This window comes from Chlamydotis macqueenii, chromosome 6 (genome assembly GCF_036417535.1).
Source record: "Chlamydotis macqueenii isolate bChlMac1 chromosome 6, bChlMac1.mat, whole genome shotgun sequence".
NCBI lineage: Eukaryota > Metazoa > Chordata > Aves > Otidiformes > Otididae > Chlamydotis > Chlamydotis macqueenii.
This window is the reverse complement of record NC_141561.1, coordinates 44,893,708-44,960,811: the sequence shown is the minus strand read 5'-3', so window position 1 is coordinate 44,960,811 and position 67,104 is coordinate 44,893,708. Positions and strand designations below refer to the sequence as shown.

Genomic DNA, 67,104 nt, shown 5'->3' with positions numbered 1-67,104 from the left:
CCGTCAGTGGCCTCAGCCTGGGGGCCGAGCAGCGGGTACTTGCCCCGCAGCCGCTCCCATGGGCAGGAGGAGCCGCGGCTGTCAGGCTCCCACTCCATCTCCTGCAGCAGCAACTTCTTCAACGAGGCAGCCAGCAGCCCACCCAGCTCCCCCTCCTCGCCCGCCTCCCTGCGGCCCAGCTTCAGCGCCTCCTCCATCTTCCTCCCGGTCAGGATGATCCAGTCCAGTGGCCCTGGCTGCACAGCCAGCAGACAGGTGACCGGGCGTGGCCGGACTGTTCTGTTTGGTTCCGCTCGTGGCGCCAGGCAGCGTCTTGTCGGGGCAACGGAACGTGGCCTAGAACCACCGCTGGCCCAGCCCCTCTGCTTGGTGCCCCTAAAGCCCTGGCGGAACGCTGAGGCCGGGGCACCGCAGTCGCCGTAGCCACCAAACACACCGGCCTGGCAGCGCTGTGTGCCAGACAGGGAGCGGAGGCCGAGCCGGGGCTGCGTGCCCCAACTCAGAGCAGAGCCCACGGCCCTGTGTGCTGCGGTAGGCGCCGCTGCCGAGGACACACCGCCTTGCCCTCACCATGTCCTGCCTGCACTATAAGTTCTCCTCCAGCCTCAAGTACCACACGCTCATCTTCAACGGCCTGCACATCTCCCTGCGCGACCTCAAGCGCCAGATCATGGCCCGGGAGAAGCTGAAGGTGCCCAACAGCGACCTGCAGATCACCAACGCCCAGACCAAAGAAGGTGCGTGGGGGCGGCGGGCGCGGGGTGGGAAGCGACAATGGGATTCGCCCTCCATCCCTAGCTGGGACTTGTGCTGGGAGCCCCACAGAGCTGTTCCTTCCTCGCGGCTCTTCTGACAACCACCGCCAGAGCTGTGTTTCAGCCACACAGCCAGGCTACAAGTGCCCGCGCTTCATGTGCAACGTGGAGAGCTCACTAAGGTTTTGCTTTCCGGGAATTCTTCAGGGAAAATGATACGGAAATGTGGGAGGATATCTGATAAGAACAGGCTTGCCAGATTTCTTTGAAATCTGCTGGAGGAAGCTGAACGGGATGGCAATGGAACAGGTGGCTGACTTGAAGAAAAACAGCGGGTTTGGTCACTTAACTTTGCCTTCAACTTCTTGTACGCCGCGGCACTGGAAAACTGGTTCTGTAACTGTTGCAGAAACTGCTCCCCAGCAACATTTTGGGTCAAGAGTGCAGCTGTGAGTTGGAATCTCAGCAGAGCCCTTAAAGCCATCGTGCACTTGAGTGTTGGCTGCCTCTGAAGGACAGTTTGGCATTTCTTGTTAATAGAACTGCTGCTGTACACCAGGGACACTGCCACGCAGATGCTATGGAGCATCAGTTCATCATTCATTTCTAACCGTGGGTGGTTTTTTCCCTGATAGTGCACGGTAACGGTGTCGGGCCGGTACTGAAGTTTTGTGGCAGAACATTTATGGTGAATATAAGCAAGAAGGATTCTTAGAGAAGTCATAAATTCATTTAAATCTGCTCAATGGTGCTTGATTCTTGGAGCTGATAATGGGTTTGTATTACTTAGTATGATGTTTCCGTTTGGTGATCTGCCATCTTGAGGAGCTTGAATGTGATTGGAGACTTTGGGATGGGATTTTCAGAAATAATGAGACTTGTAAATTGTTTTCACTCCTTGAACATTATTTTTTTTCCTTTAGTTCTCTGGCACCCTTACAACAGTCTTTTCTTTAGAATGTGCTCTAGAGTTTTTTTTCCTCTTCCTGATTTTTGTGTTTAAACTTAAACAGAATCGTATGTTCGCTGCAGGAAGTGTAAGTTCAGTGGCTGGACATAAAGCTCGCTGTTGATCGACAGTGAAACCATTTTCAGGAGAATGTTTGTGAGGAGACTCAACAGCACAGTATTAGGGGTCTCAGGAGGCCAGTGGATGCCATGACATATGTAGGTGGGGACACATTTCAGAAGGCTTTGGTTTTCCTGTGGTGTTGAATAAAACTGTCAAGAGCTTTTGAAAAATGTCTGATTTGCTTTAAGGGCTTTTCTGCAGAAGGGTCTCTGAATTTTGTCTTTATTTGCTAAGGTACTTTCAGCTTCACAAACGCAAGCAGGCTGAATGGCCAGCTGGCTGACACCACTCCTGTAACAGCTGGGTCTGTCTCAAACGGAGCCTTAAAACCAGAATGTTGGATGCTCATAGCCCGCGACGGAGCCCAATGATTCGCTCCAAAAGAAGAAATGTTTTGAAATGGGGCAAAGAGGTAGATTCTGTTATAGCAGGTGAGGAACAGAAGGTCAAGTTTCAGAACAAAAGTTGATGCTCATCAGTATGTTACCCCATCAAGTGTTCCTCCAACAGACATCGCACCAGTTGTCCAAGGTGTGTTGCATTGTTTCTGTACGTAATCAGCCTGCAGAGAAGAAAAAGTCTCTGCTTCACTGGGTTCTGTTAAGTGTGGTGCTGCCTAAGGGTGAAGTTGAAGGAGGAATCTGCTTCGTACTTTACAGAGCATCCCTGCTGTTTAACAGCGGCAAGATCCTCCTCTAGGCAGGGTGTGTTGCATGAGTGTCAAATGTTAAAGTTGGTCTGTTAGTGACACAGATGCTTCCGGAAGCTTTCGTAAGGGTGTTTTCATGGGAAAACGCAAAAATCCCCCAGTGGTTTTCAGGGCCAAGCTAGGGAATACATTTCAGTGTAACAGGTCTGTGTGCCAAACTGTTGGTCTGTGTGCATAACGGTGACTTTCAGGTTTTCTTAATCAGCTGCAGATGCCTAAACTCACCTTCAGAAGAGGAAGGGAAAATCTAGACCAGGATCTTCTGCCTAAATGGGATGTTTGGCGCTCTTACATGTGGACATCAAGTATGGTTTTTGTGTCACTTTGTCTGTGCAGGAGTCCTGACTAAATGTGGAAACGATCTCGGAAAGAGCAAAGTGACACTTGAGTGAAGATGGCCTGCTTGTTCAGAGAACTCGAACCCTTTCCAGCTCAGTCACTGTTGCTTTCCATAATGGCAACCTAGTGACAGAAGCAATGCTAAGGTAAGCTCAAAGCAAGCGGGGTTTTAAGAGCCAGTGGGAAGAATGGTATGATGGACTCGTGTTAAGACACTAGGAAGGCAAAATGGACAAAGGCAAATGGGCAAAAGCAACTTCAGCTAGATCAGGAAAGAACCTCATGCACTGGCAGACTCTCCTTTAGTGACCTTTCAGACCATGTTGCTGTTGGCATTCAAACTCTTTTGAAAGAATCAAACAGAAATCGCTGCTTGTGTTTGATTCTCAAACCTGCAGATTTCTTGAGATGTCCTGTTAGTGTGTTGAGACGATAAAAGCGGGATCTTACATATAACATTTGGCTTTTCAATCTGTACAGGGATCCTCTGAATGCTACGGAATTGCGTATTAATGTACATTCTTACAAATTGACTGATTTTTTATTTCTGTATTGCTTTCAGAATACACAGATGATGATGCCTTGATTCCGAAGAACTGCTCGGTAATTGTGAGACGAATCCCTGCTGGAGGAGTTAAAGCTCCCAGCAAAACCTCTGTCCCATGAGTGTCCCTAAAGCATTGTATTCTTTGGTAGCGGGTGCAGTCTGTTCACTTTTTCCTGGATATTGGCGTACAGAGGCATTCAGATTTCTCTTTCCTGTTAAAGCTGCTGTTAATTTTTGTTGTGATGGGGTAGGTTTGAATGTCCCAAAGCAGACGGACATTTTTAAGCCTGCTGGGACAGTACGTTTGTCACAGGACTCCTAAATCACACCAGATCCTAGGAACTGCTGTCAGGTGACATTTCTACTCCTGTTTTCAGCCCATACAGCAGATGTAACACATTTGGTATTTTTGGCGCTGCCATGGCTAAATATGGTCAGGTGACTGATCTTTTTGCGCTAAGTACACTTGCCCTTCGCAGTGTCTAGGCCATCACTGTTCTTTCTTAGAAACTCAGTTCTGTATCTGGTGCCTGTTTGTAACACCAGGGATCTACAGCTTGGCTACAGTTACCTTCCTGGTTTGATGGCTGGTTATTTAAGAACAGGACACTGTAGCACAGATTTCCTGGTTTTGATACTTAGAGAGCAGAGGCAAAATACCTGAGGACTTCCTCTTGCCCTGTTGTGTTCTGTCCCTGGAAGTCTTGGAATAATTTGTGACAGAGTAGAATTGGGATGTTTGTGGTTGTTTTTAGTGGCACTGGATGTTCCAGGAGAGAACAGTTTATGTATATGAATAAATTCCCACATTCGCTGGGCTATCAGAACATAAGGTGCTGATGCTGAGGCTTTATAATCTGTCAAACGGCCACTTTATTGGCTCTGAGAGCTCGCCTCACGTGTGGGCAATCCTCTAACCACCCTCTCACGCTACCCTTTCCCCATCACGGCACTCCTCCATCTCTACGCGTGTTTCATGGCACCTCAGGTGGTCCCCACACCCACTCGCCCTGCACAACCCTTAGCTACCTTCCATTTTTCCCTTGAGCGTGGCAACTTCCTCCTCCAGCGTCTTCTGCTGTTTCTTGGCCTCCAGCAGCTTCTCCTCCAGAGCCAAAATTGTCTCCGATTGCTGCTTGCTTTGCTCTTCATATTTCACTATTTCCTCCTGCAGTAGCCACTTCTCCGACTCTTCCTCCTGCACAACGGTCTCCAGCTGCTCTTCCAGCAGGAGGGGAAGACGGGAGGACGGGAAGACACAAATCACTGAAAACTGACAGCAGCTCTGCTCGACCCAGCCCCCTACATACCAAGGCAAAGGCTGTCCTGGCGCCTTCCTCCTCCGACTCCGAGGCTCCTGCGCTCAGGCACGATGACCTTACCTTTCCCTTGGGAACACGCGTCCTGCAGCTGCCTCCAGCCCGGACCGTGGATCCGCAGGATCCTGCCCCGTGCCCACCGCCGCCCTACCTGCTCCTTGGCCTGCTCCAGGTCGGCTCTCAGCACCTCCTCCTTGCGCCCCACGGCCTTCAGCTGCAGAGCTTGCCTGGCGCGGTATTGTTTCAGCGTCTTCTCAGCCTGCAAGCCAAGAGCATTTGCACATCAAAGCCAGACCAGTCAAACGTGCCAGAAGCGCTTCTACCCAGACTATCTCGTGCCCACCCCTCCCTGCCCTCCGCCGCATACCCCACAGCCGGACCCTTACCTTGGCTTTCTCGGCCAGCTGCCCTCGCATGGTCTTCTGTTCCGCGCGATACTTCTGCACCTCCCCCTGCAGCCGCTCCATGTCGCGTTCCAGCTCCTTGATGCGCTGCAAGAGTCCCAGGACAGCGCAGGCTCTCACCAGAGGAGCTCGGCACTGCCTCTCCAGAGGGTTTCTCCCACCAAGCCCTACATTTTCCCCATCTGGCCCATTTCCTTTAGCCCAGAGCTTTTTCCTCTCAACGTTTTCTGCAGTCAGATTGGTTTTCGAGTGGTTTGCACTCTTATTTCGGACACCATTCTCCTGCATTGCAGTGCGGTGTTACGATTTCTACTGGAGCTGACATTCCTCTGGCTCCCTCTGCACATTAGGCGCCTTCTATTACAGGAGTCGGAGGCAAAGCACCTCCCTCAAAATGCCCGGTCGCTTTTTCTCTCAACGATGCATTCCCACGCCCGCTGCTCGCCCTTAGCGCTCCATCGCCCCAAACGCTGTGCGACTCACATTTCGGCACGGAGTCAATTCTTGCTCTCTGAGCTCCTGCTTCACTTCCTCTCTAATTCTAGAGCACTAGAATGAACGGCGCCCAAGGAAGAAAAAAGAAGACGTCAGGGCAGGCAGACACCGTCATTCCTGCAGCAACTGTCGACCCGCACTTCGGTGCCCCAGCCCTGCTACGTGCTCCGATGATGGAGTGCCCGCCATGGGGCCGACAAGGCACAGAGACCACGAGAGTGCCCGCACCTGGAAATGCCCCTTTTTAAGGCACTGCCTGGCTGAGGGAAGGACAAACACCCACAGGGAGTACCCACTGACAGAGCTAAACTCCTCCGGCATCAGAAAGACTACGACAGGGATGGGGGGAAAGGATCCAAGGCAACAATCGCCAATTACAAACATCCACGGCCACCCGACCGTGATGGCAACAGACATCTCCAGGATACTCGGCGCTGTATCAGACTGTGCCTTTCAGCTCTGCGCTCCAGGGTATCGGGGATTCAGAGTCCCCCCCGAGCGCCTCGCACCAGCTCCCGCCTCCCTCTGGCTCTTCCCGCATCCACGGAGCGGAGGAAACCCACCCAGGGATGCTCGGGGACGCGCTCTCTGCCTTGAAATGAGTGCTGCGGGACAAGTGCCACCAGCCACCCAGCAGGATGTGTCACTGGGATGCCTGGTCCCCCTCCGCGCATGGCAGCTCAAGCGCTCGTACACATCAACCCTTTCCCACCGGTTAACGGGCTCATTTGCAGCACAGCTCTTCTCCAGAGCGCTCCTCGGGGAGGATGCTCGGCCAGGTCCAGGCTGGCAGGTGCGGTGACCCCTACCTGCAGCCCTGGGGGCCCCAGGCAGCTTTTCCATTGCTGCAAATCCACAGCCATTCACTCTGTTCTCCCAGTACGCTGCCTACTCAGCCAGCCAACACGCTGTGCCCGCTCTGCGCTTACCATGCAGCTCTGCCAGTTAGGGAGGGACCTGCTAATACGGAAAACAACAGCCGGCTGCACAGCCCGCTTTCTTTAGGAGAAAAACCAGGCTGGGCTGCAGGGAGCACCCACAAAGACGAGTTTTCCATGGGAAAGAATCTCAGCAGGAGCGCTTGGCACCTATAACCAGCTGTGCTCACCGAAATCCAGGGCACACAGCACCTGCTTGCCCAACACACAGCGGGATTCAGCTGGGGCAGGCCACGCAGCTCCGTGGGCATCGCATGGCCCCCAGACCCACCCGCTGACCCGTCGCCGCTCCGTCCCAGTGGTGCTGCGCCCAGGAGCCTCAGGTTACAAGGGGAACCCCGACACACCCAGCTGCTGGGCTCCTTTACAGAGAGACGCCAGGCCCTTCTTCCCCTCCTGGCTTCACACCTCACTCCAGACACGAGACTGACATTTCCTGAGCCCCCCCCATCTGGGATGATCACCTTGGCAGACACGACTGCTAGCTGCTTGTCCTTCTCTCTGTTTTCCTCTTTCACCTTCTCAGCATCTTGTCTGAGTTGCAGCATCTTCTGCTCCTTCTCAGCCACCTCCCTTAGCAGCCTGCTCACTAGACCTGAGGAGAAAACCGCTCCGGTGACAGGCTACCCTAGGTCCCTGGCACAGGACCACCCTCCCTCTTTGACAACCGTCCCCCTTGGACAGCGGATTCAGCTTTTGGCATGCCACGCTGCCCATCGCTCCGTGACAGCATCGCTACCAAGCTCCGCGGGGCCTTGTGGCACACACTCCTGGGAGGCTGAGCAGCTCTTACGGATCCTATTCAGCCGCCTTACTGCGTCAGATCCGCAACTCCAATGCTGCCCTCCCTGCCGAGCGAGCTCTCCCCCACGGGGTGCACGGCCGCCTACTCAGCAGCACTGCGTGCCAGCAGCTCAGAGCCTGCCCCGCCAGCGGCGCTTTTCTCCCCTAACACACTTCTCCACCCCAACACTCTGCCTTCGGCGCCCGCATTGTCCCTCGCTCCGGGGGCCCTCGTCGCGTCAGACGCTGCCCTGCAGCCCCCGCAGAGCTTCAGGACACAGATGCGCAGGATTTCTAGGAGCCCCTCCAAAACTTCTGTTGCTTGGACACTTCGGCCAAGGCTCCCTCCTTGCCAGGAGCCGCTCCCCACCCGCTTTGTGCCCCTCCACAGAGCTCCAGGGATACCATACCGCTAACTGCAGCACGGTCCCTCTTCCACTTCTCGCTTTCTTGCCGCAGCCTTACGATCTTCAGGTCTCTGCTGCAGGCGCAATGGGCCTCACTCATGTCTTTCTGCAGTTTGCTGACCTGCAAAACACAGACTCGCTCGTGCTCCTCCCCGGAATCCTCTTTCCCTCCCTTACAGCCCCCTCCAGAGAGGGAAATCTGGCGCTTCCCAGGTCACGCTCCCATGGGGTTACTCTTTAGCAGTGTGGACTGGCTCCCCGCAGTCCTCGCTTCAGCGAGGACCGTCTTAGATTCCTTGTGACCCTTCCTGCCGCACCCCTCAGACAAGAGGCACGGTGAGGCGCTGTCTCCCAGGCCGGCAACGCCTGGCTGGGGCCGGGTGACCCTGCTAACGTGGCAGCACGCAGACACACCTGTACACCTAGCACCTTGCCAGGGCGCACGTATTTATTGCCACAAACGCCAATCCAGAGCCGCTAAGGGGAATTCCTGTTCCCGTTCCCACCGCAAACGCCGTTTTTACAGGCTCTGCTGGAAACGGACAGTGGGAAACACCCTTTGCTACCCGCTTCCGTACCATTGGCAGCATGCGTAAAGCACAAAACCGCTTCCTGCTGCTCAAACGACTGGTTTCACTACGCAGTTACTGGAGGGCATAGAAGAGGTGGGAGAGCCTTTGGTGGGGGAAAGGAAAGACGCTGCAAACACAGACACCGCTCATCGTTTCATCTCAGCGCTGTCACTGCAGCGATGCTGCCAGCACCCCAACACTCTCTCGCCTTCCCTCCACCAGGAACCTGCTTCTCACAGGCTCCTCTGCACCACAGACAGTCAGGACAAGCCCAAAGCATTTCCCAGCCTCCGTCACACCCCAGATGCCGCGGGAGGGCAGGATGCAGCTGCGACGTGCTGGCCAAGATGCCTGGCTCCCGACCTGCGTGCCTCCATCACACCGACACCTTGCATTGAGCCTTTTCCCGTACCAGAGCGATGCGGCAGGACTCTGTCACTGTCTCTCCAGGACATTTTCTGAGCTCCCATAAAACGCAGGTGCGTGCTATTACCGTACCCCTGCACATGACAACTGGAAACCCTCTCTCCTTTACTCAGCCACCTATTGCCAACAGGATGCCCAGGGACTGCGCTGCCTTCGCGATGGGTATTCTCCCCCAACCCCAGAAACGCACCCATGCAGACCCTTCCTGAGGTAAGAGGGGCCAGGGGGAGGTGAGAGGGAAGCAAGGGCTCTGGCTGCCGGGCCCACCATGCTCGTGTGCACCTCTTCTCTACCAAAGGCTCCTTCAGCTCCTGTTTCCCTCCCCACTGCAGCTCCACAGATCCCACCACACACACACGCCACATTTCGGTACCAGCTTCTTTGCTGGAAACTTGCACAGAAAGCAAGCAAGCAGGTAAAATACAAACAAGAAACACAACCACAACCATGCTGGAAAAAACACTTCGCCTTCCCTTCCCTTAGGTGCAGCCCTGCTCCTCCTACAAACTGAGCATTACGCGACAAAACACATCTGTCGCGGAGAGGTCTTTTCCCTGCACGGTGCCCATGGAGGCCATCAGTACCTGCTGCCTCAAGGCTCTGATCTCCTCCGTTTTGGCTCCCAGCTCTCGGTCAAAGGTGCGCTGCTTCTGGGACAGCTCTACCTTGGTCCTTGCTGTCACCTCAGCCAGCATCCTCGCCATCCTTCTGATCTCATCATGCAGATCTCTTATCACTGCATCTTTCTCCTTCAATCGTATTTCCCAGCTCGGCAGGTGATCCAGTTCCTTGTCCACTTGCAGAAGCCCTGCATCCTGTGGGCAGATTACGGGTGCCGGCTGTCACTCTCTGGCTACGGAGACACCGGGCCGCCCACTCCGGGTGGTACCCGCTCGTGGCCATCGACTGCCTGGAACCTGCTCGCCCTGGCCTCCCACGACCCACCGCGCCCACCCCCATCCCCAGGAGAACACCCCTTTGCTGACGGTCCCTGCACCCTGCTGGGGTGGCTGTCCAGAGCCAAAATCATTTGGTGGGCCTCGCCTGCTCTGCCCAGGACGGGGACAGGGACGGTGCCCCTCACACCTTCCCCCACCTCACCTTCTCCTGCGGCATGATTTCCCCTTCCTGAATCCCCAGGAAAGCAGATTCCTCTGCACCCGTTGCACCGCTGCCTGGGACGCCGGTCAGGACTGGAAAAAAGCACACCCCACAGCACCCCAAACGTCAGCACGGGAACTGGCTGCACGCCGCGTCCCGCTCACTCGCCTCAAACCTACTCCAAGGCAGCGGCTACTTTACAGACCACAAGCTCGCCTCACAGCCACAACAGACACCAACTCCTCGGCACTAACAAGACACCAGTGCAAACATCGGCACACCAGAGAGAAACAACACACCGCTGGGACCCCAACGAGCCTCAAGGGCAGCGGAGACACCGCAGACCAGGGCTCCGGTGACATTTCCCCCTTGCGCCAGCTCTCCTTTGCCGCCTCACTGTTGACTTCGTACGGCTTCGGCCAGCTCCATCCACCCAAATCTCAGGGCAGGAAAAGCCCCAGACTGAGAGTCGGGCCGTACCAAGCTACATTCACGGCAACAGTTTTGTTTTCCAGCTGGACCATTCCCCCAAGCCCCTGCCTGCGCTTCATCGCTATTGCACGCAGAATTTCCAGAGGCGTGTTCGCTACAACCCTCCTTTCAGGTTTCTGCACTCAAGGCAGCCAGTAACCGCGCTTCCAAGGAGGAAAAACCATCACTTTGCCCTTCCCGATCACACACAGGGAAAAAGGAAGAGGAAACGTCCCTCTCGGCTACCAGGGCAATGGCATTCCCCTTGGGACATCCAACCCATTTCTTAACTGACCCACGTGCCACCCAGCACCGGCACACGACCCCCCGCCAGCTCCACGGGACCAGGACTCACAGCCCACTGCTGCCGAGGCGCAGCCCTTCTCAAAACTGCCTCTGCTCGGATCCGCTCCGCTCCAGGCTAAGGCCCTCACAGGGGACACCAGGCTACCAACCACCCGCTTCGGCATCGGGGAGTACCTGGCCTCACGGCAGAGGTCCTGCTCAAAGTGTCCAGCGGGATGCAGCCGGTCACGCCCTTAGGCCGAGGACTCCCAGATCGCTTTGGTGACAGCGGACGGGGCACACGGCTGGTCGTGCCGGGAGTCCGGCTGCTGGAAGAGGCGGGGGCGTGCTGCCCCCACGGCGAGGAGAGGGGCGGATGAGGCACAAACTTTGAGAGTTCGGCCTTTGAAGCCACCTGGAGCTGCCTGTTCCATGCTGTGCAACGTTCCACGGGGGTACAGGACACCTGTGAGGGGAAAAAAGACCCCAATAGCAGCAAGGCTTCAGGCACCTCCTTAGCCCTTGGGCCGCGTGCGTTATGTCCTACAAACCGCAGGCACAGACATCAGCGCAGGCGGATTTTGAGTCCTCTCCCCTTTCCGTTCCCCAAGGATCGGATTTAAATCCAGACTCCCCCATCTTTGGCCAAAATTAAAAAAAAAATCCTTGGGTTTTGATGCTTTTCCAGCTCTCCCCTCTCTCTCCATTCGACCGCCCTATTTCTGCACGTCGTCGGCATTATCCGAATGCCCTCGTTTCCCACCTCTCCCGGCTCCCACGCAGGTGGCCCCACCCTCTCCCTTCTCCCGTGCAGCGAGCCGACCCAAAGCCTCTCACTGCACTCCTGCCTTGCCATGGCAATCACCGCCCCCTACGCCGGGGCTGTCACACACGTAATTCGGACACTCTCCGCTATCCTCCCGACAAGCAGAGCTTCTCCGGACGGCAGCGATGAGCCACCTTCATGGCCTCCTACATCAGCTGCTCCAGCTTCACGGTGCAACTGGGCTTTTTTTTTTTTTTTTTTTCCCTTCTCCTCCCCTTGGTCACAGCTTTCTAGACAACTTTGGACTCCCCAGCTCAGCTTGCCACACCAGCAATCTCGCTGAGACCACCAAACCCAGCATCTTGGTGCACAAACTGTCTGACTCCAACAAAGTTCTCCTCGTACACAGGAGAACCAGGAGACCAGGCTCTGCACCTCCTGCCACACACGCGCTTCCGGGACTCTGCCTCCGCATCTATTCCCTAGGATTCCTCAGGAGCCAGAAGAATGCAAATAACACTGCACTTTATCAATCCTTACCTGTACAATAACCCAAAAGCTCCATGGCCTCCAAAACCAGCCCTTACCAGTTTGGGTTTCCTTTTTTTTTCCCCTCTTTTTCCCCCCACCAGAAACAGGAGACTGCCACTGCATTCGACTACATTCTTTGCCAGGTTACACTTGCTTTGAATTTTCCTTCCGCTCCAAAGCTGACTGCGATGTCCCGGCCGCGCTGTGCAGAACACCACGGTAGCGCCAGCCACGCACGCTGCCGCTGAGCACAGCGCCGCTCAGGCCTGCACCTTCGGTTTGCTCTAGGTTTGATCCAACAGCAAACTTCTCCCAGGGTCATTAGCTTTTGCGCAACGGTAACATGCACGTCGAGGAAAAGGACGTTTCCCACCCCCACCTTGCTCACCGCCTCCAACTTGCTCTTGGGAAACCTGCCCCGGGCTTCTCCTTTTCCCTACGGACCTGCTCCGCTTTCTTCAGCGGCGGGAGCTCAAGCTTTCCAGTCTCCGCACCTCGCCTTGCCCCAGGATCACCCAGACCAGCTTGGCCCCAGAGCACAGCGTGGCTGCCCCGCGTGGTTGCCCACCCTTCCCCAGGGAGCCCCATCTCACCCTTCCCTGGGGAGCAGCACTCACCACCAGCTCAAAGGACGTGCCCGCTGCTCCGAAGCGCAGGATATCGCCTGCACTCACTTTCACGGACACGTTTTGGATCTGGCAGCCGTTTACAAAGGTACCATAGCGGGAGTTGAAGTCCGTAAGAACGAAGCCGTTGATGGAGGCGCTGAATTCGAGGGCCGCGTGACGATCTGCTACCCCTGCAGCCTGGCACGGGCAATCAGCGGGCAGGTCAGGTTTGGGGAGTGATTTGCCAAGCCCTCCCGCCCCTCTCTCCCCCTTGGCGCACCTCTCTGAGTAAGCAAGCTGGCAGCCCCTACGCTTGGCACGAAGGACCCCAGCGCACCCTCCTCCCTGCACCCAAACCACCGCCCGTTTGACCACGGCTGGCTTCCCCGTCCCTACCTGCAGGACGATGTCGCACGCCTCGTGCCTGCCTATGGTCGTCCTGGGCGCTTTCAGCTGATAACACGCCTCCAAACTCTTTAGAAAGGCCAGCATCCTCCAGCCCCTTCACCTGCAAGGCTTACGTTACAAAGAACAACTACTACCATTTAGTAAACCCCCCGTCCGACGCACAGCAACCCAGCCACAAACGTGCTGACCAACTCACCTGCTAGAGATGGTACAACGTCGCTCCAAGGGCGGCTCTGCCCCGGCCGGCAGCGTGGCTGCCACCTCGCTGCAGCCTTGGAAATCCCAGCCGCGTCAGCCCTCGCTGATGCCCTCCTGGGTGCTCCTCTCGCTGGGGTTGGGCAGAAAACAAAACGCCACAACTTCTCCTTCTGCCTGGCCACTGGCCCAGCAACACGACAAAGTTGGGTGCCAACAGCAGCTCTGCCACACACCAACTGACGCAGCCGGGCCGCGGAACAGAACCGTGGCAACGCAGACGTTCCGTTGTGGTTCTAGGTTGCCCGCGACGACTCAGGCCACTCCAATCGGATCAGCTGCTCTGAGCCCGGTCCCGCTTGCCACGGAATGTTTACAGGGACGCGGAAACCACCGCCTCCCCGGCAACCAGTGCCAGTGTTCCGCCACACTCAGCGCATCCCCTGCTTTCCTCACAACATCAGACTTCCTCGGTTGTACAGAGGAACGCCAGATCTGTACACCGGATCTGCACATCCCGTGCCTTTCCGCTGACCGTAAGTGACCCTCCAGAGAGGCCGGGATACACGGGCACTCTTACAAACCGCCTAGGAAAAACATATCCTCATTTCTCACCTACCAGCACGTCTTACCTGGCAAAGCCATCTCCATCACGCTCCCCTCCAGGAATACCTGCTCTCTTACAACATATCCCAGTGCCACCTCGTTCGCACACAGGGGCGAGCCGTGCTAGGACAGCGATGGTCACAGCTCTGGGAGCACTGGTGTTCCTCAGCATCCCACACCTTCCTTGGCTTTCCAACACACCATCAGCAGACAAGTACGCGGGCAGCCAGCGAGGCTCTTTTGCCAGTCAGCCAATCGGGACAGAATTCCTACTTCAGTCACGGCCCGTTTCCCCGCGGTCACTGCACTTCCCGCCATTTCCCCAGCTCTTTTCCTACTTGAGCCATTGCGAAAGATGCTGCTATCGCCCGTCTGTTCCACGACACGGGACTTCCTGGCAAGGACGCTCCATGAACCTTCAGCTCCCAGCCGCTCACACAGGATGCCTCGCTTGACTCACCCCGATTTTCTAGGACACCCCATCGGGTTGGGTTTCTTCAGCAGGCAGACAGACCTTCGTGCCTGGCCTCCCGCTGTGGGCGGGCTCCCACGTGCACACACGCCTGCGCAACACCTTCCAAGGAGCCGCACCACCTTCCCAAGCCCTCCACAGCAAGAACCACCCCTCATGGCACCCCCCAGCCCAACTCCCTCATTCTGCGGTATGTTCTTCTCCTTTTTTTCCCTTCTCTGGGATAAAGGAGTCCCTAGCGTCCTGGCGTTACTGTGCCCACCTGGCACCGTGCCTTGGGGCACGGCAAAGTGAAATTGCTGCAATGCACCCACAGAACTCACAGGATGCACTAAGAAACAAGAACCAACAAGAGCAACTGGGACCTGCGTCTGGACCAGCATCTCCTCTCGGCTTGGGCTTTGGCTATTTGTGCTCCTTTTGTATCTTTGGTCGCAGGGACCGTAACTACATCGACATCAGCCTCCCACCACCCCAACCACATCCCTACCAGCAGCCCAGGGCGGCTGGGAGTCATCTACACTCGCTCCAGCTTCCGGAGAGATCCCGCTCTCTGCCCACACCTCCCAGATCCACCCCGTTTGAGGCAGCCCGGGGCTGAACAGGCAGAAGCCTTTGTCGTCGACCGCTTGGCTGGAAGCCCGGGAGGCGGCGCGTGGCCGAGATTGCCCGCGCAGCGGCATCCGCCCTAAACCAGCCGGCTGCTTTCACACCGCTCTGGCTCGCAGACCCTGGCACGGCCCAACCACGCACGAGTGCGCGCGCACGCACGCACAAACACACCGTGCACAACATTTTTTCAAAAGAGGTCTGCATGCACCGCGTGCTCAGCTGCCGTTTCACCCTGCACACCTGGCAGCGGTGCACCCCGACAGCTCCCAAGCCCCCGCACTGATCCACATGCCTCAAACGGACCGTCCCCTTCGCATCTGAGCGCAAACCACAACACAGAAAGCAACCGGGGAAAGAGATCTGTCCTCTCCCCGAGCAGCGCGGGGCTCGTTTCTGCCCGCTGCCCGCCAGCAAGCCCAGACATTGCCAGGACTCGGGCCTGGCCCCGGGCCACTGTCCCAGGCCCTGAACAGAGCAGGGGAAAGCCACAGCGCTACTCTGGCAACGCCGTTTCCCTTACTCAGAAAGAAAGGGCACTAACAAAAGGAGCTTTGCCCTTTTCCACTTAGAAAACCCTCGTTTGGCATCAATTTGGTGGCTCAGAAAAGTCTGGCTGGCACGGGGGGAGAGGGGGTGAGAAGATACATGGGGTGGTCCTTCTGTAAAACACCACAAATTACACTTTTGCTGCTGCCAGTCTCCAGTTACTTCAGTGCACCAGACCCAGCGGCATCCAGGTTTCTTTCCCCACGCTCTTTTGAAAAACCCTGTCCAGGGGAAAGTTTGTCTAGTCCTCGTGCCGCAGCGCTACTCACCCATCGTGTCCTCCACGTCGCAGCTTCCAGGGAGCCCTGACCGCTTCTGCACCCACAGACTGAGCCCCTCTTACTGTAGGTTTGTTTTTTTTAAAAAAACCACAAAAAACCACCAAACCCCAGCAGCATCACAGAGCCTCTTTTCAGGTCATTTGCTGGCTCCCTGGTGCTCTCTCCTGGATCTCCTCGGACTTGGGCGGAGGGGTCAGCGGCTCTATCGTGACAGGGGCCGTGCTGTTCCCCTCCGCGAGGTTTAGTCTGACGTCCTTCATGTGCAGCTTCTCCGACTCGATCCTCCGCACCTTCAGTGGCTTCAGGCGCTTGCTCAGGTGCGAGTTGTGCCGGCTGGGCTGCCGCTCCGTGTAGGGCTCTGCGCCGGCAGCACCCGGCGGCTGGGTGTTTTCGTCGAGGCCCGTCAGCGACGCGTAGGAGGGCAGGGAGACGCTGATCCTGTTGCTCCTGTCCGAGTCTCTGCCCTCAGAGTAGCCCGTGTTCATCACCTCCTCGTAGCTGGGGACGTAGTACTGGGAAGACGCATCTTCGTCCTCTTCTGGGCTAGAGGGGACAAAATTCAGGCTATCAGTAGCACATCTTTTCAGATTCACTAGGGGCAGGGAGCAGAATAATACAACAGCAAAAGATCCCAAACATTTTCTTTGCCCTTCTGCCTCACACCAGTTCCTGTCACTGTGACAGAACAGATCGCAACCTCACCTACATTCAGACACGTTATTGTTTCCTTGTGACGTACGTCTGTCTTCGCTCTGTCGCCTTTCTGGCCGCAGCAGGCACGCCCCGCAGGTGCCCCACGCAAGAGATGCGTCCCCAGAGTTGCTCTGGCAACTTTCAGCCCGCTGATGCCCCGGGGGTCCCGCGCCACAACCCCTGCTCCTCGTTTCCCCGCTGCCGCCTGAGCGGCCCTCTGGGAGAGAGCAATATGACGCGTCTGCACCTGCGAGGGGAGAGGTCTCCTGCCTCCACTGCGGGCAACCGAGCGCCTGGAGAGCGTCAACGCCTTCCCACCTCACCTTCTGCAGTGTGGCCGCTTGCAGCAGCTGCTTCTCCCGGCTCAGTGCGAGCTGCGTCCTCTCCAGGGCCTCTCTCAGCACAGCCTTCTCCTCTGCCTCCCTGCAGACTTTCTTTTCCAGTTTGGCTATCTGCTCCTGGCACACTTGCAGGGACGCTTCTTTCAGCCCGCGCAAAACGGGAGGGGAAAGCGTCGGTCACCGCGTCAACCCCCCAAAACACAGCTGGCCTCCGCACTTGCACCCCTCCTAGGACCCTCCCCACACCATGGGGTGACGCTGAAGGACAGCGGAGCAGCAAGCGCCTTGAATGCTCCTCACTGATACCCTGAGCACCATGTCAGATGGGATGGAACAGCCCTTGGGCTCAGTTGGGTAAATTAACCCCAGCTGTTGGCTCATTATTTAACTATCCCAGCTGGGTGCTGCAGCCATAGGGGCCACCAGCTCCAGTTCTCTGCCCAGCTCAGGTGAATATTGACTCTGTTCTAGCCAGAACCAGGACATTATCCACCCCTAATTCCACACCATCTACATGATGCCCAGATCCTACACTTTCCAATCAATCATCACCTTTTTCTTTCTTTGACCTACTTGTATGCATACACACAGATGTAACTCCCTTAGTCTATGGCCCACCCCTCCAAAAGGTCTGTTGAGTTTATCCAGTCCATAACTTGGGGCTCCATCTGTCATAACAGTGTCTCAGCGTAGGACAGACAACGCAGTGTTTGCTCAGGTGCGTATCTGGTGCTGCTGGGGACAACGAGGATCAGAAGCCATGGGAATGAGAAACAAAAAGCCACGGGAATGAGAAACAAGGGACTTTCCAAGAGAAGGAAAACAAGAGAAAGGACATCTGGGGGTGGATGGGCGATCGGAGGGTAGATAAGCACATAAGCTGTAACAATAAATGATTTCACTTAGCATGCAGCGGGGGTCCGTGACTACGTTCCCACAGCCTTCCCTCAGCCATGACACTTTCTGAGGCCAAGAAAAGCTCACAACGCTCACCTGGCTGTCCTGTCCGGGCCAGGCCACGGCACTCACGCTGATCTGCTCCACAGCCTTCCCCGGCACTGAGGCCAGGCTGACAGGCCTGTGCTTCCCTGCACCCTCCTGTGGCTCTTCCTGTGGACGGGCGTCACGCGTGCTGCCCTCCCGTCAGCCGGGGCCTCCTCGCTCGGCCAGGGCTGCTGGGCAGTGGTGGAAAGTGGCCTGCCGAGCGCTTCGGCCAGCACCCTCAGCCCCAACGGGCGGGTCCCGCCCGGCCCCGCAGATCTGTGTGTGTCGCAGTGCGGTCGCAGGGCGCTGACCATTTCCCCCGGGGGGTGGGGGCTGCATCGTGCTCCCCGTGCCGGTCTCTGGCTCGGGGGCTGGGCACCCTGAGCACAGCTCGCCGGCACAGATGAGGCGCAGGAGGCGTTCAGCGCCGCAGCCTTTTCCTCAGCCTCTGTCCCCGCGCTGCCCCTGCCCCGCCAGGGACGGGGATTCTCCTCAGCCCTGCTGCTGCTGCTCCTGTCTGTGCAGACACAGCTTTCACGCTCTCTCACGGCAGCGGCAGATTCAGCTCTCGCCGGGCGCTGGCACTGCCAGTTCTACGCCCGCACACCCTCACGGCGTCCTTGGCGTCCTGCGCAGCTGCTGACCAGGCCCGGCCGCGCGGGGGCGGTGCTCGGCCTGCGCCCGAGGGGATGCCGCCTGGGATTGGTCGCTGGGCTGTCACTCTGCCCCCGTTTGGGCCTGCCCTGAGGCAATGCTGTCTGGGATTGGTCCTCTTGGCTGTCACTCTGCCCCCATTTGGTCCTGCCCTGAGGCAATGCTGGCTGTGATTGTCCCCGGGTGGTGAGGCTGCTGGGCTGCAGTGCCCGCCCTCCACCTGGGGCAATGCTTCCTCTGATTGGCTGCCTGGGATTTCCCCCTTGCTCCTCCCATCTAATGACGGGTCAGACAGCTTATCAATCATCACGTGCTGCTCTCCCACACGGCGTGATTGGTGGAGCCAGCCTGCCCCGCCCCTGCAGGGTGCCCAGCTTTTTCCACTCTTGCCGCCTTTCCTGCAGGCCAAAAGTGAGAGTGCAGACTCTCTCGGTGCATCTTTGGACCTATAAAAAGTGGGCTTTGCCCTAAAAATGAGAGTTTAGACGCTTAAAATGAAGCTCTAGGCCTGAATAATGTTGTGATTCCTAAAATGAAGGCTTTGAGCTGTAAAAGTGGGGTTAGGGCCCTGTGAAAGAGAATTTGGACTCCAGAAATGAAGCTTGGAGCCCTGTAACGGATGGTTTGGAAACGGAAATGAGGCTTTGGACACTGCAATGAGCTTCAGTGTCTTAAAGCAATGTTTGGGCTCTAAAAAGGAGACTTTGCAAACTAACCCCGAGGCTTTGACCCTGAAAATCAGGAGTCAGGCCACATATTAGACATTGGACCTAAAGTGAAGGTTTGGACCATAAAAACGAGGCTTTGAAATCTGTAGGAGAGAGTTCAGGCCCTCAAAATTGAGGTCTGGAAAATAAAAATGAGGCTTTGGACCTTAAAAATGAGACTTTGGCCACAAGAAGTTGATGCCCCAAGCCTGTCAGTGTTTAAGAGGCACTTGGGCAGTGTCGGTATTAACGAGCTTTAACGTGGTCAGGCCTGAACTGGTCAGGCAGTTTGACCAGATGATCGTTGTAGGTCCTTCCAACTTAAATACTCTATTCTATCATATTGTAAAAAAAAAAAAAAAAAAAGAGGCTTTAAGCCCTAAAAATTCCAGAATGGATCCTACAAATTAGTCTATGGGAGCTTTGGGAGCTAAAGAGAGTGTTTGGACCTGGAAAGGAGGCCTTGGACCCTAACAGTGAGCCTTTCAACCCTCAAAATCAGAGTTGAGGCATTAAAAATGACACTTTGGGCCCTTAAAATGAGTCTTTGAACCTTTGGAGCAGGGCTTGAACTTCTAAATGAGGGTTTGTATCCTAAAAATGAGAATTTAGATCTTGAAAATGACTGTTTGGACAACCAAAATGAGAGTTTGGGCCCTAAAAATGAGACTTGAAGTTTGAACTTTAAAAACATGTGACCAGATGTTAAAACTGGGCCTTTGGACACTGAAATGAGCCCTTGGACCCGGAAAATGATTGTCGTAGTTCAGCCCCGATCGGGACCAAACTACGCAGTCTCCGTTCCTCTCACAAGGAAAATTCTTCACAACAGGCTGGCAGACACCTCTCAGGACGTTTTTACATCTCATTCACATCTCCTCTCCTCCCCACTTCTCTCAGCCGGGCTGGGCCCAGTTGGGCCCAGTTGCCGCCCGTCGGGAGGCCAGAGGGTGAAACCTGCAAGGCCCACGAGGCTCGCGCCTCCCCCTCTCTGTCCTGCTCAGCTTCTTCACATCTTCTCTACTTCCTTTTTGTCTGTTTTCCCCTTCTTAAATGTGTTACGGCAGAGGCGTTATCATGGAACGTGCTGACACCAATTGGCTCGGCCTTGGCCAGCAGCGGGTCCGCCCTAGGCCCGGCCGAGTCCACTGAACAAAGAGGAGCAACTTCTAGCAGTTTCCGATAGAAGCTGCCACCTTAGGCCCCCCTCGCTAAACAAAACCAGAACAGTGATGATTTAGTCTCTAAATTGAGGATTTGGGGCCCTTTGAATAGGATTGTGTGGCTTGAAGATGCAGCTTTGGACTAAGAAATGAGGCTTTGTGCCCTAAACATGAAGGCTGGCAATGAAAAATGATGATTCGGGCCTTCAAAAGGAGGACATATCTAAATCTAATTAACATTTTCCCTTATATCTACTTAACAACATCTTATCTGAGTAAATTATGTTAACATCTCTAAATCTAATTAACAACGTTTTATCTTACCAAACTAAAAATGTGTCCCAGGCCAAGTTTGAGGCCTGTGGCTCTGGGGGATCAGAAGAGGAGGGTGATTGTTCACGAGGACAATCACAAGGTGAACACAGGTAAACCAACACAAGCATAGCAGTGCCCAACATCAAAAGTGCCCCAAAATAAAGCGCCATCAAAGCGTTAATCATTTTGCTCATTTTTGCAACCTTTTTTTTCCTTTGTGATGGTTTAGCCCGAATTACCACACAGTTTCTCGCTCACACTCCCCCTCCCCAGTGGGGAAGGAAGGAGAACCCATGGGTTGAGATGAAGACAATTTACTAAAATAACAAGGGAAAACTACAATAATAACAGAATATACGGATATTAAAATATACAAAGTGAACAATATGTGTTTTCTCACCACCTGATGTCCCAATGACCGACACAGCCCGTCCCGAGCAGCGATCATGGAAACAAAACTGAGCAGCAAGCAAAGGAGCAAAAGGGAGCCAGCAAGGGAGAGGGAACGATGCCAGCAAACGAGGAAGGAAGATGGATGCCAGGAAGGCAGATACCCGCCCTGGCCAGCCCCCACTTCTCTACTGAGCATGGCGTTCAGGCATGGAACACTCTTTGGCCAGTTTGGGTCAGTTATTCTGTCTGTCTTTCTCCCAGCTTCCCGCATCTGCAAATTAGCGAGACTTGGAAAGCAGGACGGTGTCCTTGGTCTCATTCACAACAACTCATATCATCAGGGTGTTTATCAACATTCTTCACACAGGGCATCCAAAACACACCGGCTACTGAGAGGAAAAATTAACTCCATCCCTGCCAAAACCAGGACAGTGTCCACCCCTTATTCCATACAATCTACGTCATGCATATACATATATACGTGTGTGTGTATATACACAGAGATGTAACTCCTTCAGTCTGTTGAGCTCATTTAGTCCATGACTTTGGGCTCCATCTGTCCTGACAGTCTTTCAGGACAAGAGAGATGGTATGTAGTGTGGGGTTGTTGCCTGCTGCACCTGGAACTCGCAGTTGGTACATCTGGCGTGGCTGGTGTATCATGCCCATGGTCTGCGAGTGGAAGATGTTGATCTTGAGGAAGTTGTTGGGCGCCAGTTCCTGTTCCATCACCGTTGCATCTCTCGGTTTTATTGAAGCTCATTCTTCACTGATCAGGGTGTTCCTTGCTGCAATACCTTTGACGTGACATGTAAGGACTATAGAAATGATTATATACAGGTCAAATTATTGGCTATTTTCACCTAACATCAGATCTCCTTCAGCTACACGTGGGACTTCCCCATCCTCCTGCATCACCCACCAAGTACATCCAGGCCCTTCAGCAAAAGCAATCCCACGGGTGGGTTTGCCTTTGCCCAGGGGAGGAATAACCCAGACCGTCTTTCCTAACATACTCCTTAGATGCACCACAGGGACTTTATCACCCTCTGCCCTCTGGCTGGGCAGGGCCAGCTCGATTGGTGGATCCCCGAGTGTTGACTAACCAGGTGGCTTTTGCTAAATGTTTATCCCAATTTTTGAAGGTCCCACCACCCATTGCTTTCAGTGTAGCTTTCAGCAGTCCATTGTGCCGTTCAATCTTTCCAGAGGCTGGTGCGTGATGGGGGATGTGGTATACCCACCCGATGCCGTGCTCTTTGGCCCAGGGGTCTATGAGGTTGTTTCGGAAATGAGGCCCGTTGTCTGGCTCAATTCTTTCTGAGTGCCATGTCGCCAGAGAACTTGCTTCTCAAGGCCCAAGATGGTGTTTTGGGCAGTGGCGTGGGGTACGGGATAGGTCTCTAGCCACCCAGTGCTGGCTTCCACCATTGTAAGGACGTGGCGCTCACCTTGACGAGTTTGTGGGAGTGTGATGTAATCAATCTGCCAGGCCTCTCCATATTTATACTTCAGCCATCGTCCTCCCTACCAAAGAGGCTTTAACCGCTTGGCCTGCTTAATAGCAGCGCATGTTTCACATTCATGGATAACCTGTGCAATAGTGTCCATGGTCGAGTCCACCCCTCGATCACGAGCCCATTTGTATGTTGCGTCTCTTCCTTGATGGCCCGAGGTGTCATGGGCCCACCGAGCTAAAAATAGCTCACCCCTGTGTTGCCAGTCTAGGCCCACTTGGGAAACTTTAATCGTAGCAGCCTGATCCATCCTTTGGTCATTTTGGTGTTCTGCCGTGGCTCGACTCTTGGGTACGTGAGCATCTACGTGACGGACTTTTACAACCAGATTCTCCAGCCGGGCAGCAATCTCCTGCCACAGTGCGGCAGCGCATATGGGTGTCCTGGTTCTGGCTAGAGCAGAGTTAATATTCACCTGGGCTGTGCAGAGAACTGGAGCTGGTGGCCCCTATGGCTGGGGCACCCAGCTGGGATAGTTAACTAATGAGCCAACAGCTGGGGTAAATTTACCCAGCTGAGCCCAAGGGCTGTTCCATCCCGTCTGACATTGCTCAGGGTGTCAGTGAGGAGGGTGCTGAGGGGAGCCTCCTGCTACTTGGAAGAAACTGGGTGTGGAGATTTGTAAGCCATTATACTGTATTTGTATTCCATCACTGTTTTGTTTTGGTTTTTTTTTCTGTTATTGCTGTTAAATTTACTTTTTGTTCAATCTCAACCCACGTGTTTTTGCTGGTTTTTTTTTGTTTACCAGTTCTCCCCCTATTCTCTCGGAGGGTGGGGGAACGAGAGAGAGACTGCGTGGTCTGGTCCCGGTCAGGGCTGAAGTACGAAACATGGTGTTTCTGTGCCTGTGAACCCCCTGGAAAAGAGCGCTCTGGGGCACTCAGAACCCTGGGCTCTGTTTGCCCCTTACACACAGACGTGTGTGACCCATCCAGCCTTCTTCAAAGGAAAGCTGTGCGTAGAACAATTTATGGTCTCCAGCATTTTTAAACTGGTATTTAAGGTGCAGACTATTTGAAGGAGAAGCTATCCACTGCACCTTTAATTGAGAAAGACAGATGCAAGTGTCATGATTTCATTTTACAGCAATAAAAGGACACACAGGTTGGGAGCTGGGAGATTAATTTTGCACTCACATTAAGTGATTTTCCGACAGTTAGCACAACCTGCAGGTTTTTACAGTTGACTGTGTCCTTTCAACATACAAATTGTAACATCAGCCTTATGCAGAACACATTACTGAAGGCAGTTGGGTTTTTTTTTTGTTAAGTAGAATTGTTCAAATGTTTTTATGACACACTGGTCCAGACACCAGCAGGGTCTAAGGGAGTGACTGTCGGTTATTTGGACCTTCAAGCCCCTGTCGCTCAGATCAACCACTCATGGGTTCGTCTTCATATGCATTAATTCACCAAAGACTCCAACTCGTTTCAAAATTTTAATAAATGGTTCTCTCATATACACAGTCTTTTCCCCACAGTAACATAATCGCGATCGACATCTACAAAATAATTTCCATTAACATTTACAAAACACTTTACAGATACATTACTAATTTGTCTGAACTGAAACGGTTTACAAAACACATCCAAAACCCACAAAACATTAGTAAGGCTATAGCAAAATTAAGGAATTTAAGACATACTAATAATGAAACTGGATACTACTCTTCCATATTGTTTCTACTCCTGTTTCACACTGTTTCTCTATGGCTACTCCTTCTTTCATAAGCCTTCCTGTGATATGGTGGAACACCTCTGTATCTGTTAACGTTCCCCCGCTCTCGTCCCCCTTCAGGTACAGTCCGTTCAGTGGGAGTCCGACCTCTAAACCCTGGGGACCTCGATCGTGAACGGTATCTTCTGTAGGGGGGTGACCTTGATCTGGAATGGCGAGAGCCACGTGACCTTGACCTGGCACGAGAGTTACGGCTCTTCCCTTTGCCTCTTCTTGGATGAGGTGGTGATCGCAGGTAGGAACGGGAACGGGAATGGCTAAGTGATCGAGAGGAGGAGTTAGTGCGGGAGGAACTTGACCTTGAATTGGAGTAGCTGAAAGAGTAAGATGAAGCAAGATGAGGAGACTTGGATCTTAAAAAAACCACAGCACACACAAAAAATAGATGATGTTAATTCAAAACAGTCACTCTCCCCAGTTCTTTACCTCCCAAATTTGGTTTGGTTTCTTTACCTCTCCACAACTGCTGCTTTGTCAGTGGAAAAGCAAACAGGAAGGGTCAGTGTATGTATGGTCTGTCCCATGAACGACCATAGCTGTTGACTGATTTAAACTGGTGCATACTGGCCGCTACTGGTATGTGAACGTGCACATTTTTCACTGCTCCACAAGTACATCCAGTGCAAATCAGTTGTGTTGCAGTAAGATAGAAAAAGAGCAAGTCCTAACGGCTACAGGGCAGTAACAAACACCAAGAAAACGTGATTTAGCCTGGAGACAGTAAAGCTCAACTCTAAAAGGCCAGCTTAGTCTACTTCGCTTCATACTTAGGTGGTGCTTGGAACGGGGTGAAAAATACTTGTCCTGCAATCCTACATACAGGGCTATTTGATCAACACTTCTAGCCAGGTGTCCCAGCAAAATCTGGCACATACCTCTCGCTCTGACCAAGGACAGCGATCGCATTTCAAGCAAAATCATATCGTAACGCTTCTACACTCCGCCTCTCGTCATACGACTCCATGCCATTACTCTAGGAAAGACCCTGACAGCATGACTAAGAGAGAGTCCCGGTTAAAATCTCTCCATGTATCCACAGGAGATACAGAAAGGAGGAAATGAAGACAATTTCTCTCATGTATCTCCTCCCCGGTGCTTTGAGGCAATGCTTACAAGCAGAACAGGGAGACGCAGGAAATCCAGCAGCCACAGCTATTCAGTTTCTAGCCTCCTCACGGCTGCCGGGAGGAGAAGGCTGTCGTTACAGAGAAGCTTTAGCAAAAGCGACGCTTGTTCCTTAACAACTGCTGCCCAGTTATAACTGCCCGTCACCTGTAACCGCTGCCGTATCTGAGCTGGCAACCCACACATGAAACTGCCATCACTGCTGATCTCCTGAACCATCCACTGCATCTGACGACAGAGAGGTGGAGTGGAACTCCTCCTGATCCTTCTAGACAATCTGCTTCTCCTTCACGGAGGAACCGAGAGGAAACGGCCTTAAGCTGCACCAGGGGAGGTTTAGATTGGATATCAGGAAAAATCTCTTCACCAAAGGGTGGTCAGGCACTGGAACCGGCTGCCCGGGGAAGTGGTTGAGTCACCATCCCTGAAGTTGTCCTAAAATAACAGTGTGGAATTTTCCAATCATTTGCTCCAGCAGTATTGGCTAAGTTGTTAAAGGAATCATGTCGGAGGCCGATTTCTATTGGGAAATCAATTTCTACAGCCCTGTTCAGCCAGCAATCAAAAGCCTGGCTTTCCACCTGATCCTTTAATTAGATTTAGTTTTTATATGTAATTATGGTTTGCTCAAAATTATTCATTGTTTAAAGTCCTCCTTTCAATCATGTAGCAGGTTTTTTTTTTTTAAATAATCTTACTGCAAGCACAGAACCCCTTTGTTAAAGCCAAGTCCAATTAAGCCATTTAAAAATTAATTACCACCTGTATTTTCCACAGCTCTCTGCGCATACGTATTCCATTATAAATCAGCTGCTGTATAAGTGATGTGTTACGGCCTCATTTAACAGGTGACAAGTAGTCACCTACTGCATTTCTGTAGAACACTTACCGTTCCCAGCCCGGTCTGGCACCTGAGCAGTGAACTGCAGTGGCTCTCATGGGGTGACCTTTTGGAGTGGGGAGAGGGAAAAGGGAAAAAAAATCCCATTCAGTTTATCTGAAGATTTTTTTATTTAAGAAATTCTGAAGTTCCTGTCACTTACCAGCTGTGGGTATGGGCTGTCCTGGGGGGCCCAGCAGACTCGGCAGTGCTGGCTGTCTCAGTGCAGGAGCCTGACAGCCCTTGTGAATACAAGCAAGAGTTGCAAAATAAGCTCTACTGAAATACAAGACTCGCTGCTTGTGTTGACATAAAACTGAGCTTCTCTTCCAACACACTGCCGACGGACAGCGAGGAAGATGTAGCGAGTTCAGCAGCACTCACCAGAGCAGCAGGAGGGGTAACAGCCAGGAGTGGTGGTGGAGGTGGTGGCAGTGGCGGCAGCTGCTGCTGCGGCTCCCGAATCTGCGCAGAGCGCCTTTTTGTGTAGCCAGTTCCGTTGCTGAAGCTGTTCACAGCCTAGAGGCAGAGAAACATTTACAAAGAGGTGACAGGAAACTTCAGGAGATGTACGAAGAAAGGCCTCCACAGGGTACAACCCCTTGTGTATTCCTGTCCGTGCTATCAGCCCTACAATAAATCAACACACAGAGGTGTGAACAGATGGCACTAAACACCGGTATCAATGACTGGCAACGCAGAGTCTCTGTCTTTGAGGGCCTTCACTGTTAACACCAAACTTGAAAGGGAGGCAATCCTGTTAAACAACAGCGGGACCTGAATTTGCCCCATGGCCTCCACAGCGTTGTGAGCTTCTGTAACAGCAGATCATGTACTTGAGACTTGACACTGCCACAGCCCTGGGGCTGGGGGGGCTCTCCCCACCCACCGCCGGCTTCGCAAGATCCCCAGTGCTGGCTCCACGCTCGCCCCCGACACAAGCCCCAGCTCCGAAGGCATGAGGTGCCTGCCGAAGTCTGCGGGCAGAAGCTCAGGCTCACCTTTTTGGCAGAGAGTGCCGGCTTCTTGGCCCGCGGTGGTGACGCGGTGCTGCTCAGGTCCAGAGCAGCGCTGGCCCACAGGGACCGACTCACATTTGCTGAGGGGGCACTTTGGGGCGCAGCTGGCCTGGTGCCGGGGCCAGCAGGGAGGGGCAGTTTGGGCCACGGGGACTCAGCGGGCCGCTTCAGCGGAGCAGTGCTGTTTGGCAGCTTCGTCCCCATCCCGAACGTGCCGCGGGCCACAGGGCCTCCCACCTCCTCCAGCCCTGGCAGCTTCCTCCCCGGCAGCACGCCTGGTCTCTAGACAGAGAGAGAGAGAGAGAAGTTCAGAGAGGAGAGAGTTGGAGGCAGCCAGGACACAGAGCCACACTGCCCTCCCCATCTCTCCCCAGGCCCACACAGGATCCCTCCTGCAAACCCTCCTCCCTCGCGCCTGCCCCTTCGGAGCCGCGCGCCTGCCTCCCCGCCAAGCTGCAGCCCACCCGCCCGCGCAGAGCAGACAGGGGGGGCAGCAGCTGCCAGCTCCCGGGAGCGCTGGCCGAGAGCAGCCCTCAGGACTCACCGGGCCCAGCAGCGGGGAAGACACCGTTTTCCTGACCCGACCGCAGATGGCGCCGGTGCGGCCAGGCCGGCCGGAGGCACCTTTGGCCATGGGCCCCTCCGGGCTCTTCTTGGGGCTGGGGATTCTGGCAAAGGCAGAGCAGCGCACGCATTAACTGCGAGGGTTTGCGTGATCGTAATGCTCTCGCCAGAGATGCACGCAACAACAGGAGCCAGGAGCTCCGAGGAGGTGAGGGGCTCTTGCCCTGCACAAGGTCATGGCACGGGGCTGGACCTCTCCCTGCCACCCTCCTCCCAGCCAGCGCGTGCGCACGGGCATGGGGCTACGTGGGCCCAGCTCCTTCCAACAGGCAGGCACGTGCTACCAGCCCTGTCCCAGATGCTGAGAGCAGGGGACAGGGGCCGGGAGACACCGGGCGCTCTCACCTCCGGTAGAACAGCAGGTAGGCCTGCTGGGCCAGGACCACTGAGATGTTGCTGGGGCGGACCAGGTCATCGTCCATTTGGTACCACTGCCCGTTGCTGGCCTGCGGAAGGAGAAGAGAGAAGGGGGTCGGGCTGTGTCCGGGGACCCTCCTGGCCTGAAGAGCAGCAGGAACAGCGCCCGCCAGCAGAGCCCCTCCCCGCCAAAACCCACAGGCGGCCCAGGGCAGGCAAGGGGACTCTGCGAGAGCAGACCTCCACGCTTCTGTGGCAGAGCACAGCCTGCACCCCCCACCCACTGCTCCACACCACTCCATCTGCTGAGCACCCTCCTTCCTGCGCCCCACCAGCAGGGACCCACCAGCGGCCAGCAGCCCCCAGCCCAGACTGGAGCCAAGAGAGCGCCCCGGGCTCACCTTCACGTGGCAGTAGTAGTGCCCTGACTGGCTGCTGGTCCCAGCGTGCACCAGCACGGCATAGAGCCCATACACAACAGGATCCCCGTTCTCCTGGGACATGTAAGGGCGGACGTTCAGGAGCTGGGGATATGGCACATTCTGCGGAGAGAGGACGCCTTGGGAGCCTGCACAGCAGATGGCTTTCTTGCTACAGCAAGAGCAGCTCAGTGGTCCTACGCGTCCCATCGCTCGAGGGAGGGGGACGCGCTCTCCCCAGGCAGAGGTCACGCTGAGGAAGATGCCGGAATGAGCCAAGCTCCCCCCGCACCACACAGCTGGGGAGGGGCTGCAGGACTGCAGCAGAGCTCACGCTGTGCACAGGACCCCCTCCCACCCTGCCCTGGGCAGCAGGGCCTGGGGCCAGGAGACAGCCCCTCATCGGCGTTGCCAAGCACTCACCTTTGTGATTTTGCCTCCACCAGCAACGCGTTTCAGCTTGAGCACAAGAATGTTGGAGGCTCGGTGGATGGTGACGCCTTCGCTTCCTGACACTTCATGCTTGCACCTGGAGAGGAAGAGCTGGAGCTATTCAAGCTGTTCCACCACCCAGATGATTGCCAGCCCTGGCCAAGCGGCAAACCCCACAGAAACGACCCTGACGACCCCAAGCACAGCTCCAGGGCAGCTGCTCACGGCCACGTCTGCTGGCCCACGTCCTGCTCACGAGGGGAGGGAGCTGAGGAGTGGCGGGCTTCATCGCAGGCTTCAGTGGCCACGTACTTCATGGTGTGGCCATGGAGCAGGTAGAGGAGCCCTCCCGTAGAGCGACAGGCTTTCCACCTGCTTCCCACCAGCACACCCGCGGGCCCCTTCCCGCCCACAGCCCCACACACTCACTTGGCACATGTGTAGGCGTTCTCCCCGCGCAGCACAGCCGGCCTCACAAACTGCTCCAGCGCCTGCTCGAGGTTTGCGGCTTGCTGCAAGGACAGAGCAGAGGTCAGGGCACGAGCGGCCTGTCCACACGACAGACCAGCTCCCTGCCGAGATGCCGGCCCCAAGACAGAACCCAGAACATGAGCACAGGGCCACGGACGGCGCCAAACCTGTGAGCCGGCCACCAGCTAGCCGCTGGCCAGCATGCCGCGAGGGACGGCCCCACTGCCCCTCACCACCACAGAGCCCCGGCGGAGGAGTCGTGGCTCACGCTCAGGCAACGGGCGCTGCTCTGCCCGGCACAGAAGGCAGCGCAACAACGGAAGCTGCTTCCCCCTGGCCTGCAGCGTGCCTTGGCACTGGCAGGTGAAGGAGCCTTGAGAGCAGGCACGGGGCAGCTGCAGGAACATCCCCGCGAGAGCAGAGCTCCTCCCCGTCCCCGACCCTGCCGCACTACCTCGATCTCCAGCGTCAGGTCCAGGTACGGGTCATAGGTGTCCGAGACGCCCTTGCACAGCGAGCACTTCACTGCGACAGAAAGAGGAGTGAGCACAGCCTGGCACCACACCTGCACCCGCCACCAGCCCAGCGCAGCGCAGGCAGCTGCAGTATTCCTGCTCTGCGGGTGTGGGCTCTGGGATGGCAGCACCGCGATTCACAGCCTGGCAAGGAGGAAGGCTGGCAATTCCACGGTGCGCTGGGACAGCAAGTGCTGCTGGAAAGCTGGCAACACAGGTTCCTTTGCTGGTGGCAGCGAGCCGGGGACCCGCAGCCAACAGCCTTTTCCATGGCCGCCACAGGGGCCACCACCCACTGCTGCCGCAAGACTGAGCAACTGCAGACACCCAGCTGTGGGGAATTTGCACAGCTCAGCAATCTTCCCAAAGATTTGTACTGCAAGGCTGTCAGGGAAGCAGCAGCGCTGAGAGTCACAGGCCCAGGACCTGGCGGCCAGCACTCACCACGGGACCGCAGGTAGCCGCCAAAGATCTGGTGAACCAGCGTCGTGGCCTGGGTCTGGCGATCCAACCTAGAGACAGCAGCACCAGATCACGCACCACCCCTCCACAACGGCCGCCCCCGCCGGCCACCGCTGTCTTCTCAGCGCAGCTCCCCTGCGCGCTCCGGCCAGCCAAGGGGCTGCAGAGCTGCGGGAGCAGAGGGAAGTCGCAGCCTCTGCCAGGCTGCCCTCCCAGTGCCGGGGCTCACAGGGTGACACCGGGCTCACAGGGTGACACCGGGCTCCCACGCGCACCTTCCTCTAGAAGGAGCAGAAACTCCTGGCCGCAGCTCAGAGCTGGGCGCTGCACACAGAGGCCACGCAGGCTGCCCGGGACAGAGGGCCCAGGGGAAAGCTGCTCTCCCGCAGCCACAGAGCTGGGGCTGCCCTAGCAAGCACGCCTGCATTCCTCAACCACTGGGACAGCATCCAAACCCGTAGCAGCCTCAGCATTTGGGGACAGGAGCGCAGCTGTGCTGGGGCAGAGGGGTCAGGAGAAGGGAGAAGGCAGAGCTGTGTCACAGAGGGGCAGAGGGGGGCCATGCACCCCCAGGCCCCTGGAGGCAGCACCTCCCTCTAGGAGTCCCAAGTGGGGGACACGCTCACCCTACCGTCCCCTCCCGCGGGCGCAGGGGACCAGCGAGGGGGCAGCGCAGAAGAGCAGCCGTGGGCCGTCAGAGGCCCCACATACCTGCTAGAGCCATTCAGGCAGGCCTTCTGCATGGCATCAAGGGTGCAACGCAAGAAGTAGTGCGCGTCCCCCTGCATGCCGAACTGGATGTACTGGGCAATCCCTGCAGGAGAGGGAGAAATCAGCCCCAGCACGTGATGCAACAGATGCTGGCCCTCCCTCGGGGCAGGGACTCGGGGTCTGAGCCCCCTCAACCCAAACCACACGACAGACTCATGCCGGCCGCGGAGGAAGCTCCACGCAGCCCCCGGCAGGCTCCGTGAGTCACCTCTGAAGAGCCGTCTGCCAAGACCCGCCCCGATCTCAAAGGTTCTGCTCCCGCCTTAGGCACCGCGCTCCTGCACGGTGACGGGAGGGGAGGGAAGGGCAGCCATCCTTACGCTTGAGGCTCTGGATGACAGACACTGGCTTTATTGCTGTGCCGCTGCTGGAAAAAGCCTGGATCGTGTGCTTCTCCATAACACACAGCATGCAAAAGCCTCTTCGCTGGCCTGCAGCAGGAGAGAAGACAGGACGTCGGGACAAACCCCGGAGAGATGGAGGCAGGACAGGGGGCAGGGGACCTCCGGTCCAACACAGCTCAGCCGCGCTCAGTTTTCCCTAGGAGCTCTGTGCTCCGGTGCAGCTCGGGGGCATCCCGGGTGCACAGGGACCACCACACGCCACCCCAGCTGGCGCAGCCCGAGTCACAGTACCAGCCAGCGCAACGGCCCAGACGAGACACTGTCCACGTGGACGGAAAACAGGTCACAGGGACGCGCTGGAGGAGCCCAGCGCTCGGCCCTGAGGGGCAGATCCCAGCAGAGCCCTACGCACAGAGCTGCGAGCCCCGCGTGCTCCCCTTGGGCACAGCTGGGAGCGGTGCCCGCCGGACTCCCTTTCAAAGCCCCCCAGCAACAGCAGCTGCTGCCTGCACGCAGCCTTGGGCCCTGCCCTCACGCGCTCCCCGCAGGCAGGGGCTGTGTGGGACCCCCAGCTCAGCCCCCAGGAAGCCAGCAGACCCCCTTGGACCCATCTCAGTCCTGGCTACGCCCAGCAGAGACAAAGCCTCCCCGGACACAAGGATGACCTCTGGACGGAGAAACAGGCAAGGAGGGAGCAGAGCAGGCGCATCCCGACACCCGCACGGCCCTGGCCAGAGCCACGCACAGAGGTGCTGAGCGCAGCACCGGGAGCAGGACAGGCGGGCACTCCTCCTCCCCTGCCGCCCGCCGAGCCGGGCCTCCCCACTCACAGGTCTGGCTGTGCTCCCTGGAGAGCAGGTAGTTGGCGAGCGGCGGCGTGTGGGTCAGGCACTGCAGGCCGGCGTTGAGGAAGCAGGTGTTCCCCACGTTGTGCAGCCCGGCGCCGACTGGGTACATCTGCTCCCACTCCATGGAGAGGCGCTCCGCAGGGAAGAGCACCTTCTGGGGTGCGGGGATGCCATCTCCCACGCTCCCCGACTCACGGCCGCTGCCTGCGGGGAGAGGGGCGGTGAGCCGCAGGGCTGCGAGCGCGGGGAGGCTCCCCCTCGCCCTCTCTGCCTACCCTGCTTGCCGGGCAGCCCCTCCTCGGGGCCGCGCTGGCCGTCAGCGGCCTCAGCCTGGGGGCCGAGCAGCGGGTACTTGCCCCGCAGCCGCTCCCACGGACAGGAGGAGCCGCGGCTGGTGGGCTCCAACTCCATCTCCTGCAGCAGCAACTTCTCCAAGGAGGCAGCCAGCAGCCCACCCAGCTCCCCCTCCTCGCCCGCCTCCCTGCGGCCCAGCTTCAGCGCCTCCTCCATCTTCCTCCCGGTCAGGATGATCCAGTCCAGTGGCCCTGGCTGCACAGCCAGCAGACAGGTGACCGGGCGTGGCCGGACTGTTCTGTTTGGTTCCGCTCGTGGCGCCAGGCAGCGTCTTGTCGGGGCAACGGAACGTGGCCTAGAACCACCGCTGGCCCAGCCCCTCTGCTTGGTGCCCCTAAAGCCCTGGCGGAACGCTGAGGCCGGGGCACCGCAGTCGCCGTAGCCACCAAACACACCGGCCTGGCAGCGCTGTGTGCCAGACAGGGAGCGGAGGCCGAGCCGGGGCTGCGTGCCCCAACTCAGAGCAGAGCCCACGGCCCTGTGTGCTGCGGTAGGCGCCGCTGCCGAGGACACACCGCCTTGCCCTCACCATGTCCTGCCTGCACTATAAGTTCTCCTCCAGCCTCAAGTACCACACGCTCATCTTCAACGGCCTGCACATCTCCCTGCGCGACCTCAAGCGCCAGATCATGGCCCGGGAGAAGCTGAAGGCGCCCAACAGCGACCTGCAGATCACCAACGCCCAGACCAAAGAAGGTGCGTGGGGGCGGCGGGCGCGGGGTGGGAAGCGACAATGGGATTCGCCCTCCATCCCTAGCTGGGACTTGTGCTGGGAGCCCCACAGAGCTGTTCCTTCCTCGCGGCTCTTCTGACAACCACCGCCAGAGCTGTGTTTCAGCCACACAGCCAGGCTACAAGTGCCCGCGCTTCATGTGCAACGTGGAGAGCTCACTAAGGTTTTGCTTTCCGGGAATTCTTCAGGGAAAATGATACGGAAATGTGGGAGGATATCTGATAAGAACAGGCTTGCCAGATTTCTTTGAAATCTGCTGGAGGAAGCTGAATGGGATGGCAATGGAACAGGTGGCTGACTTGAAGAAAAACAGCGGGTTTGGTCACTTAACTTTGCCTTCAACTTCTTGTACGCCGCGGCACTGGAAAACTGGTTCTGTGGCTGTTGCAGAAACTGCTCCCCAGCAACATTTTGGGTCAAGAGTGCAGCTGTGAGTTGGAATCTCAGCAGAGCCCTTAAAGCCATCGTGCACTTGAGTGTTGGCTGCCTCTGAAGGACAGTTTGGCATTTCTTGTTAATAGAACTGCTGCTGTACACCAGGGACACTGCCACGCAGATGCTATGGAGCATCAGTTCATCATTCATTTCTAACCGTGGGTGGTTTTTTCCCTGATAGTGCACGGTAACGGTGTCGGGCCGGTACTGAAGTTTTGCGGCAGAACATTTATGGTGAATATAAGCAAGAAGGATTCTTAGAGAAGTCATAAATTCATTTAAATCTGCTCAATGGTGCTTGATTCTTGGAGCTGATAATGGGTTTGTATTACTTAGTATGATGTTTCCGTTTGGTGATCTGCCATCTTGAGGAGCTTGAATGTGATTGGAGACTTTGGGATGGGATTTTCAGAAATAATGAGACTTGTAAATTGTTTTCACTCCTTGAACATTATCTTTTTTCCTTTAGTTCTCTGGCACCCTTACAACAGTCTTTTCTTTAGAATGTGCTCTAGAGTTTTTTATCTCTTCCTGATTTATTCCTGTGTTGCTTTCAGAATACACAGATGATGATACCTTGATTCCGAAGAACTGCTCGGTAATTGTGAGACGAATCCCTGCTGGAGGAGTTAAAGCTCCCAGCAAAACCTCTGTCCCGTGAGTGTCCCTAAAGCATTGTATTCTTTGGTAGCGGGTGCAGTCTGTTCACTTTTTCCTGGATATTGGCGTACAGAGGCATTCAGATTTCTCTTTCCTGTTAAAGCTGCTGTTAATTTTTGTTGTGATGGGGTAGGTTTGAACGTCCGAAAGCAGACGGACATTTTTAAGCCTGCTGGGACAGTACGTTTGTCACAGGACTCCTAAATCACACCAGATCCTAGGAACTGCTGTCAGGTGACATTTCTACTCCTGTTTTCAGCCCATACAGCAGATGTAACACATTTGGTATTTTTGGCGCTGCCATGGCTAAATATGGTCAGGTGACTGATCTTTTTGCGCTAAGTACACTTGCCCTTCGCAGTGTCTAGGCCATCACTGTTCTTTCTTAGAAACTCAGTTCTGTATCTGGTGCCTGTTTGTAACACCAGGGATCTACAGCTTGGCTACAGTTACCTTCCTGGTTTGATGGCTGGTTATTTAAGAACAGGACACTGTAGCACAGATTTCCTGGTTTTGATACTTAGAGAGCAGAGGCAAAATACCTGAGGACTTCCTCTTGCCCTGTTGTGTTCTGTCCCTGGAAGTCTTGGAATAATTTGTGACAGAGTAGAATTGGGATGTTTGTGGTTGTTTTTAGTGGCACTGGATGTTCCAGGAGAGAACAGTTTATGTATATGAATAAATTCCCACATTCGCTGGGCTATCAGTACATAAGGTGCTGATGTTGAGGCTTTATAATCTGTTTTCACTGCTTTCTGTGGGGTACAAGTGCTTTATTTCAAGTTCTGATCACCTTTCTTTCTTTCTTTTTCTAGAAGTCCAGCTGAGCCAGTGAGCGGAACACCAAAAGCAGTATGTAAAAACACACTCTCACACTTGTTCCTACACACCGCGCTTGATTCCATACCCACATACACACATACTTGTGCACTTTATATAAAACACACACACACCTGTGTCATTTTTGCCATTTTCACTTTGTGTCCTTCGCTTTTGTTTTAAATACTTTTTTTTTTGCCTAATGCAGTTTACAGACGTTATCAAAAACCACTGACAAACCACTCTTGTTAAAGTTGGTGCTCTTCCTTACATGGGACTTGAGGTTCCAACAAATACCAAACCCAACACATCCCATCCATGTTGAGAACAGTTCTGTGAGGCTAACTGATTCCTTTTCACGACCTTCAATACTTGGGTCTTTATTCCTAGAACTGGATAATTGAAGTGATGTTGGTTGGGCCCCTCTGAGGGCTTAAACTTCTTTAATAGATTGCGGTGGATTTAACTCTCGTTGCGACACAAAGTGGTCTTCTACAGCTCTGCATTTGATCTTTCCACTTTATCTGATGAAGCAGTTCAGTTTAGCAGTTTGTCTGCAAATGAAAATATCTAAAACCCAGTGTGGAGATCTTGCTGCAGGGTTAGAGCCGGGTGCACCTGTGGGTAAAATCCCCGTCGCTTTCCTGAACTTCTGCCTGCAGCACATTTTTGGATCTGGGTGACTTCAGGGTTGATGCTGCTTTAATTTCCCAAAGGTGAAGCCTTTCTTTAGTGTACTGCCACTTGGAATTTACCCGTGGAGAAGGGACAGCATTTTTCTTCAGAGTTGACAGCACTGCCATTCGGCTGCTGAAATATAAAGAAGTAACAGAAGGAGATACTTGACTGGTGATGGTCGAGATCTTGATTTGTCACTCGGGTCGAATACTATGCGTAACTACGCATTTCAAAATAGTCCTGATAGCAGAAAAGTTACTAGGTGGTGTTTTGTATTTTTCACCTTTCTTTTAAGGATAACTGCTTTCTCTTCTCTGGAATGGTGAGAGGCGTTCCTCTAACCCTGGATCATTGGATCTGATCCTGGATAAGCTGTCATCTAATCCAGAAGTTCATGAACAAAGTATAAGCTTTTGTGCATACTTGCTGCTTTTGATATTTGTTTAGGAGAAAAGAGTGCCACCACTTTCGTAAGAAAATCAGACTGTTGCCTGCAGGCCATACAACAACTGCTTCCTGAAAAAGGACAAGAACTAATTAACAGTTTCTGAACGGTTCCGTTTCAGTAACTGGTCGATGATAAACTGTTTAATGCTGGACTCCAATAGACAGCTTTCCTAATTTCTTGTTTGCTTTCCGAGGATTGGGCCAGGGTCCCTCTCCGAGATATTCTGGAGCAATAGGTTGATCCCAAGCGGGTTTGGTTATTTTCATTTCTTCTCAGGAACCACAGAGGCACTCTTCAGCGGTCATAGGCTGGGACTGTGTTTTGAACAAACTCAAATGACAGCAGGTTGGAAATGCCTCTTTCAGTGACACTCAGAGGACAGAGTGCAGACGTTCAGACTACAGCAGAGATTCACTGTTGCTGTGTTTTGCTTGTAGAACTTGACTATGTGTTTAATGTGTTGTGAACAGGTGCACGGCTCTTCCGCATCGATTTCTGTGTCCCAGCTTACACAGGTATAGATATGTTCTGTCAAATACTTAAAAGAAAAAAAGTGTTTGCTCGGTGTTTTTAAATGTTATACGGTGATGTACAGCTGTGTGTATATTTGATGCTGCCGTGTAAAGAGTAGTTCTCAGTTTGGGAAGACAGAAGGGGAGCACACCTGAGCAGCCTCTACATAAGGCTGCATAACATCAAGTATTTCAGGAAAATTCAGGAACACGACACAGAGCAGCTCAAAAGTGTTGCTTTAACCTCTTTAGTGCAGACTGGCAGTGCGTGCGGGCAAGGTGCTAACAGATTTCTGGTTTATTATTGCTAATCAACAGTCACTCCCTTACACCCTGCTGGTATCCGGACCAGTGTGTCATGAAAACATTTGAGCAAATACTGCTTAAAAAAAAAACCCAGCTGCCTTCAATAATGTGAACACGTAGTTCTGTGTAAGGTTGATGTTACAATTTGAATGTTGAAAGGACACAGTCAGCTGGAACAAAAACCTGCAGGTTGTGCTAACTGTCGTTAAATCACTTAATGTGAAGACGTTAGTAGCGGGGGAACGCACAGTTTGGCCTGCCTACAGCACACGGTGGCCAGGTTTCTACTGAAAAGAGTATTTTGTCCTGATGAGGGATTATAAAAAACCTGATTCCTTTTAATGCTTCTGTGTCTGAGGCTGAATTTCAGCAAGCAAAAAACAATTTTCCTAATCTTGTGTGTCCTTTTATTGCTGTAAAATGAAATAAAGATACAGGCATACATCTTTCTCAATTCAAGGTACAGTTGATACCTTCTCCTTTGAATATCTGCAGATAAATTCCAGTTTAAAAATACTGGAGAGTAGAAATTGTTCTACGCACAGCTTCTCTTTGAAGAAGGCTGGATGGGTCACACACGTCTGTATGTAAGGGGCAAACAGAGCCCAGGGTTCTGAGTGCCCCAGAGCGCTCTTTTCCAGGGGGTTCACAGGCACAGAAACACCATGTAACGGCGTAAGGACCCCCAGAACACCGTCGGGACACCTGTGTTTTGTATGAGCAGCTGTTTCTGCGCAAGCGCAGCCAGCGCCGTGCTGCTCTTTACAGCAGTGGGTGAGTGCTGGTGTCGTTGGCTGTGTGGGCTGAAGGGTGTTTCTAATGTGTGTCAAATAATTCCCCGTTACACAGACTGCCAACCTGGCTGAAGCCAGTGCCACCGAAGAAGAGAAGATAAAAGCTATGATGACGCAGTCTTGCCGTGAATATGATCCAGTCAAGTAGGTGTTGATAATGTCAAATGTGTTCTTTGGAGCCTGTGGACAAATTGTAGAGAGACACATGCATACCTTTTTCTTTTTTTTTTCCCAAAAAACTTCTAGTTACGTGAAGAATCCCTTGGCTGCCCCTCCACCATCATATACTTGCTTCCGTTGTGGGAAACCTGGCCACTACATAAGGAACTGCCCAGCACATGGGGTAAGACCGTGGGGGATTTGTGGTGTTACCAAGCTTTTAATTTTTGTGCCGTGGCACTTAGGTAACAAATCCGTGAATGCTCACGTTAAGAGTTGTTTCTCCTGGGGTGAAATACAGAGCTTATACGGCAATGCTGCAAAGGCCTTCAAACTGGAAGGGAAACCTGGAATTATCAGTGTAACTGTTTTGGATTTTCTACGTCATGGACATTAAATTTGTCCACAGATGTTTCTCTGTGAACTTTCAGGCTTATTTTTCTATATTTCAGTATTAATGGAAATTTTTCTGGTTTTAGGTTTTTTTTTCAAAGACCGTTCACAGTTTTTAGTATTTTGTGTAAACACAAGATGTTTCTGTTGACCCCATCTGTGGAATATTTGCTGATGTGAATTCCACAGCCTCTGGTTGAGCATTCCTGCCATTTAGCGTTGGGCACTGAATGGATATGCATGAGGTGTGAATCCAGCCTTCCTACAGAGACAGTGAATGTCAGTTTCCCCAGTGACTGGTTCAGAGCACTGAACTGAGCTCTCCCTCTGAACTGCGCTTTGCAGGAGGAGCGGGTTTGTGTCTCTTCTCTGAGTGGAAGGAGCCAAGGGATATCTCACCCTTAGGAACCTGAAGTTAAGCCAAAGAACATCGACTGAGTTCAAAGCACTGCTCAAGGCTTTGGGTCATCCTGGCTATAGTCATTTAGGAAATAAGTATTTCAGCCGAGCAGCCCCTACGATAGGTGAAAGGAGAGGAGTAAAGGCTTTGCCGCCTAAAATCATCATTGAAATGTCATTTTGCGTGTGGGTGTTAAGATGAGAGATGTCTGCGTTTCTTTTCTTAACAGGACAAAAAGCTGGGGTCTGTTCCCAGACTGAGAAAGAGCACAGGAATTCCAAGGAGTTTCATGATGGAGGTGAAAGATCCCAGCACAAAGGGCGCGATGATAACCACTGATGGAAAATACGTCATACCATTTATTAATGCGTAAGTATGGAATTAACTGGACTGACCAAGAAGCGAACGAGGGAAAGCATGCGTAGATGTCCGAGTGGCAGTGCAAGCCAGCTGGCCAGGCTGTGTCATTTCGAGGGAGGAAACACTGTCGTTGTATCCTCACCTTCAAATCCGGGATCCTTTCCCATATGGAATTAGGGTGGTACCAACTGCTCGTGCCCCTGGAAGTTGGTTAAATTGCGGGTACGCTAAGGATCTGTCTGTCTGCAGAACATTTCAGTAGAGTTTCCAGGCAAGTCGTTCTCATTGAGAGCTCGTTTTGCTTCTGGTTGATCTTTCAAAGGCTTCTTGCAAAATTTAACCAATTGCTGTTGGACGGAGATTTCCTCCCGCTCTGACTTTGATCAGATCTCATGTGTGAAGCAGACTGAGGTTTTCCTGTGACTCTAAACTAAAAAAATCCTGCTGTGTGCTGAGAAGAGTGGCTGTTTGACAATGCACGTGGCAGCACTTCCGTTGTTCTGTCACAGATCTCCTTTAGTGGAAGCTGTGACATAGACTTCTGTCATTTATAAAATGTAGTTGCACAGAGATAACTTTATCCTGAGCCTGCAGTTCACATTTCCCCTCTGGCAAAGGAGAGGGGGGTTCGTTTCACCTGATTCCTAGCTGTCCAAAAGTTATTTTCCTAGTCTGAGCTAATCTCTTAGTTGATCCAATGAATGGGAGAATTCTGCAGAAGGAAAATTGTTCCTCCCTCCCTCTTGTAGTGCTGTCGCTGTAGAAAAGTATTTTGAACAACTAAGCCTGTGTTTTGGAAGGGGAATGTGCAGGGAGAAGAATTCCATCTGTTATTCAGGACATGGTTTAGTAGGCGTGGTGGTGTTAGGTTGACAGTTGGCCTTTATGATCTTGGAGATCTTTCCAGCCTTAAAGATTCTATGACTCTATGATCTTGCTGTGGTAAAATCCAAAGCTTGGAAATGTTTTCCTTTACCCATCTTTAACTTTTGTCTTTTTCCTTCCCCAACCCCCCCAGGGAAGCTTATGCTAGAGGAAAGAAGGAGAAGCCTCCTTTTCTGTCAGAGCAGCCACCCTCCTCCTCCTCAGATCCCGTTCCAGAGGAGCTGTTGTGTCCCATGTGCAAAGAGATCATGACTGACGCAGCTGTGATTCCCTGCTGTGGAAACAGTTACTGTGATGAATGTGAGTGTTACCCCCATGTTTGTTGATTCAAAAGATCACATCTGACCTTCTGAAAGCAGATACAGGAGATAACGGCTGTACTTGGAGACCAGTTCTGTTTCACACTGAAGTACACTGTGACTAGGAAAGGTCTCTTCTTGTATAAAGGAAAAAAGGCAGAAAGCTTTTTTCCCTTTTTACCTGTTGTTAAATCCTCTTTACATGTGGAAAGATGAGTGGGAGGAGAGTGCGGAACTGTGCAGGTGATTACAGCGTGAGATCTTGAAAGCATTGAGCTTGTCCACAGCCCGTTCTCTCATACAGAATTCTGTAGCCAGCTCTGGTGATTTCCTGTGGTCTGCAACCAACAGATAGTCAGGCATTTAATGCACATTCTTCTCCACGGGAGAGCTGGATAAAACCCTCAGAACTGGAACCTACTAATGTTTTTTGAGATGTGTTTTATTCGTTAATGTTGAGCTTGGGGACCGCTCGCTGTACTAGACAGCTGAAAAAAGTCGAGTCAAAACACCAGGACAGAGCCTTCTCCACAGCTTCCAATGTTACAACAGTGAAATATCAAAACCGTACAGGTATTTGCTTCGTACTAGACATTTTGTACGCTGTTGGACAATTAGAGCTCCATGCTCTCCATTCAAGACCACATTCACCCATTAATCAGAGATGTCTTTTTATCATTGGTTAGAACTCACAAAATATCCATGGTTGGGCTAAAATCTGTGTTGATGATTCTAATTCTTCACAGGCATTAGAACAGCGCTGCTGGAATCTGAGGAACACACCTGCCCAACGTGTCACCAGACAGACGTTTCTCCAGATGCATTAGTTGCCAACAGGTTCCTACGCCAGGTAACGTGATGACGTTTCCGTAAACTGTTTGTCAGAAAAGTCTACTTGCAAACAGCTGGCAGGGAAGGAAGCATTCACTGACATGGCCTTAAGCAGGGCTGGATTGAATACGGCTCAGTTTCCTGCTCAAGTACATGATCTGCTGTTACAGAAGCTCACAACGCTGTGGAGGCCATGGGGCAAATTCAGGTCCCGCTGTTGTTTAACAGGATTGCCTCCCTTTCAAGTTTGGTGTTAACAGTGAAGGCCCTCAAAGACAGAGACTCTGCGTTGCCAGTCATTGATACCGGTGTTTAATGCCATCTGTTCACACCTCTGTGTGTTGATTTATTGTAGGGCTGATAGCACGGACAGGAATACACAAGGGGTTGTACCCTGTGGAGGCTTTTCTTCGTACATCTCCTGAAGTTTCCTGTCACCTCTTTGTAAATGTTTCTCTGCCTCTAGGCTGTGAACAGCTTCAGCAACGGAACTGGCTACACAAAAAGGCGCTCTGCGCAGATTCGGGAGCCGCAGCAGCAGCCGCCGCCACTGCCACCACCTCCACCACCACTCCTGGCTGTTACCCCTCCTGCTGCTCTGGTGAGTGCTGCTGAACTCGCTACATCTTCCTCGCTGTCCGTCGGCAGTGTGTTGGAAGAGAAGCTCAGTTTTATGTCAACACAAGCAGCGAGTCTTGTATTTCAGTAGAGCTTATTTTGCAACTCTTGCTTGTATTCACAAGGGCTGTCAGGCTCCTGCACTGAGACAGCCAGCACTGCCGAGTCTGCTGGGCCCCCCAGGACAGCCCATACCCACAGCTGGTAAGTGACAGGAACTTCAGAATTTCTTAAATAAAAAAATCTTCAGATAAACTGAATGGGATTTTTTTTCCCTTTTCCCTCTCCCCACTCCAAAAGGTCACCCCATGAGAGCCACTGCAGTTCACTGCTCAGGTGCCAGACCGGGCTGGGAACGGTAAGTGTTCTACAGAAATGCAGTAGGTGACTACTTGTCACCTGTTAAATGAGGCCGTAACACATCACTTATACAGCAGCTGATTTATAATGGAATACGTATGCGCAGAGAGCTGTGGAAAATACAGGCGGTAATTAATTTTTAAATGGCTTAATTGGACTTGGCTTTAACAAAGGGGTTCTGTGCTTGCAGTAAGATTATTTAAAAAAAAAAACCTGCTACATGATTGAAAGGAGGACTTTAAACAATGAATAATTTTGAGCAAACCATAATTACATATAAAAACTAAATCTAATTAAAGGATCAGGTGGAAAGCCAGGCTTTTGATTGCTGGCTGAACAGGGCTGTAGAAATTGATTTCCCAATAGAAATCGGCCTCCGACATGATTCCTTTAACAACTTAGCCAATACTGCTGGAGCAAATGATTGGAAAATTCCACACTGTTATTTTAGGACAACTTCAGGGATGGTGACTCAACCACTTCCCCGGGCAGCCGGTTCCAGTGCCTGACCACCCTTTGGTGAAGAGATTTTTCCTGATATCCAATCTAAACCTCCCCTGGTGCAGCTTAAGGCCGTTTCCTCTCGGTTCCTCCGTGAAGGAGAAGCAGATTGTCTAGAAGGATTTCCTCTTTTCTGTATCTCCTGTGGATACATGGAGAGATTTTAACCGGGACTCTCTCTTAGTCATGCTGTCAGGGTCTTTCCTAGAGTAATGGCATGGAGTCGTATGACGAGAGGCGGAGTGTAGAAGCGTTACGATATGATTTTGCTTGAAATGCGATCGCTGTCCTTGGTCAGAGCGAGAGGTATGTGCCAGATTTTGCTGGGACACCTGGCTAGAAGTGTTGATCAAATAGCCCTGTATGTAGGATTGCAGGACAAGTATTTTTCACCCCGTTCCAAGCACCACCTAAGTATGAAGCGAAGTAGACTAAGCTGGCCTTTTAGAGTTGAGCTTTACTGTCTCCAGGCTAAATCACGTTTTCTTGGTGTTTGTTACTGCCCTGTAGCCGTTAGGACTTGCTCTTTTTCTATCTTACTGCAACACAACTGATTTGCACTGGATGTACTTGTGGAGCAGTGAAAAATGTGCACGTTCACATACCAGTAGCGGCCAGTATGCACCAGTTTAAATCAGTCAACAGCTATGGTCGTTCATGGGACAGACCATACATACACTGACCCTTCCTGTTTGCTTTTCCACTGACAAAGCAGCAGTTGTGGAGAGGTAAAGAAACCAAACCAAATTTGGGAGGTAAAGAACTGGGGAGAGTGACTGTTTTGAATTAACATCATCTATTTTTTGTGTGTGCTGTGGTTTTTTTAAGATCCAAGTCTCCTCATCTTGCTTCATCTTACTCTTTCAGCTACTCCAATTCAAGATCAAGTTCCTCCCGCACTAACTCCTCCTCTCGATCACTTAGCCATTCCCGTTCCCGTTCCTACCTGCGATCACCACCTCATCCAAGAAGAGGCAAAGGGAAGAGCCGTAACTCTCGTGCCAGGTCAAGGTCACGTGGCTCTCGCCATTCCAGATCAAGGTCACCCCCCTACAGAAGATACCGTTCACGATCGAGGTCCCCAGGGTTTAGAGGTCGGACTCCCACTGAACGGACTGTACCTGAAGGGGGACGAGAGCGGGGGAACGTTAACAGATACAGAGGTGTTCCACCATATCACAGGAAGGCTTATGAAAGAAGGAGTAGCCATGACGGAACAACGTGATGGAGGAGGGGAAAGACTATGAAAGAGGAGGAGGCTGTTTGATTAGAGTATGTCTAAAATGACATATTTTAATTTTGTTCTATTCCTAGTAAATTTTTGCAGGTTTTGGGTGTTTTTTTGTAAACTGTTTCAGTTCAAACAAATTAGTCATGTAGCAGTAAACATTTCTGTTAATGTTAATGGAACTGATTATGTTACTGTGTTTATGAAATAACCATTTATTAAAATCTTGAAAGTAGCTTTTTCCTTCTGTAAATGAATGCATATGAAAACGAAACCATGAGTGGTTGATCTGAGCGACAGGGGCTTGAAGGTCCAAATAACCGACAGTCACTCCCTTAGACCCTGCTGGTGTCTGGACCAGTGTGTCATAAAAACATTTGAACAATTCTACTTAACAAAAAAAAAACCAACTGCCTTCAGTAATGTGTTCTGCATAAGGCTGATGTTACAATTTGTATGTTGAAAGGACACAGTCCTGTAAAAACCTGCAGGTTGTGCTAACTGTCGGAAAATCACTTAATGTGAATGCAAAATTAATCTCCCAGCTCCCAACCTGTGTGTCCTTTTATTGCTGTAAAATGAAATCATGACACTTGCATCTGTCTTTCTCAATTAAAGGTGCAGTGGATAGCTTCTCCTTCAAATAGTCTGCACCTTAAATACCAGTTTAAAAATGCTGGAGACCATAAATTGTTCTACGCACAGCTTCTCTTTGAAGAAGGCTGGATGGGTCACACACGTCTGTGTGTAAGGGGCAAACAGAGCCCAGGGTTCTGAGTGCCCCAGAGCGCTCTTTTCCAGGGGGTTCACAGGCACAGAAACACCATGTTTCGTACTTCAGCCCTGACCGGGACCAGACCACGCAGTCTCTCTCTCGTTCCCCCACCCTCCGAGAGAATAGGGGGAGAATTGGTAAACAAAAAAAACCAGCAAAAACACGTGGGTTGAGATTGAACAAAAAGTAAATTTAACAGCAATAATAGAAAAAAAAAAACCACAAAACAGTGATGGAATACCAACACAGTACGATGGCTTACAAATCTCCACACCCCATTTCTTCCATGTAGCAGGAGGCTCCCCTCAGCACCCTCCTCACTGATACCCTGAGCACGGTGTCAGAGAATGAATACAAGGAAGTCGTTAGGATGTGTAGAGGTGAAATCAGAAAGGCAAAAGCCCAGCTTGAATTTAACCTGGCCACTGGGGTGAAAAGGAATAAGAAACTCTTTTATAAATACATTAACAGTAAGAGGAGGACAAAGGAGAATATCCACTCTTTGCTGGATGAGGCTGGGAATGTGACCACTGAGGATAAGGAAAAGGCGGAGGTTCTGAATGCCTTCTTTACGTCTGTCTTTAAAGGTCAGACCAGTTATCCTCAGGGTACTCCTCTCTCTGACCTGGTAGTCTCGGCTGGGGAGCACGCTAACCCCCCTGTGATTCTGGAAGAAACGGTCAGAGACTTACTACTCCAACTGGACTGCCACAAGTCCATGGGGCCGGATGAGATCCACCCAAGAGTGCTGAGGGAACTGGCGGAGGTGCGCCCTACAGAGGGAACTGTCTCCAGAGACAGGCTGGAGAGCTGGGCTGAAGCCAATGGGATGAGGTTCAACAAGACCAAATGCCGAGTCCTGCACTTCGGCCACAACAACCCCAGGCAGCGCTATAGGCTTGGGGTGGAGTGGCTGGAGGACTGTGTGGAGGAAACGGACCTGGGGGTACTGATTGATGCTCGGCTGAGCATGAGCCGACAGTGTGCCCGGGTGGCCAAGAAGGCCAACGGCATCCTGGCTTGCATCAAAACCAGTGTTACTAGCAGGAACAGGGAGGTAATTGTCCCCCTGTACTCGGCACTGGTGAGGCCGCACCTTGAGTACTGTGTTCAGTTTTGGGCCCCTCACTGCAAGAAAGACATTGAGGCCCTGGAACGCGTTCAGAGGAGGGCTACGAAGCTGGTGAGGGGTCTGGAGCACAGGCCTTATGAGGAGCGGCTGAGGGAGCTGCGATGGTTCAGTCTGGAGAAGAGGAGGCTCAGGGGAGACCTTATAGCTCTCTATAACTTCCTGAAGGGAGGTTGTAGTGAGCTAGGGGTCGGCCTTTTCTCTCGTGTAGACAGTGACAGAACTAGAGGCAATGGTTTCAAGCTGCGCCAGGGGAGATTCAGGCTGGACATTAGGAAATATTACTTCTCGGAAAGGGTAGTCAGGCACTGGAATGCACTGCCCAGGGAGGTGGTGGAGTCACCGACCATGGGGGTGTTCAAGAAACGTTTGGATGTTGTGTTGAGGGATATGATTTAGCTGAGAAGTACTGGTGATGGTTGGACTGGATGATCTTTTAGGTCTTTTCCAATCTTGATAATAATTCTGTGATTCTGTGATTCTGAGATGGGATGGGCTCAGCTGGGTAAATTAACCCCAGCTGTTGGCTCATTAGTTAACTATCCCAGCTGGGTGCCCCAGCCATAGGGGCCACCAGCTCCAGTTCTCTGCACAGCTCAGGTGAATATTAACTCTGCTCTAGCCAGAACCAGGACACCCATATGCGCTGCCGCACTGTGGCAGGAGATTGCTGCCCGGCTGGAGAATCTGGTTGTAAAAGTCCGTCACGTAGATGCTCACGTACCCAAGAGTCGAGCCACGGCAGAACACCAAAATGACCAAAGGATGGATCAGGCTGCTACGACTAAAGTTTCCCAAGTGGGCCTAGACTGGCAACACAGGGGTGAGCTATTTTTAGCTCGGTGGGCCCATGACACCTCGGGCCATCAAGGAAGAGACGCAACATACAAATGGGCTCGTGATCGAGGGGTGGACTCGACCATGGACACTATTGCACAGGTTATCCATGAATGTGAAACATGCACTGCTATTAAGCAGGCCAAGCGGTTAAAGCCTCTTTGGTAGGGAGGACGATGGCTGAAGTATAAATATGGAGAGGCCTGGCAGATTGATTACATCACACTCCCACAAACTCGTCAAGGTGAGCGCCACGTCCTTACAATGGTGGAAGCCAGCACTGGGTGGCTAGAGACCTATCCCGTACCCCACGCCACTGCCCAAAACACCATCTTGGGCCTTGAGAAGCAAGTTCTCTGGCGACATGGCACTCAGAAAGAATTGAGCCAGACAACGGGCCTCATTTCCGAAACAACCTCATAGACCCCTGGGCCAAAGAGCACGGCATCGGGTGGGTATACCACATCCCCTATCACGCACCAGCCTCTGGAAAGATTGAATGGCACAATGGACTGCTGAAAGCTACACTGAAAGCAATGGGTGGTGGGACCTTCAAAAATTGGGATAAACATTTAGCAAAAGCCACCTGGTTAGTCAACACTCGGGGATCCACCAATCGAGCTGGCCCTGCCCAGCCAGAGGGCAGAGGGTGATAAAGTCCCTGTGGTGCATCTAAGGAATATGTTAGGAAAGACGGTCTGGGTTATTCCTCCCCTGGGCAAAGGCAAACCCACCCGTGGGATTGCTTTTGCTGAAGGGCCTGGATGTACTTGGTGGGTAATGCGGGAGGATGGGGAAGTCCCACGTGTAGCTGAAGGAGATCTGATGTTAGGTGAGAACAGCCAATAATTTGACCTGTATATAATCATTTCTATAGTCCTTACATGTCACGTCAAAGGTATTGCAGCAAGGAACACCCTGATCAGTGAAGAATGAGCTTCAATAAAACCGAGAGAGATGCAACGGTGATGGAACAGGAACTGGCCCCCAACAACTTCCTCAAGATCAACATCTTCCACTCGCAGACCATGGGCATGATACACCAGCCACGCCAGATGTACCAACTGTGAGTTCCAGGTGCAGCAGGCAACAACCCCACACTACATACCATCTCTCTTGTCCTGAAAGACTGTCAGGACAGATGGAGCCCAAAGTCATGGACTAAATGAGCTCAACAGACTGAAGGAGTTACATCTCTGTGTATATACACACACACGTATATATGTATATGCATGACGTAGATTGTATGGAATAAGGGGTGGACACTGTCCTGGTTTTGGCAGGGATGGAGTTAATTTTTCCTCTCAGTAGCCGGTGTGTTTTGGATGCCCTGTGTGAAGAATGTTGATAAACACCCTGATGATATGAGTTGTTGTGAATGAGACCAAGGACACCGTCCTGCTTTCCAAGTCTCGCTAATTTGCAGATGCGGGAAGCTGGGAGAAAGACAGACAGAATAACTGACCCAAACTGGCCAAAGAGTGTTCCATGCCTGAACGCCATGCTCAGTAGAGAAGTGGGGGCTGGCCAGGGCGGGTATCTGCCTTCCTGGCATCCATCTTCCTTCCTCGTTTGCTGGCATCGTTCCCTCTCCCTTGCTGGCTCCCTTTTGCTCCTTTGCTTGCTGCTCAGTTTTGTTTCCATGATCGCTGCTCGGGACGGGCTGTGTCGGTCATTGGGACATCGGGTGGTGAGAAAACACATATTGTTCACTTTGTATATTTTAATATCCGTATATTCTGTTATTATTGTAGTTTTCCCTTGTTATTTTAGTAAATTGTCTTCATCTCAACCCATGGGTTCTCCTTCCTTCCCCACTGGGGAGGGGGAGTGTGAGCGAGAAACTGTGTGGTAATTCGGGCTAAACCATCACAAAGGAAAAAAAAGGTTGCAAAAATGAGCAAAATGATTAACGCTTTGATGGCGCTTTATTTTGGGGCACTTTTGATGTTGGGCACTGCTATGCTTATGTTGGTTTACCTGTGTTCACCTTGTGATTGTCCTCGTGAACAATCACCCTCCTCTTCTGATCCCCCAGAGCCACAGGCCTCAAACTTGGCCTGGGACACATTTTTAGTTTGGTAAGATAAAACGTTGTTAATTAGATTTAGAGATGTTAACATAATTTACTCAGATAAGATGTTGTTAAGTAGATATAAGGGAAAATGTTAATTAGATTTAGATATGTCCTCCTTTTGAAGGCCCGAATCATCATTTTTCATTGCCAGCCTTCATGTTTAGGGCACAAAGCCTCATTTCTTAGTCCAAAGCTGCATCTTCAAGCCACACAATCCTATTCAAAGGGCCCCAAATCCTCAATTTAGAGACTAAATCATCACTGTTCTGGTTTTGTTTAGCGAGGGGGGCCTAAGGTGGCAGCTTCTGTCAGAAACTGCTAGAAGTTGCTCCTCTTTGTTCAGTGGACTCGGCCGGGACGAGGGCGGACCCGCTGCTGGCCAAGGCCGAGCCAATTGGTGTCAGCACGTTCCATGATAACGCCTCTGCCGTAACACATTTAAGAAGGGGAAAACAGACAAAAAGGAAGTAGAGAAGATGTGAAGGAGCTGAGCAGGACAGAGAGGGGGAGGCGCGAGCCTCGTGGGCCTTGCAGGTTTCACCCTCTGGCCTCCCGCCGGGCAGTGACTGGGCCCGACTGGGCCCAGCCCGGCTGAGAGAAGTGGGGAGGAGAGGAGATGTGAATGAGATGTAAAAACGTCCTGAGAGGTGTCTGCCAGCCTGTTGTGAAGAATTTTCCTTGTGAGAGGAACGGAGACTGCGTAGTTTGGTCCCGATCGGGGCTGAACTACGACAATCATTTTCCGGGTCCAAGGGCTCATTTCAGTGTCCAAAGACCCAGTTTTAAGGTGCAGTCACATGTTTTTAAAGTTCAAACTTCAAGTCTCATTTTTAGGGCCCAAACTCTCATTTTGGTTGTCCAAACAGTCATTTTCAAGATCTAAATTCTCATTTTTAGGATACAAACCCTCATTTAGAAGTTCAAGCCCTACTCCAAAGGTTCAAAGACTCATTTTAAGGGCCCAAAGTGTCATTTTTAACGCCTCAACTCTGATTTTGAGGGTTGAAAGGCTCACTGTTAGGGTCCAAGGCCTCCTTTACAGGTCCAAACACTCTCTTTAGCTCCCAAAGCTCCCATAGTTTAATTTGTAGGATCCATTCTGGAATTTTTAGGGCTTAAAGCCTCTTTTTTTTTTTTTTTTTTTTTTTTTTTAAATATGATAGAATAGAGTATTTAAGTTGGAAGGACCTACAACGATCATCTGGTCAAACTGCCTGACCAGTTCAGGCCTGACCACGTTAAAGCTCGTTAATACCGACACTGCCCAAGGGCTCTTAAACACTGACAGGCTTGCGGCATCGACTTCTCATGGCCAAAGTCTCATTTTTAAGGTCCAAAGCCTCATTTTTATTTTCCAGACCTCAATTTTGAGGGCCTGAACTCTCTCCTACAGATTTCAAAGCCTCGTTTTTATGGTCCAAACCTTCACTTTAGGTCCAATGTCTAAAATGTGGCCTGACACCTGATTTTCAGGGTCAAAGCCTCGGGGTTAGTTTGCAAAGTCTCCTTTTTAGAGCCCAAACATTGCTTTAAGACACTGAAGCTCATTGCAGTGTCCAAAGCCTCATTTCCGTTTCCAAACCATCCGTTACAGGGCTCCAAGCTTCATTTCTGGAGTCCAAATTCTCTTTCACAGGGCCCTAACCCCACTTCTACAGCTCAAAGCCTTCATTTTAGGAATCACAACATTATTCAGGCCTAGAGCTTCATTTTAAGCGTCTAAACTCTCATTTTTAGGGCAAAGCCCACTTTTTATAGGTCCAAAGATGCACCGAGAGAGTCTGCACTCTCACTTTTGGCCTGCAGGAAAGGCGGCAAGAGTGGAAAAAGCTGGGCACCCTGCAGGGGCGGGGCAGGCTGGCTCCACCAATCACGCCGTGTGGGAGAGCAGCACGTGATGATTGATAAGCTGTCTGACCCGTCATTAGATGGGAGGAGCAAGGGGGAAATCCCAGGCAGCCAATCAGAGGAAGCATTGCCCCAGGTGGAGGGCGGGCACTGCAGCCCAGCAGCCTCACCACCCGGGGACAATCACAGCCAGCATTGCCTCAGGGCAGGACCAAATGGGGGCAGAGTGACAGCCAAGAGGACCAATCAGAGCCAGCATTGCCTCAGGGCAGGCCCAAACGGGGGCAGAGTGACAGCCCAGCGACCAATCCCAGGCGGCATCCCCTCGGGCGCAGGCCGAGCACCGCCCCCGCGCGGCCGGGCCTGGTCAGCAGCTGCGCAGGACGCCAAGGACGCCGTGAGGGTGTGCGGGCGTAGAACTGGCAGTGCCAGCGCCCGGCGAGAGCTGAATCTGCCGCTGCCGTGAGAGAGCGTGAAAGCTGTGTCTGCACAGACAGGAGCAGCAGCAGCAGGGCTGAGGAGAATCCCCGTCCCTGGCGGGGCAGGGGCAGCGCGGGGACAGAGGCTGAGGAAAAGGCTGCGGCGCTGAACGCCTCCTGCGCCTCATCTGTGCCGGCGAGCTGTGCTCAGGGTGCCCAGCCCCCGAGCCAGAGACCGGCACGGGGAGCACGATGCAGCCCCCACCCCCCGGGGGAAATGGTCAGCGCCCTGCGACCGCACTGCGACACACACAGATCTGCGGGGCCGGGCGGGACCCGCCCGTTGGGGCTGAGGGTGCTGGCCGAAGCGCTCGGCAGGCCACTTTCCACCACTGCCCAGCAGCCCTGGCCGAGCGAGGAGGCCCCGGCTGACGGGAGGGCAGCACGCGTGACGCCCGTCCACAGGAAGAGCCACAGGAGGATGCAGGGAAGCACAGGCCTGTCAGCCTGGCCTCAGTGCTGGGGAAGGCTGTGGAGCAGATCAGCGTGAGTGCCGTGGCCTGGCCCGGACAGGACAGCCAGGTGAGCGTTGTGAGCTTTTCTTGGCCTCAGAAAGTGTCATGGCTGAGGGAAGGCTGTGGGAACGTAGTCACGGACCCCCGCTGCATGCTAAGTGAAATCATTTATTGTTACAGCTTATGTGCTTATCTACCCTCCCATCGCCCATCCACCCCCAGATGTCCTTTCTCTTGTTTTCCTTCTCTTGGAAAGTCCCTTGTTTCTCATTCTCGTGGCTTCTTGTTTCTCATTCCCGTGGCTTCTGCTACTCGTCGTCCCCAACAATTCCCCCTTCTTGTTTAAAGTAATTTTCTACTACAGCATTCTTCTGCTGTTACAGACATAACAACTGCAGCAACCTCCTTACCTACAAAGCCAGTGACTAGTTTTTTGCAAGCCTCTGTTGAAACAAGCCATAAGTTCTGCTGACAATATCTTGTATCCTAAAGCTTCCCTTCTCCTGCCATGGCTTCTTCCTGCGAGCAGGATTGTATCCCTCCCCCAAGGATGGTGCGCTTTCACTGGCACCGTACTGGCTGGAGAAATACCCACATCTCCCCTGCTTTGTTTCTGAGAAGAGGCTTGTTCCAAGGCTTTGTCTATTAAAGTCTGCACACATTTCCACACGCACGGAATGCAGATCAAAATGCACATCTAAAAGGAATGAATGAGCATCCTACAGCTACTTGTAGTAAGCTTTTGTCAACCCACCAAAAAGATTTCTGGATACATCAAAGCCATCCCTTTGTTGCCGTTTCTGTACTCCTTTTTGCAAGTTTTGAATGCTTTTGTGAATGGATTCCGAATGATCAGACAGATTCACGCAGCAAAGCCCATCAAAATCCTGGCAACCGTGATTTTGTGCTCATAATAAAAAATCTATTGCTGCTCTGTTCTGTTACCACCCCGACTACACCGGAGACACCGCCGAGCAGGAGGGTGCTTATCAGCAGGGTCAGGGCAGAGAAAGGAGGCAGGCGCAGCACCTTCAGGGCTCCCCTGTTGTTCGCAGAGTGCGCTCTGGGCCCTGTCTCTCTCCTGCGCCCCGAGCCGCCTCTGTTTATCCCCTCGGCAGATTCAGAGGAAGAGTACTGACCAGACGCTGCTGCACGCGTGGCCAGCGCACGCAACCAGGCCTGTCAGATGTGCTCTGCAGGCTGACAGCGGTTCTGTTTTGTACAGTAGCGTCGCGTGCAGCACCTGCATCAGTCAGCAGCGCTGACAGCGCCGATGCAGTTGCATTTGTTTGCTTAGCAAGCCAACAGCCCAATTTATTTAGCGTAGCGAAGCCTGGGCACTTGCCACACCAAGTGCAAAGACTGGAGCAGCAATAATTTCACTTGGGTTCCCAAACTCTGTATTGTCTTGGCAGTCAGATTCAAAGCTACGTGTACTTCGTTTAGGTCTTTTACGCTGTAAAATCACTGCGTTATTGGGTGTAAACATCCCCAAGGTTCCCATGGTGCAGGGCCCCCCATATGGGAGGGCATCCCTGCCCACGCACGGTCCCCACATATGAAAAACCCCCATCAGGGCGGGCACTGGAGTAGTGCTGGGTTTTGATAGTTCCCTACACATTTCTGCTTTCCGTGACTGATGTCCACGGAGCTGCCACACAGCTCGTTAACAATCCGACGAACGCGAGGCAGCCTGGAGCGCCGGTCGTACCCATCGCGCAGGGATCCACGTGTTCACTGCTCCTGTAGAGACACAAGCGTATCCTTTTCCCCACGTTACAAGAGGGAACGGTCCTTCCCAGTTCCCTGCTTCCAGATTCTGAACCATCCCCGGAGCTTGCCCTCGGATGGCCTCAGGTACAGGAGACGATCCAAAATGTTTCTGTATTGGGGAAGAATTGTCACTCCAACCATTTAGACAACTGAGCACATACATTGCTTTCGCTGACTTTTCGTTTGCAGATCTCCCTTCCGTTCCCCCTTCTTGTTCTAACAGCATATTTTTAAGTGTGCCATGGGCGCGTTGAGTGACGGCCTGTCCAGTGGGGTTGTGCGGGATACCAGTAACATGCTGGGTGCCCCACAGAGCAAGGACGTTTTGGACTGCGCGAGAAGCATACGCTGGCCCGTTACCTGTTTTGACACGCGTGGGAACCCCCATGAAAGCAAACGCTGACGTCCAGTGTTGGCAAACATCTTGAGCACGTTCTCCTGCATGAGCAGAGGCAAACAATAAGCTGGGATGGGTGTCGATAGTTACATGCACATATTTGTGTGGGCCCAATGACGGGACGAGAGTTATATCAGATTGCCACAATTCTTGAGAGCACAAACCACGCGGATTAACCCCATATCAAGGGGGCGTAACTGTGTTCTGGCAGCTGCTTCAGGAACGCACAGTTGCCCGAGCTTGTTCCCGTGTCAGCTGTAGTTGTCGTTGAAGGGCTGCAGAGTTTTGGTGATAAAATTCATGGGACAGCTCAGCCTGCGTGAGTGTGTTTGGAACGAGGGCCGCGTTAGTGAGAGCATCTGCTCTCGCGTTACCTTCTGTGACAGGTCCCGGTGCTGCAAAACTTCTGAAACAAATGGTGCAAAACCTTCGAAGTGTTGCAAACCCCTTATGAATACCAGCTCGCTGCTAGGAAACCCCGTACCCTTCCATCTCGATCTGGGTATCGAGGACTTCAATCAGCAGAATTATAATTAATAACAATATCAATGGTTAATAATAGGAGAATACTTAATCAATGTGATTCTGGAATATAAATGTAGAGTGATTTTACTAACCATAGAAATATAGGGTTAAGTTTTATATATGAAGTATCCTTACCTTAAGGAACATAAAACTTCCTTATCTGAGAAGGATGGCACCTCCTTATCTTAGATAATTGGCCCATTGTGTTGGGGAAAGTTTGGGGGTGGTAGAACGAGGCCCAGGTAGGTTGTTTGGGCTCTAAGCCATCACTTTTAAGCCAGAAGATTCAAGGAAAAGATGACCTTGTTCTCAGGACCACATACGGAGATTTCAAGGATGGGTTCGACCGACGAATTTGAGGAGGGGGTGTCCTGACGACCCCCGAGACCACCAGAAGACCCCTGACTCAAATTACTGAGCATGCGCGAATGGGAGGAGATGTATTATAATGATTTCTCGGAAAGTTGATGTTTATGCGTGACATTTCTCGTAAATCTATTGAATATGTATATCAAATGTGTATTTAACTGTGCTGTTGGATGAGACAGGCGTGCACGCTGGGTGGAGCGATACCCGTGTGCCCAGCGCTGCAAGAAAGAAGTGCCTGCTTCTTAACTTCTCATTGCTGTTAAGGAGTTCTATTCCGGATTTCGGTAGCAGCCCGAGTCACAGTACCAGCCAGCGCAACGCCCCAGACGAGACACTGTCCACGTGGACGGAAAACAGGTCACAGGGATGCGCTGGAGGAGCCCAGCGCTCGGCCCTGAGGGGCAGATCCCAGCAGAGCCCTACGCACAGGGCTGCGAGCCCCGCGTGCTCCCCTTGGGCACAGCTGGGAGCGGTGCCCGCCGGACTCCCTTTCAAAGCCCCCCAGCAACAGCAGCTGCTGCCTGCACGCAGCCTTGGGCCCTGCCCTCACGCGCTCCCCGCAGGCAGGGGCTGTGTGGGACCCCCAGCTCAGCCCCCAGGAAGCCAGCAGACCCCCTTGGACCCATCTCAGTCCTGGCTACGCCCAGCAGAGACAAAGTCTCCGCGGACACAAGGATGACCTCTGGACGGAGAAACAGGCAGGAGGGAGCAGAGCAGGCGCATCCCGACACCCGCACGGCCCTGGCCAGAGCCACGCACAGAGGTGCTGAGCGCAGCGCCGGGAGCAGGACAGGCGGGCGCTGCTCCTCCCCTGCCGCCCGCCGAGCCGGGCCTCCCCACTCACAGGTCTGGCTGTGCTCCCTGGAGAGCAGGTAGTTGGCGAGCGGCGGCGTGTGGGTCAGGCACTGCAGGCCGGCGTTGAGGAAGCAGGTGTTCCCCACGTTGTGCAGCCCGGCGCCGACTGGGTACATCTGCTCCCACTCCATGGAGAGGCGCTCCGCAGGGAAGAGCACCTTCTGGGGTGCGGGGATGCCATCTCCCACGCTCCCCGACTCACGGCCGCTGCCTGCGGGGAGAGGGGCGGTGAGCCGCAGGGCTGCGAGCGCGGGGAGGCTCCCCCTCGCCCTCTCTGCCTACCCTGCTTGCCGGGCAGCCCCTCCTCGGGGCCGCGCTGGCCGTCAGCGGCCTCAGCCTGGGGGCCGAGCAGCGGGTACTTGCCCCGCAGCCGCTCCCATGGGCAGGAGGAGCTGCGGCTGGCAGGCTCCCACTCCATCTCCTGCAGCTTCTCCAACGAGGCAGCCAGCAGCCCACCCAGCTCCCCCTCCTCGCCCGCCTCCCTGCGGCCCAGCTTCAGCGCCTCCTCCATCTTCCTCCCGGTCAGGATGATCCAGTCCAGTGGCCCTGGCTGCACAGCCAGCAGACAGGTGACCGGGCGTGGCCGGACTGTTCTGTTTGGTTCCGCTCGTGGCGCCAGGCAGCGTCTTGTCGGGGCAACGGAACGTGGCCTAGAACCACCGCTGGCCCAGCCCCTCTGCTTGGTGCCCCTAAAGCCCTGGCGGAACGCTGAGGCCGGGGCACCGCAGTCGCCGTAGCCACCAAACACACCGGCCTGGCAGCGCTGTGTGCCAGACAGGGAGCGGAGGCCGAGCCGGGGCTGCGTGCCCCAACTCAGAGCAGAGCCCACGGCCCTGTGTGCTGCGGTAGGCGCCGCTGCCGAGGACACACCGCCTTGCCCTCACCATGTCCTGCCTGCACTATAAGTTCTCCTCCAGCCTCAAGTACCACACGCTCATCTTCAACGGCCTGCACATCTCCCTGCGCGACCTCAAGCGCCAGATCATGGCCCGGGAGAAGCTGAAGGCGCCCAACAGCGACCTGCAGATCACCAACGCCCAGACCAAAGAAGGTGCGTGGGGGCGGCGGGCGCAGGGTGGGAAGCGACAATGGGATTCGCCCTCCATCCCTAGCTGGGACTTGTGCTGGGAGCCCCACAGAGCTGTTCCTTCCTCGCGGCTCTTCTGACAACCACCGCCAGAGCTGTGTTTCAGCCACACAGCCAGGCTACAAGTGCCCGCGCTTCATGTGCAACGTGGAGAGCTCACTAAGGTTTTGCTTTCCGGGAATTCTTCAGGGAAAATGATACGGAAATGTGGGAGGATATCTGATAAGAACAGGCTTGCCAGATTTCTTTGAAATCTGCTGGAGGAAGCTGAACGGGATGGCAATGGAACAGGTGGCTGACTTGAAGAAAAACAGCGGGTTTGGTCACTTAACTTTGCCTTCAACTTCTTGTACGCCGCGGCACTGGAAAACTGGTTCTGTGGCTGTTGCAGAAACTGCTCCCCAGCAACATTTTGGGTCAAGAGTGCAGCTGTGAGTTGGAATCTCAGCAGGGCCCTTAAAGCCATCGTGCACTTGAGTGTTGGCTGCCTCTGAAGGACAGTTTGGCATTTCTTGTTAATAGAACTGCTGCTGTACACCAGGGACACTGCCACGCAGATGCTATGGAGCATCAGTTCATCATTCATTTCTAACCGTGGGTGGTTTTTTCCCTGATAGTGCACGGTAACGGTGTCGGGCCGGTACTGAAGTTTTGTGGCAGAACATTTATGGTGAATATAAGCAAGAAGGATTCTTAGAGAAGTCATAAATTCATTTAAATCTGCTCAATGGTGCTTGATTCTTGGAGCTGATAATGGGTTTGTATTACTTAGTATGATGTTTCCGTTTGGTGATCTGCCATCTTGAGGAGCTTGAATGTGATTGGAGACTTTGGGATGGGATTTTCAGAAATAATGAGACTTGTAAATTGTTTTCACTCCTTGAACATTATCTTTTTTCCTTTAGTTCTCTGGCACCCTTACAACAGTCTTTTCTTTAGAATGTGTTCTAGAGTTTTTTATCTCTTCCTGATTTATTCCTGTATTGCTTTCAGAATACACAGATGATGATACCTTGATTCCGAAGAACTGCTCGGTAATTGTGAGACGAATCCCTGCTGGAGGAGTTAAAGCTCCCAGCAAAACCTCTGTCCCGTGAGTGTCCCTAAAGCATTGTATTCTTTGGTAGCGGGTGCAGTCTGTTCACTTTTTCCTGGATATTGGTGTACAGAGGCATTCAGATTTCTCTTTCCTGTTAAAGCTGCTGTTAATTTTTGTTGTGATGGGGTAGGTTCGATGTCCCAAAGCAGACGGACATTTTTAAGCCTGCTGGGACAGTACGTTTGTCACAGGACTCCTAAATCACACCAGATCCTAGGAACTGCTGTCAGGTGACATTTCTACTCCTGTTTTCAGCCCATACAGCAGATGTAACCCATTTGGTATTTTTGGCGCTGCCATGGCTAAATATGGTCAGGTGACTGATCTTTTTGCGCTAAGTACACTTGCCCTTCGCAGTGTCTAGGCCATCACTGTTCTTTCTTAGAAACTCAGTTCTGTATCTGGTGCCTGTTTGTAACACCAGGGATCTACAGCTTGGCTACAGTTACCTTCCTGGTTTGATGGCTGGTTATTTAAGAACAGGACACTGTAGCACAGATTTCCTGGTTTTGATACTTAGAGAGCAGAGGCAAAATACCTGAGGACTTCCTCTTGCCCTGTTGTGTTCTGTCCCTGGAAGTCTTGGAATAATTTGTGACAGAGTAGAATTGGGATGTTTGTGGTTGTTTTTAGTGGCACTGGATGTTCCAGGAGAGAACAGTTTATGTATATGAATAAATTCCCACATTCGCTGGGCTATCAGTACATAAGGTGCTGATGTTGAGGCTTTATAATCTGTTTTCACTGCTTTCTGTGGGGTACAAGTGCTTTATTTCAAGTTCTGATCTCCTTTCTTTCTTTCTTTTTCTAGAAGTCCAGCTGAGCCAGTGAGCGGAACACCAAAAGCAGTATGTAAAAACACACTCTCACACTTGTTCCTACACACCGCGCTTGATTCCATACCCACATACACACATACTTGTGCACTTTATATAAAACACACACACACCTGTGTCATTTTTGCCATTTTCACTTTGTGTCCTTCGCTTTTGTTTTAAATACTTTTTTTTTTGCCTAATGCAGTTTACAGACGTTATCAAAAACCACTGAGAAACCACTCTTGTTAAAGTTGGTGCTGTTCCTTACATGGGACTTGAGGTTCCAACAAATACCAAACCCAACACATCCCATCCATGTTGAGAACAGTTCTGTGAGGCTAACTGATTCCTTTTCACATCCTTCAATACTTGGGTCTTTATTCCTAGAACTGGATAATTGAAGTGATGTTGGTTGGGCCCCTCTGAGGGCTTAAACTTCTTTAATAGATTGCGGTGGATTTAACTCGTTGCGACACAAAGTGGTCTTCTACAGCTCTGCATTTGATCTTTCCACTTTATCTGATGAAGCAGTTCAGTTTAGCAGTTTGTCTGCAAATGAAAATATCTAAAACCCAGTGTGGAGATCTTGCTGCAGGGTTAGAGCCGGGTGCACCTGTGGGTAAAATCCCCGTCGCTTTCCTGAACTTCTGCCTGCAGCACATTTTTGGATCTGGGTGACTTCAGGGTTGATGCTGCTTTAATTTCCCAAAGGTGAAGCCTTTCTTTAGTGTACTGCCACTTGGAATTTACCTGTGGAGAAGGGACAGCATTTTTCTTCAGAGTTGACAGCACTGCCATTCGGCTGCTGAAATATAAAGAAGTAACAGAAGGAGATACTTGACTGGTGATGGTCGAGATCTTGATTTGTCACTCGGGTCGAATACTATGCGTAACTACGCATTTCAAAATAGTCCTGATAGCAGAAAAGTTACTAGGTGGTGTTTTGTATTTTTCACCTTTCTTTTAAGGATAACTGCTTTCTCTTCTCTGGAATGGTGAGAGGCGTTCCTCTAACCCTGGATCATTGGATCTGATCCTGGATAAGCTGTCATCTAATCCAGAAGTTCATGAACAAAGTATAAGCTTTTGTGCATACTTGCTGCTTTTGATATTTGTTTAGGAGAAAAGAGTGCCACCACTTTCGTAAGAAAATCAGACTGTTGCCTGCAGGCCATACAACAACTGCTTCCTGAAAAAGGACAAGAACTAATTAACAGTTTCTGAACGGTTCCGTTTCAGTAACTGGTCGATGATAAACTGTTTAATGCTGGACTCCAATAGACAGCTTTCCTAATTTCTTGTTTGCTTTCCGAGGATTGGGCCAGGGTCCCTCTCCGAGATATTCTGGAGCAATAGGTTGATCCCAAGCGGGTTTGGTTATTTTCATTTCTTCTCAGGAACCACAGAGGCACTCTTCAGCGGTCATAGGCTGGGACTGTGTTTTGAACAAACTCAAATGACAGCAGGTTGGAAATGCCTCTTTCAGTGACACTCAGAGGACAGAGTGCAGACGTTCAGACTACAGCAGAGGTTCACTGTTGCTGTGTTTTGCTTGTAGAACTTGACTATGTGTTTAATGTGTTGTGAACAGGTGCACGGCTCTTCCGCATCGATTTCTGTGTCCCAGCTTACACAGGTATAGATATGTTCTGTCAAATACTTAAAAGAAAAAAAGTGTTTGCTCGGTGTTTTTAAATGTTATACGGTGATGTACAGCTGTGTGTATATTTGATGCTGCCGTGTAAAGAGTAGTTCTCAGTTTGGGAAGACAGAAGGGGAGCACACCTGAGCAGCCTCTACATAAGGCTGCATAACATCAAGTATTTCAGGAAAATTCAGGAACACGACACAGAGCAGCTCAAAAGTGTTGCTTTAACCTCTTCAGTGCAGACTGGCAGTGCGTGCGGGCAAGGTGCTAACAGATTTCTGGTTTATTATTGCTAATCAACAGTCACTCCCTTACACCCTGCTGGTATCCGGACCAGTGTGTCATGAAAACATTTGAGCAAATACTGCTTAAAAAAAAAACCCAGCTGCCTTCAATAATGTGAACACGTAGTTCTGTGTAAGGTTGATGTTACAATTTGAATGTTGAAAGGACACAGTCAGCTGGAACAAAAACCTGCAGGTTGTGCTAACTGTCGTTAAATCACTTAATGTGAAGACGTTAGTAGCGGGGGAACGCACAGTTTGGCCTGCCTACAGCACACGGTGGCCAGGTTTCTACTGAAAAGAGTATTTTGTCCTGATGAGGGATTATAAAAAACCTGATTCCTTTTAATGCTTCTGTGTCTGAGGCTGAATTTCAGCAAGCAAAAAACAATTTTCCTAATCTTGTGTGTCCTTTTATTGCTGTAAAATGAAATAAAGATACAGGCATACATCTTTCTCAATTCAAGGTACAGTTGATACCTTCTCCTTTGAATATCTGCAGATAAATTCCAGTTTAAAAATACTGGAGAGTAGAAATTGTTCTACGCACAGCTTCTCTTTGAAGAAGGCTGGATGGGTCACACACGTCTGTATGTAAGGGGCAAACAGAGCCCAGGGTTCTGAGTGCCCCAGAGCGCTCTTTTCCAGGGGGTTCACAGGCACAGAAACACCATGTAACGGCGTAAGGACCCCCAGAACACCGTCGGGACACCTGTGTTTTGTATGAGCAGCTGTTTCTGCGCAAGCGCAGCCAGTGCCGTGCTGCTCTTTACAGCAGTGGGTGAGTGCTGGTGTCGTTGGCTGTGTGGGCTGAAGGGTGTTTCTAATGTGTGTCAAATAATTCCCCGTTACACAGACTGCCAACCTGGCTGAAGCCAGTGCCACCGAAGAAGAGAAGATAAAAGCTATGATGACGCAGTCTTGCCGTGAATATGATCCAGTCAAGTAGGTGTTGATAATGTCAAATGTGTTCTTTGGAGCCTGTGGACAAATTGTAGAGAGACACATGCATACCTTTTTCTTTTTTTTTTCCCAAAAAACTTCTAGTTACGTGAAGAATCCCTTGGCTGCCCCTCCACCATCATATACTTGCTTCCGTTGTGGGAAACCTGGCCACTACATAAGGAACTGCCCAGCACATGGGGTAAGACTGTGGGGGATTTGTGGTGTTACCAAGCTTTTAATTTTTGTGCCGTGGCACTTAGGTAACAAATCCGTGAATGCTCACGTTAAGAGTTGTTTCTCCTGGGGTGAAATACAGAGCTTATACGGCAATGCTGCAAAGGCCTTCAAACTGGAAGGGAAACCTGGATTTATCAGTGTAACTGTTTTGGATTTTCTACGTCATGGACATTAAATTTGTCCACAGATGTTTCTCTGTGAACTTTCAGGCTTATTTTTCTATATTTCAGTATTAATGGAAATTTTTCTGGTTTTAGGTTTTTTTTTCAAAGACCGTTCACAGTTTTTAGTATTTTGTGTAAACACAAGATGTTTCTGTTGACCCCATCTGTGGAATATTTGCTGATGTGAATTCCACAGCCTCTGGTTGAGCATTCCTGCCAATTAGCGTTGGGCACTGAATGGATATGCATGAGGTGTGAATCCAGCCTTCCTACAGAGACAGTGAATGTCAGTTTCCCCAGTGACTGGTTCAGAGCACTGAACTGAGCTCTCCCTCTGAACTGCGCTTTGCAGGAGGAGCGGGTTTGTGTCTCTTCTCTGAGTGGAAGGAGCCAAGGGATATCTCACCCTTAGGAACCTGAAGTTAAGCCAAAGAACATCGACTGAGTTCAAAGCACTGCTCAAGGCTTTGGGTCATCCTGGCTATAGTCATTTAGGAAATAAGTATTTCAGCCGAGCAGCCCCTACGATAGGTGAAAGGAGAGGAGTAAAGGCTTTGCCGCCTAAAATCATCATTGAAATGTCATTTTGCGTGTGGGTGTTAAGATGAGAGATGTCTGCGTTTCTTTTCTTAACAGGACAAAAAGCTGGGGTCTGTTCCCAGACTGAGAAAGAGCACAGGAATTCCAAGGAGTTTCATGATGGAGGTGAAAGATCCCAGCACAAAGGGCGCGATGATAACCACTGATGGAAAATACGTCATACCATTTATTAATGCGTAAGTATGGAATTAACTGGACTGACCAAGAAGCGAACGAGGGAAAGCATGCGTAGATGTCCGAGTGGCAGTGCAAGCCAGCTGGCCAGGCTGTGTCATTTCGAGGGAGGAAACACTGTCGTTGTATCCTCACCTTCAAATCTGGGATCCTTTCCCATATGGAATTAGGGTGGTACCAACTGCTCGTGCCCCTGGAAGTTGGTTAAATTGCGGGTACGCTAAGGATCTGTCTGTCTGCAGAACATTTCAGTAGAGTTTCCAGGCAAGTCGTTCTCATTGAGAGCTCGTTTTGCTTCTGGTTGATCTTTCAAAGGCTTCTTGCAAAATTTAACCAATTGCTGTTGGACAGAGATTTCCTCCCGCTCTGACTTTGATCAGATCTCATGTGTGAAGCAGACTGAGGTTTTCCTGTGACTCTAAACTAAAAAAATCCTGCTGTGTGCTGAGAAGAGTGGCTGTTTGACAATGTACGTGGCAGCACTTCCGTTCTTCCGTCACGGATCTCCTTTAGTGGAAGCTGTGACATAGACTTCTGTCATTTATAAAATGTAGTTGCACAGAGATAACTTTATCCTGAGCCTGCAGTTCACATTTCCCCTCTGGCAAAGGAGAGGGGGGTTCGTTTCACCTGATTCCTAGCTGTCCAAAAGTTATTTTCCTAGTCTGAGCTAATCTCTTAGTTGATCCAATGAATGGGAGAATTCTGCAGAAGGAAAATTGTTCCTCCCTCCCTCTTGTAGTGCTGTCGCTGTAGAAAAGTATTTTGAACAACTAAGCCTGTGTTTTGGAAGGGGAATGTGCAGGGAGAAGAATTCCATCTGTTATTCAGGACATGGTTTAGTAGGCGTGGTGGTGTTAGGTTGACAGTTGGCCTTTATGATCTTGGAGATCTTTCCAGCCTTAAAGATTCTATGACTCTATGATCTTGCTGTGGTAAAATCCAAAGCTTGGAAATGTTTTCCTTTACCCATCTTTAACTTTTGTCTTTTTCCTTCCCCAACCCCCCCAGGGAAGCTTATGCTAGAGGAAAGAAGGAGAAGCCTCCTTTTCTGTCAGAGCAGCCACCCTCCTCCTCCTCAGATCCCGTTCCAGAGGAGCTGTTGTGTCCCATGTGCAAAGAGATCATGACTGACGCAGCTGTGATTCCCTGCTGTGGAAACAGTTACTGTGATGAATGTGAGTGTTACCCCCATGTTTGTTGATTCAAAAGATCACATCTGACCTTCTGAAAGCAGATACAGGAGATAACGGCTGTACTTGGAGACCAGTTCTGTTTCACACTGAAGTACACTGTGACTAGGAAAGGTCTCTTCTTGTATAAAGGAAAAAAGGCAGAAAGCTTTTTTCCCTTTTTACCTGTTGTTAAATCCTCTTTACATGTGGAAAGATGAGTGGGAGGAGAGTGCGGAACTGTGCAGGTGATTACAGCGTGAGATCTTGAAAGCATTGAGCTTGTCCACAGCCCGTTCTCTCATACAGAATTCTGTAGCCAGCTCTGGTGATTTCCTGTGGTCTGCAACCAACAGATAGTCAGGCATTTAATGCACATTCTTCTCCACGGGAGAGCTGGATAAAACCCTCAGAACTGGAACCTACTAATGTTTTTTGAGATGTGTTTTATTCGTTAATGTTGAGCTTGGGGACCGCTCGCTGTACTAGACAGCTGAAAAAAGTCGAGTCAAAACACCAGGACAGAGCCTTCTCCACAGCTTCCAATGTTACAACAGTGAAATATCAAAACCGTACAGGTATTTGCTTCGTACTAGACATTTTGTACGCTGTTGGACAATTAGAGCTCCATGCTCTCCATTCAAGACCACATTCACCCATTAATCAGAGATGTCTTTTTATCATTGGTTAGAACTCACAAAATATCCATGGTTGGGCTAAAATCTGTGTTGATGATTCTAATTCTTCACAGGCATTAGAACAGCGCTGCTGGAATCTGAGGAACACACCTGCCCAACGTGTCACCAGACAGACGTTTCTCCAGATGCATTAGTTGCCAACAGGTTCCTACGCCAGGTAACGTGATGACGTTTCCGTAAACTGTTTGTCAGAAAAGTCTACTTGCAAACAGCTGGCAGGGAAGGAAGCATTCACTGACACGGCCTTAAGCAGGGCTGGATTGAATACGGCTCAGTTTCCTGCTCAAGTACATGATCTGCTGTTACAGAAGCTCACAACGCTGTGGAGGCCATGGGGCAAATTCAGGTCCCGCTGTTGTTTAACAGGATTGCCTCCCTTTCAAGTTTGGTGTTAACAGTGAAGGCCCTCAAAGACAGAGACTCTGCGTTGCCAGTCATTGATACCGGTGTTTAGTGCCATCTGTTCACACCTCTGTGTGTTGATTTATTGTAGGGCTGATAGCACGGACAGGAATACACAAGGGGTTGTACCCTGTGGAGGCTTTTCTTCGTACATCTCCTGAAGTTTCCTGTCACCTCTTTGTAAATGTTTCTCTGCCTCTAGGCTGTGAACAGCTTCAGCAACGGAACTGGCTACACAAAAAGGCGCTGTGCGCAGATTTGGGAGCCACAGCAGCAGCCGCCGCCACTGCCACCACCTCCACCACCACTCCTGGCTGTTACCCCTCCTGCTGCTCTGGTGAGTGCTGCTGAACTCGCTACATCTTCCTCGCTGTCCGTCGGCAGTGTGTTGGAAGAGAAGCTCAGTTTTATGTCAACACAAGCAGCGAGTCTTGTATTTCAGTAGAGCTTATTTTGCAACTCTTGCTTGTATTCACAAGGGCTGTCAGGCTCCTGCACTGAGACAGCCAGCACTGCCGAGTCTGCTGGGCCCCCCAGGACAGCCCATACCCACAGCTGGTAAGTGACAGGAACTTCAGAATTTCTTAAATAAAAAAATCTTCAGATAAACTGAATGGGATTTTTTTTCCCTTTTCCCTCTCCCCACTCCAAAAGGTCACCCCATGAGAGCCACTGCAGTTCACTGCTCAGGTGCCAGACCGGGCTGGGAACGGTAAGTGTTCTACAGAAATGCAGTAGGTGACTACTTGTCACCTGTTAAATGAGGCCGTAACACATCACTTATACAGCAGCTGATTTATAATGGAATACGTATGCGCAGAGAGCTGTGGAAAATACAGGCGGTAATTAATTTTTAAATGGCTTAATTGGACTTGGCTTTAACAAAGGGGTTCTGTGCTTGCAGTAAGATTATTTAAAAAAAAAAAACCTGCTACATGATTGAAAGGAGGACTTTAAACAATGAATAATTTTGAGCAAACCATAATTACATATAAAAACTAAATCTAATTAAAGGATCAGGTGGAAAGCCAGGCTTTTGATTGCTGGCTGAACAGGGCTGTAGAAATTGATTTCCCAATAGAAATCGGCCTCCGACATGATTCCTTTAACAACTTAGCCAATACTGCTGGAGCAAATGATTGGAAAATTCCACACTGTTATTTTAGGACAACTTCAGGGATGGTGACTCAACCACTTCCCCGGGCAGCCGGTTCCAGTGCCTGACCACCCTTTGGTGAAGAGATTTTTCCTGATATCCAATCTAAACCTCCCCTGGTGCAGCTTAAGGCCGTTTCCTCTCGGTTCCTCCGTGAAGGAGAAGCAGATTGTCTAGAAGGATCAGGAGGAGTTCCACTCCACCTCTCTGTCGTCAGATGCAGTGGATGGTTCAGGAGATCAGCAGTGATGGCAGTTTCATGTGTGGGTTGCCAGCTCAGATACGGCAGCGGTTACAGGTGACGGACAGTTATAACTGGGCAGCAGTTGTTAAGGAACAAGCGTCGCTTTTGCTAAAGCTTCTCTGTAACGACAGCCTTCTCCTCCCGGCAGCCGTGAGGAGGCTAGAAACTGAATAGCTGTGGCTGCTGGATTTCCTGCGTCTCCCTGTTCTGCTTGTAAGCATTGCCTCAAAGCACCGGGGAGGAGATACATGAGAGAAATTGTCTTCATTTCCTCCTTTCTGTATCTCCTGTGGATACATGGAGAGATTTTAACCGGGACTCTCTCTTAGTCATGCTGTCAGGGTCTTTCCTAGAGTAATGGCATGGAGTCGTATGACGAGAGGCGGAGTGTAGAAGCGTTACGATATGATTTTGCTTGAAATGCGATCGCTGTCCTTGGTCAGAGCGAGAGGTATGTGCCAGATTTTGCTGGGACACCTGGCTAGAAGTGTTGATCAAATAGCCCTGTATGTAGGATTGCAGGACAAGTATTTTTCACCCCGTTCCAAGCACCACCTAAGTATGAAGCGAAGTAGACTAAGCTGGCCTTTTAGAGTTGAGCTTTACTGTCTCCAGGCTAAATCACGTTTTCTTGGTGTTTGTTACTGCCCTGTAGCCGTTAG

At 52.0% G+C, this 67,104-nt stretch overlaps 7 protein-coding genes across 7 annotated transcripts in view; 3 read left to right on the top strand and 4 right to left on the bottom strand.

Moving 5' to 3' along the window:
• The window catches only part of LOC147600370 (ubiquitin carboxyl-terminal hydrolase 36-like), an 11,006-nt gene extending 10,809 nt beyond the window's left edge, over positions 1–197 (bottom strand). Inside the window, exon 1 of the mRNA XM_086751262.1 lies at positions 1–197. This exon is cut by the window's left edge and continues 38 nt beyond it. Within this exon, the coding sequence (XP_086607388.1) occupies positions 1–197 (197 nt within the window).
• A 374-nt stretch (positions 198–571) lies between these two features.
• On the top strand, positions 572–3,541 carry LOC147600369 (E3 ubiquitin-protein ligase RBBP6-like). Its single transcript, XM_086751260.1, has 2 exons — positions 572–737; positions 3,438–3,541. Exons 1-2 carry the CDS (start codon positions 572–574, stop codon positions 3,539–3,541), a joined length of 270 nt encoding a protein of 89 aa, XP_086607386.1.
• Positions 3,542–15,612: 12,071 nt separating this feature from the next.
• Positions 15,613–18,005, bottom strand: LOC147600368 (uncharacterized). Its single transcript, XM_086751259.1, has 4 exons — positions 17,978–18,005; positions 16,665–16,822; positions 16,351–16,558; positions 15,613–16,240 (listed from the first exon to the last, which is right to left on the bottom strand). Exons 1-4 carry the CDS (start codon positions 18,003–18,005, stop codon positions 15,780–15,782), a joined length of 855 nt encoding a protein of 284 aa, XP_086607385.1. The 3' UTR covers positions 15,613–15,779.
• A 205-nt stretch (positions 18,006–18,210) lies between these two features.
• On the bottom strand, positions 18,211–32,932 carry LOC147600367 (ubiquitin carboxyl-terminal hydrolase 36-like). Its single transcript, XM_086751258.1, has 17 exons — positions 32,698–32,932; positions 32,405–32,626; positions 31,551–31,661; positions 31,171–31,273; positions 30,442–30,509; positions 29,937–30,007; positions 29,441–29,523; positions 29,003–29,108; positions 28,562–28,702; positions 28,149–28,249; positions 27,724–27,847; positions 27,272–27,461; positions 27,046–27,137; positions 26,545–26,679; positions 25,361–25,508; positions 24,083–24,301; positions 18,211–18,362 (listed from the first exon to the last, which is right to left on the bottom strand). The coding sequence occupies exons 1-17, from the start codon at positions 32,930–32,932 to the stop codon at positions 18,211–18,213; spliced, it is 2,301 nt and encodes a 766-aa protein (XP_086607384.1).
• A 374-nt stretch (positions 32,933–33,306) lies between these two features.
• LOC147600366 (E3 ubiquitin-protein ligase RBBP6-like) lies at positions 33,307–43,241 on the top strand. The gene is made up of 12 exons (XM_086751257.1): positions 33,307–33,472; positions 34,502–34,601; positions 34,800–34,838; positions 35,420–35,456; positions 37,020–37,064; positions 38,217–38,305; positions 38,408–38,504; positions 39,343–39,482; positions 40,492–40,658; positions 41,404–41,507; positions 41,955–42,089; positions 43,176–43,241. The coding sequence occupies exons 1-12, from the start codon at positions 33,307–33,309 to the stop codon at positions 43,239–43,241; spliced, it is 1,185 nt and encodes a 394-aa protein (XP_086607383.1).
• An 814-nt stretch (positions 43,242–44,055) lies between these two features.
• LOC147600365 (ubiquitin carboxyl-terminal hydrolase 36-like) lies at positions 44,056–56,225 on the bottom strand. Its single transcript, XM_086751256.1, has 4 exons — positions 55,997–56,225; positions 55,692–55,925; positions 53,929–54,032; positions 44,056–44,088 (listed from the first exon to the last, which is right to left on the bottom strand). The coding sequence occupies exons 1-4, from the start codon at positions 56,223–56,225 to the stop codon at positions 44,056–44,058; spliced, it is 600 nt and encodes a 199-aa protein (XP_086607382.1).
• Positions 56,226–56,599: 374 nt separating this feature from the next.
• Positions 56,600–66,861, top strand: LOC147600364 (E3 ubiquitin-protein ligase RBBP6-like). Its single transcript, XM_086751255.1, has 12 exons — positions 56,600–56,765; positions 57,795–57,894; positions 58,092–58,130; positions 58,712–58,748; positions 60,310–60,354; positions 61,507–61,595; positions 61,698–61,794; positions 62,633–62,772; positions 63,782–63,948; positions 64,694–64,797; positions 65,245–65,379; positions 66,796–66,861. The coding sequence occupies exons 1-12, from the start codon at positions 56,600–56,602 to the stop codon at positions 66,859–66,861; spliced, it is 1,185 nt and encodes a 394-aa protein (XP_086607381.1).
• Positions 66,862–67,104: the final 243 nt, after the last annotated feature.

Coding starts and splice junctions, on each gene's coding strand:
- LOC147600369 (XM_086751260.1), top strand. CDS start 572: ATGTCCTGCCTGCACTATAAGTTCTCCTCCAGCCTCAAGTACCACACG. Junction 738..3,437: donor CAACGCCCAGACCAAAGAAG/GTGCGTGGGGGC, acceptor TATTGCTTTCAG/AATACACAGATGATGATGCC.
- LOC147600368 (XM_086751259.1), bottom strand. CDS start 18,005: ATGCAGCCCCCACCCCCCGGGGGAAATG. Junction 16,823..17,977: donor CCCACCCCCCGGGGGAAATG/GTCAGCGCCCTG, acceptor GCGGGCTGAAAG/AAGCGTCCCTGCAAGTGTGC. Junction 16,559..16,664: donor AAGCGGCCACACTGCAGAAG/GTGAGGTGGGAA, acceptor GCTCTCTCCCAG/AGGGCCGCTCAGGCGGCAGC.
- LOC147600367 (XM_086751258.1), bottom strand. CDS start 32,932: ATGGAGGAGGCGCTGAAGCTGGGCCGCAGGGAGGCGGGCGAGGAGGGG. Junction 29,524..29,936: donor ACCTGACGCTGGAGATCGAG/GTAGTGCGGCAG, acceptor CTGTCCTTGCAG/CAAGCCGCAAACCTCGAGCA. Junction 28,250..28,561: donor ACTACTACTGCCACGTGAAG/GTGAGCCCGGGG, acceptor CTCCTTCCGCAG/GCCAGCAACGGGCAGTGGTA.
- LOC147600366 (XM_086751257.1), top strand. CDS start 33,307: ATGTCCTGCCTGCACTATAAGTTCTCCTCCAGCCTCAAGTACCACACG. Junction 38,306..38,407: donor CGTGAATATGATCCAGTCAA/GTAGGTGTTGAT, acceptor AAAAACTTCTAG/TTACGTGAAGAATCCCTTGG. Junction 39,483..40,491: donor GTCATACCATTTATTAATGC/GTAAGTATGGAA, acceptor CAACCCCCCCAG/GGAAGCTTATGCTAGAGGAA.
- LOC147600365 (XM_086751256.1), bottom strand. CDS start 56,225: ATGGAGGAGGCGCTGAAGCTGGGCCGCAGGGAGGCGGGCGAGGAGGGG. Junction 55,926..55,996: donor GGGGCTGCCCGGCAAGCAGG/GTAGGCAGAGAG, acceptor CTCTCCCCGCAG/GCAGCGGCCGTGAGTCGGGG. Junction 54,033..55,691: donor CCAGACCTGTGAGTGGGGAG/GCCCGGCTCGGC, acceptor CACCCATCCCAG/CTTATTGTTTGCCTCTGCTC.
- LOC147600364 (XM_086751255.1), top strand. CDS start 56,600: ATGTCCTGCCTGCACTATAAGTTCTCCTCCAGCCTCAAGTACCACACG. Junction 58,749..60,309: donor TGAGCGGAACACCAAAAGCA/GTATGTAAAAAC, acceptor TGTTGTGAACAG/GTGCACGGCTCTTCCGCATC. Junction 60,355..61,506: donor CTGTGTCCCAGCTTACACAG/GTATAGATATGT, acceptor CCCGTTACACAG/ACTGCCAACCTGGCTGAAGC.